Below are 72,089 nucleotides of genomic sequence, written 5' to 3'. Positions count from 1 at the left end.
AACAAATACCCACTTCCCAACATCAATGAGCTGTTCGAACAACTCAAAGGTGCCCAAGTATTCTCCAAGCTTGATCTCCGTATGGGTTATCACCAGATTTGCATTCGTGAAGAAGATATTCCTAAGACAGCATTCAGAACAAGCTTTGGTTCATATGAATACACTGTCATGTCTTTTGGCCTCGCCAACGCTCCTCCGACGTTCTCTCGCATGATGAACTTCATCTTCAACGCCTACACCAATGACTTCGTTTTGGTCTATCTCGACGACATTCTGGTTTTCTCGAAGAACAAGGAAGATCATGCCAAGCACTTGCGTTTGGTTCTCGATAAGCTCAGGGAACATCAGTTCTACGCCAAGTTCTCCAAGTGTGAATTTTGGCTCGATGAGGTTCTTTATCTTGGTCATATCATCTCTGCCAAGGGCATTTCCGTGAATCCTGAGAAGGTGTCCGCAATTGTGAATTGGGAACCTCCTCAGACCGTGAAACAACTCCGCGGTTTTCTCGGTCTCGCAAGTTATTGCCGAAGATTCGTTGAAAACTTTTCCAAGATTGCGAAGCCTCTCTCTAATCTTCTCCAGAAGCACGTCAAGTACGTTTGGTCTCCGGAGTGTGAAATTGCTTTCAACACTTTGAAAGAGAAGTTAATCACTGCTCCAGTTCTGACTCCGCCTGATGAATCCAAGCCGTACGAGGTCTTTTGTGATGCCTCTCTCCAAGGTCTTGGCGCAGTTTTGATGCAAGAGAAGAAAGTTGTTGCTTATACATCTCGCCAGTTGAAGCCTAATGAGAAGAACTACCCCACTCATGATCTAGAGTTGGCGGCAGTTGTGCATGCTCTTTTGACTTGGAGACATCTTCTATTGGGAAGAAAAGTGCACATTTTCACTAATCACAAGAGTCTCAAGTACATCTTCACTCAGCCTAATCTCAACCTCAGGCAAATTCGATGGGTCGAAATGATTCAAGAGTATAATCCGAGTATTGAGTATACTCCAGGCAAGGCTAATGTGATTGCTGACGCTTTGAGCAGGAAGGCGTACTACAACAGTCTGATTCTTAAGCCTTATCAACCCGAGCTTTGTGAATCTTTCCGCAAACTTAATCTGCAAGTTGTTCCTCAAGGTTTCGTCGCCAACATTCAAGTCTCTCCTACCTTAGAAGACCAGATTCGCCAAGCCCAGCTTCTTGATGCTATGGTGAAAAAGGTGAAGATTGGGATTGCCAAGAGTTAGTCCAAGTACAAGTGCTACCGCCTTGATGACAAGGACACTCTCTTCTTCGAGGATCGTATTGTTGTGCCCAAAGGTGAACTTCGTAAAGTGATCATGAACAAGGCTCACAATTCTCTCCTCTCCATCCACCCTTGGAGCACGAAGATGTATCAGGACCTTAAGCAAGCTTATTGGTGGACTCGAATGAAGCGCGAGATCGCTCAATTCATGAATGAATGTGATGTCTGCAGAAGAGTGAAGGCAGAACACCAAAGGCCAGCTGGTCTCCTCCAACCTCTTGCCATTCCAGAATGGAAGTTTGACCACATTGAAATGGACTTCGTGACTGGGTTTCCAAAGTCCAAGCGTGGCAATGATGCTATATTCGTTGTCATCGACAAGCTCACCAAAGTGGCTCACTTTCTGCCTTTCAAGGAGTCGATCACTGCAGCTCAATTGGTGGAACTCTATACCTCTCGAATTGTCTCTCTAGACGGTATTCCTCAAGTGATATCTTCAGACCGTGGCAGCATCTTTACCTCCAAGTTTTGGGATTCTTTTCAGAAGGCCATGGGCACTAACATCCGCTTCAGCACAGCTTTCCATCCTCAAACAAGCGGTCAAGTCGAGCGTGTCAACCAGATTCTCGAAGATATGCTCAGGGCTTGTGTGATCTCCTTCGGCATGAAGTGGGAGGATTGTCTTCCTTATGCTGAATTCTCCTACAAGAATAGTTTTCAAGCAAGTTTGGGCAAGGCCCCTTTTGAAATTCTGTATGGCAGGAAGTGCCGTACCCCTCTCAACTGGTCTGAAACCGGTGAACGTCAGCTGCTGGGTAATGACTTAATCACAGAAGCAGAAGAAATGTGCAAAGTCATTCGAGATAACCTCAAAGCAGTCCAATCCCGCCAGAAGAGCTACTACGATAGTAAGCACCGTGATTTGGCTTTCGAAATCGGAGATCATGTTTACCTCCGTGTCTCTCCTATGAAAGGTACTCGTCGCTTCGGTATCAAAGGGAAGCTTGCCCCTAGATACGTGGGACCTTTCAAGATCGTCAGCAAGAGAGGTGACCTCGCCTATCAACTCGAGCTTCCTTCAAACTTTGCAAATGTTCATGACGTGTTCCATGTCTCTCAGCTTCGAAAGTGCTTCAAGACTCCTGACCGCACAGTCAACTTCGAGGACATTGAGCTCCAAGAAGATCTTTCCTATCGTGAGCACCCAGTTTCTATTGGAAGAGACTGAACGCAAGACTCGCAACAAGTCAATCAAATTTCTCAAAGTCAAGTGGTCACACCATTCCGACCGTGAAGCTACCTGGGAACGCGAGGATCACCTTCGTTCTGAGTACCCGGAGTTCTTTCAGTCCTAGATCTCGGGACGAGATCTTTTCATAGTGGTGGAGTGTTGTAACACCCCGGATGTAACTTTCCCAATTTGTACTCCAACTCTTGCCGTTTCCGGCGTTAAGTTATATATATTCCCTCGGGTTCGGGTTTTATCTCCGTGTGTTGTTTTCTTTTTCATGCATCTCTTATCATGTCATCATGTGCATTGCATTTGCATACATGTTCATCTCATGCATTCGAGCATTTTCCCCGTTGTCCATTTTTCATTTCCGGCGCTTCATTCTCCTCTGGTGGTCAATTCTAGCTTTCTTTCGTGTGTGGGGATTAAACATTTCCGGGTTGGACCGAGACTTGCCAAGTGGCCTTGGTTTACTACCGGTAGACCGCCTGTCACGTTTCGTGCCATTTGGACTTCGTTTGATACTCAAACGGTTAACCGAGGGACCGGAAAGGCCTCGTGTGTGTTGCAGCCCAACACCCCTCCATTTTGGCCCAAAACCCACCAAACTCAGCTCCATCATCTAGAGCGTTCGATCACGATCGCATGGCCGAAAACCGCACCTCATTTGGACTCTCCTAGCTCCACTTATGCCTATAAATAGCCCCCCCGTTTTCGGATCTCGGATCTCTCCCCGTCCAACCCTAAAAAAAACATCTCCACCGACGGACACGTCCGCCCCGGCCGGACGCGTCCGCCATCGCGCCCCCGCCAGTGCCGAGCTGCCACGTGGCAGTGCCCACCGCCGCCGCCAGCCGGCCCGGCTGACCCGAAGCCGGCCCGCACCGCCGCCCGAGCGGGCCACTCCCTCCGCCGCCTCCTCGCCCGCAAGCCGCCGCCACCGCATCCGCTGGCCGCCGCCGCCCTGTTCGCCGTCCGCCGCCGCCGCCAAGTCCGCCGCCAGCCGCCGCCGCCTCGCCTCGTCGCCGGGCGCCGCCGAGCCGGGCGCCGCGCCGCCCCGCCTCTCCGACCTCGGCCACCACCGGCTCCGGCCTCTCCCCGCTGCTCTGGCCTCCTTCCTCGTCTCCGGCGAACGACTCCGGCCGTCCTCGAAGTCCGTGCTCCGGCGTGAACAGTGCAGCCCCGATCTGGATCTGAAAATATCTCGGTAGACTTTTCGTCCCCGAACCCTAATTTTTATGCCTACTTTGACCTGCCGTAACTTTTCATCCGTAGCTCCGATTTGGACATATAGTATATCAAAATGTTCGCCTCGACGAGTACATCATTTCATTCCATCACATCATTTTCATTTGAGCTCATCTTGATGCCCGAAATACTGTTAGAAAGAGGCTTCGTGAGTTAATTGTCAGATCTACTAGTTCATCTTAGACTTTTGTCATTTTTGCCATGATTATTGTGTGCATGATATGCCTGTGAGTCCTTCATATGTTTTGTTAAGCATCTTGTTATCTTTCCAGAGGTACAACCCATGCATTTTTAGAATGTGTGTGGTGACTTGTGCAAGCTTGCAAAGTGAGGCACCCGGTAAATCTGTTTTCAGGGACTTAGTTGTTTTCACTAAGTCTAGGATTATTTAGTTCGTGATGCCATATGTTCAACTTGTTTCCTAGTGATTCGTGCCTCTTTTGAGGATGATCAGTAAAGGAGTTTTGTTAATCATGTTATGTTCTATCCATCCATGTCTTTGTTTGTATTATGGAGCACCCTAGCTTGAGTCAACCGAGCTCTACTTTTGCTTCGTTGTGAATCTGGGCAGATCGTTAACTCGTTTACGATTTTGCCGATGTTATTGTAGTTGATCCGTGCATGATATGCCATAGTTCTTGCCATGTCTAGCTTATATTTTGTGCCTTTTTAGTGGATGTATGCTTTCCTTGCCATGACTTGCACCGTAGTGAGTGCATCGAGCTCGTTTACATGCCTTCGTGAGTTATATTTCAGCATATCTCAGTTTCACTAGTCTGAAAACTGGTTGTGTTTTAGCTATGTTCGTGTGCCCGTTAGTATATTTTGTGATCCCTTTTGGCCCCAGGTCACTTTGGGACTTTTGTTAAGCTTGTTGAGTAGCTCCATGCCATGTTATTCTTTGTCTTAATCAGGTCATGTATCATGTTGTTTTGCTGCTCCGAAGAGGGCTTCGTGATATGAAATTTCAGACAAGTGTTAATTTCACTAAGTCTGGAATCTGTTTTGCATTTGCGTTTTTGCCCTCCTTGTTTGAACCTCATAATGGATGAATTGGCCGTATCTCAGTGCTAGTCTTTTGTTAAGCATCTTGTGTGCATCCCTGCCAAGTATTTTGTTGTCATGTTTGGTGGCTGTAACATGTTCATTTCATTGCATTTAGATGCCTACTTGCTGTAAATCGCAGACCGGCGTCATTCTTAAAACGCTTGCCATTTCCAAACCGTAACTCCGATTCCGATGATCTTTATATCGTTTTCAAGCGATTTCATCTCATCTTTCCAGTGGCACACTTGGAATTCCAAGTTGAGGCCAGGTTCATGCATTTCCTGTCATATCTTGCATTTTGCATCCCGCATCGCATCCCGCATAGCATATCATCTTTGCATCGTGTTGTTTGAGTTTGCACGTGGTTGACTGTATCCTTGTTGCTTGTTTGTCTTGTTTGGGTAGAGCCGGGACGAGTTCGCTACCGAGGAGCCCGTTGAGTTTGCTTGTGAGGATCCAGTCAACTCTGACAACTGTGCAGGCAAGATGATCATACCCTCGAAATCACTACTATCTTTGCTATGCTAGTTTGCTCGCTCTTGCTATGCCAATGCTATGATGCCTACCTTTTGCTTGTCAGCCTCCCAATTGCCATGTCAAACCTCTAACCCACCATGTCCTAGCAAACCGTTGATTGGCTATGTTACCGCTTTGCTCAGCCCCTCTTATAGCGTTGCTAGTTGCAGGTGAAGATTGGAGGCCGTTCCTTGTTGGAACATCATTTATTTACTTGTTGGGATATCATTATATTTCTATGTTATCTTAATGCATCTATATACTTGGTAAAGGGTGGAAGGCTCGGCCTCTCGCCTAGTGTTTTGTTCCACTCTTGCCGCTCTAGTTTCCATCATATCGGTGTTATGTTCCCGGATGTTGCGTTCCTTACGCGGTTGGGTTATAATGGGAACCCCTTGATATTTCGCCTTGATTAAAGCTTTTCCAGCAATGCCCAACATTGGTTTTACCATTCGCCAACTAGCCTCTTCTTTCCCTTGGGTTCTACAGACTCAAGGGTCATCTTATTTTAGCCCCCCCATGGGCCAGTGCTCCCTCTGAGTGTTGGTCCGAACTGAGCTGCATGCGGGGCCACCTCGGGGAAACTTGAGGGTTGGTTTTACTCGTAGCTAGTCTCATCTGAGTGTGCCCTGAGAAAGAGATATGTGCAGCTCTTATCGGGATTTGTCGGCACATTCGGGCGGTGTTGCTGGTCTTGTTTTAACCTGTCGAAGTGTCTTGAGTTACTGAGATACCGAGTCTGATCGGAATGTCTTGGGAGGAGGTCTATTCCTTCGTTGACCATGAGAGCTTGTCATGGGCTAAGTTGGGACTCCCCTGCAGGGATTGAACTTTCGAAAGGCGTGCCCGCGGTTATGGGCAGATGGGAATTTGTTAATGTCCAGTTGTAGATAACTTGAACCTTAATTAATTAAAATGAATCAACTGAGTGTGTTACCGTGATGGCCTCTTCTCGGTGGAGTCCGGGAAGTGTACACGGTGTTGGAGTTATGCTTGCGCAGGTTGTTCCTATAGATTCTCGCTCGTGCCTTGCCTCCTCTTCTCGCTCTCTTTTGTGTATAAGTTAGCCACCATATATGCTAGTTGCTTGCTGCAGCTCCACCTATATATTGCCTTATCCTTCCTATAAGCTTAAATAGTCTTGATCGCGAGGGTGCGAGATTGCTGAGTCCCTGTGGCTCACAGATACTATAACTCCAGATCCAGGTCCAGGTGATTCCGCTCCAGGTGACGAGTACGAGCTCAAGTGGGAGTTCGACGAAGACTCTCAGCGATACCATGTTTCTTTTCCCGACGACCGGTAGTGGTGCCCAGTTCGGGGTGATTGGGACCGTGTCGCATGTTGGGTTCTCTTCTATTTTGGCACCGTAGTCGGGCCATGAGTGTTTTGGATGATGTAATGTTATTTATGTTCTTGATTGACGTGGCGAGTGTAAGCCAACTATGTTCTCCCCTTTATTATTCATATTACATGGGATGTTGTGAAGATTGCCTAACTTGCGACATATGCCTTCAATGCGATTATGTCTCTAAGTCGTGCCTCGACACATGGGAGCTATAGTCGCATCGAGGGTGTTACAGGTACCCAGACATTCTGAGTATATGTTCACTGACAAAACTATTCTCCTCCATCTTACAGCTGTAGAACTTATTGGAGACTTCATATCTCTCAATCCAGGCATTTGCTTGAAATAATAACTTCAACTCCTGGAACATCTCATATGCTCGATGACGTTCAAAACGTCGTTGAAGTCCCGGTTCTAAGCCGTAAAGCATGGCACACTGAACTATTGAGTAGTCATCAGCTTTGCTCTGCCAGACGTTCATAACATCTGGCGTTGCTCCTGCAGCGGGTTTGGCACTCATTGGTGCTTCCAGGACGTAATTCTTCTGTGCAACAATGAGGATAATCCTCAAGTTACGGACCCAGTCCGTGTAATTCAACGGAACATATTAAAATTCAACGGAACAACATCACATGCCATCTATCTACAATAACATAGACAAGCAAAATACTATCAAGTACTAAGTTCATGATAAATTTAAGTTCAATTAATCATATTACTTAAGAACTCCCACTTAGATAGACATCCCTCTAATCATCTAAGTGATCACGTGATCCATATCAACTAAACCATAACCGACCATCACGTGAAATGGAGTAGTTTTCATTGGTGAACATCACTATGTTGATCATATCTACTATATGATCCACGCTCGACCTTTCGGTCTCAGTATTCTGAGGCCATATCTTCATATGCTAGGCTCGTCAAGTTTAACCTGAGTATTCTGCGTGTGTAAAACCGTCTTACACCCGTTGTAGATGAACGTTGAGCTTATCACACCCGATCATCACATGGTGTCTCGGCACGACGAACTTTGGCAACGGTGCATACTCAGGGAGAACACTTTTACCTTGAAATTTAGTGAGAGATCATCTTATAATGCTACCATCAAACAAAGCAGAATAAGATGCATAAAGGATAAACATCACATGCAATCAATATAAGTGATATGATATGGCCATCATCATCTTGTGCCTTTGATCTCCATCTCCAAAGCACCGTCATGATCACCATCGTCACCAGCGTGACACCTTGATCTCCATCATAGCATCATTGTCGTCTCACCAACTATTGCTTCAACGACTATCGCTACCGCTTAGTGATAAAGTAAAGCAATTACAGGGTGATAACTCTATTACAAAACATGATCATCTCATACAATAATATAGCATCATGTCTTGACCATATCACATCACAACATGCCCTGCAAAAACAAGTTAGACGTCCTCTACTTTGTTGTTGCATGTTTTACGTGGCTGCTACGGGCTGAGCAAGAACCGTTCTTACCTACACATCAAAACCACAATGATAGTTCATCAAGTTAGTGTTGTTTTAACCTTCTCAAGATATGGCCATCAATATAAGTGATAAAAGATAAACATCACATGCAATCAATATAAGTGATATGATATGGCCATCATCATCTTGTGCTTGTGATCTCCATCTCCAAAGCACCGTCATGATCACCATCGTCACCGGCGCGACACCTTGATCTCCATCGTAGCATCATTCTCGTCTCGCCAACTATTGCTTCTATGACTATCGCTACCACTTAGTGATAAAGTAAAGGAATTATAGGGTGATTGCATTGCATACAATAAAGTGACAACCATATGGCTCCTGCCAGTTGCCGATAACTCCGTTACAAAACATGATCATCTCATACAATAAATATAGCATCATGTCTTGACCATATCACATCACAACATGCCCTGCAAAAACAAGTTAGACATCCTCTACTTTGTTGTTGTAAGTTTTACGTGGCTGCTACGGGCTGAGCAAGAACCGTTCTTACCTACGCATCAAAAGCACAACGATAGTTCGTCAAGTTAGAGCTGTTTTAACCTTCTCAAGGACCGGGCGTAGCCACACTTGGTTCAACTAAAGTTGGAGAAACTGACACCCGCCAGACACCTGTGTGCAAAGCACGTCGGTAGAACCAGTCTCGCATAAGCGTACGCGTAATGTCGATCCGTGCCGCTTCATCCAACAATACCGCCGAACCAAAGTATGACATCCTGGTAAGAAGTATGACTTCTATCGCCCACAACTCACTTGTGTTCTACTCGTGCATATAACATCTACGCATAAAACCAGGCTCTGATGCCACTGTTGGGGAACGTAGTAATTTCAAAAAAAAATCCTACACACAGACAGGATCATGGTGATGCATAACAACGAGAGGGGAGAGTGTGTCCAGTCTCGTGTAAGCGTACGCGTAATGTCGGTCTGGGTCGCTTCATCCAACAATACCGCTGAACCAAAGTATGACATGCTGGTAAGCAGTATGACTTCTATTGCCCACAACTCACTTGTGTTCTACTCATGCATATAACATCTACACATAAATCTGGCTCTGATACAACTATTGGGGAATGTAGTAATTTCAAAATTTTCCTACGCTCACGCAAGATCATGGTGACGCATAGCAACGAGAGGGGAGAGTGTCGTCCACGTATCCTCGTACACCATTAAGTGGAAGCGTTATAACAACGCGGTTGATGTAGTCGTACGTCTTCACGATCGACTGATCCTCATCACTGAACGTACGGCACCTCCGCGTTCAGCACACGTTCAGCTCAGTGACGTCCCGCGAACTCACGATCCAGTAGAGCTCGAGGAAGAGTTTCGTCAGCACGACGACATGGTGACGATGTTGATGAAGCTACCGTCGCAGGGCTTCGCCTAAGCACTGCTACAATATAACCGAGGTGGATTATGGTGGAGGGGGGCAACGCACATGGCTAAGAGATCAACATATCAATTGTTGTGTCTTTGGGGTGCTCCCTACCCCCGTATATAAAGGGGAGGGGGGAGAAGGAGACGGCCGGCCAGGGGAGAGGCGCGCCCAAGGGGGGGGGGGGCAATCCTACTCCAAGTAGGTTTGCCCCCTCCCTTTCCTATTCCAAGAAGGAGAAGGGGGAAGGAGGAGGTATAGAGAAGGAAGGAGAGGGGGCCGCCGCCCCTTCCCCTTGTCCAATTCAGATTGGGGCAAGGGGGGTCGCACGCCACCTCCTGGCTGCCCTCTCTCTTGTCCACTAAGGCCCATAAGGCCCAATAGCTTCCCGGGGGGAGGGGGGTCCGGTAACCCCCGGTACTCCGGTATATGTCCGAAACCTCCCGGAACCCTTCCGGTGTCCGAACATAGTCATCCAATATATCGATCTTTACACCTCGACCATTTCGAGACTCTTCGTCATGTCCGTGATCATATCCGGGACTCCGAACTACCTTCGGTACATCAAAACACAAAAACTCATAATACCGATTGTCACTGAACTTTAAGCGTGCGGACCCTATGGGTTCGAGAACTATGTAGACATGACCGAGACATGTCTCCGATCAATAACTAATTGCGAAACCTGGATTCTCATATTGGTTCCTACATATTCTACTAAGATCTTTATCGGTCAAACCGCATAACAACATATGTTGTTCCCTTTGTCATCGGTATGTTACTTGCCCGAGATTCGATCGTCGGTATCTCAATACCTAGCTCAACCTCATTACCGATAAGTCTCTTTACTTGTTCCGTAATGCATCATCCTGCAACTAACTCATTAGTCACATTTCTTGCAAGGCTTATAGTGATGTGCATTACCGAGAGGGCCCAGAGATACCTCTCCGACAATCGGAGTGACAAATCCTAATCTTGATCTATGCCAACTCAACAAGTACCATCGGAGACACCTGTAGAGCACCTTCATAATCACCTAGTTACGCTGTGACATTTGGTAGCACACAAAGTGTTCCTCCGGTATCGGGAGTTGCATAACCTCATAGTCATAGGAACATGTATAAGTCATGAAGAAAGCAATAGCAGTAAACTAAAACGATCAAGTGCTAAGCTAACGGAATGAGTCAAGTCAATCGCATCATTCTCTAATGATGTGGTACCGTTAATCAAATGACAACTCATGTCTATGGCTAGGAAACTTAACCATTTTTGATTCAACGAGCTAGTCAAGTAGAGGCATACTAGTGACACTTTGTTTGTCTATGTATTCACACATATACTAAGTTTCCGGTTAATACAATTCTAGCATGAATAATAAACATTTATCATTAAATAAGGAAATAAATAATAACTTTATTATTGCCTATAGGGCATATTTCCTTCAGGAAGCACATCTACCTCGGGGATAGCAACTAGCGAGAGCGGCACAACAGCTGTCCGTTTCGCAGCGGCGGCCTTAGCACTGATGGAGGCCGCCCACAACCATATCGAGGCCTTCCACGCCCAGCTCCTGGCGATCACCTAGGGCTGGACGAAAAGCTCGAAGCTCGTGAGCATAATGAACGCTCGATTGTTTGGCTCGTTTCGGCTCGTGCTCGTTAGTTAATGAACAAAGCTGAACAATGTTTTTTGCTCGTGAATATTAACGAGCTTAATGATCGAGCAAACAAGTTTCGCAAGATAACTTGTTTAGCTCGATAATTTCTAGTAGTTTTTTTTGAGAATTTCCAGAGCCTACTAATAGTTTGGCCGGCCTAAAGGCCAAGCGCCCCAGCCCACTTCGGGCCACACCTCTCCCAGAGACCCAGACCTAGGAAGGAGCCACCAGGCACCAACCCCAGCCGCCAAGACTAGTAGGAGACCTAGAGTCCATGACTCGTCTCCAGTCTCCACGACCACGAGCCAGCTGCTAATGCCAGGAACTAGAGGAAGTGACGAGGGCACTGGGTAGTACAGCGGCAGTCGGCGGCTGGTGACCTTCTGGCGTCCAAATCTCCGTTATCCCCGCCCCCGTTCACCTCTCACCTCGAACATCTCCATCCCCCCAGTCGCGACCTCTTGCATCGGTTGTCTCTAACTCTGGCAATCCCCATCTCCAACTGTGAGCCCAGTGCAAGAATGGATGAACGCCGACGGCCAGCGCCTTCTGCCACAACTACAAGCATGCAGTCACGAAAGAAACGAGCTGCCTCTGATTGTGCGTCACGGGACTCTCCATCCACCGCGGCACAGCCTGATCCTCTTCTTCTTTCACAAGCACAGAAAAGGGCAAGGGTGGATCCAACAATGTCCGATGTTGATGATGCCAGATCAGCAGCGGTAATTTCCTATTGTGCTCATGTGTTAGATGGTTAAATCTCAACAATTCAGTTCATATGAATGTGTACTCCAATAGTGTTGTTACTAATTAAATGTAGTATAGACTACTAAATTTTATTTGTCTGTTCCCATTGCAATTTTTTATTGATGTCTGATGTTTATAATGCCAAATCAAGAGCAATGCCACTATTTCGTTGATTGCAATTTTGGTATAGAACTCTAATTTTAGTTTCGTACATTGCCATTTTTGCTATATTTTTATAGAACTCTAGTTACAATGTAGATTATTAGAACTTCATTATTCATATTCCTAACCAATCATGGAGTGATGACTTGTTAAATTTGATTATCTAAATCATTCTATTTCTTTCTGGATAGGATGGTGATAGAGAAATGGGTTGAGGTTAACGAAGGATACGAAGAGGTTGATGAGGTAGATGCGTATGGCATGTATGACGATATGTCAGATCCTTCTCTAGGATTGGGTGACAAAGGAAATGATGTACAAGCCGAGGTCAATGACAATGAGAAAACAAAGAGAGGGATAAGGAAAAAGGCAATAGTTGATGTTGGTAATAAGGTTAAGGTGAGGAAAACTAGAGTTAAGCGTGCACCATGGTGGCAGCATTTCAAGGAGGTCAAAGCTGTATGCAAGAAGAAACCAGGGGCGGTCGTCACAAAGGCAAAATGCTTGCATTGTTGTAACTTGTTTGCTTATACTCCAGGGGGACCAACTACTAGTCTCAATCGGCATGTAGATGTTTGTGCGGACTAGCTAAACAAGAAGGGAAGACAACAACGACAAGGTACAATCAATTTGGATCCTGAAAAGCCAGGTGCATCTCTTACAGTGAATCATGAATATGATCATGCACAAGTCGTTAAAATCATAGCAAAGATGATAATTGTGCATGAATATCCTTTTAGGATGGTAGAGCATGCTTGGTTTAATATCCTCATGAGATATATGAATGCATCATACAAGTTCATTGGTAGGAAGAAAATTAGAGCCGAATGCATGAAGGTGTATCTTTCTGAGAGAGAAATCCTTAAGAAGCAACTAAGGTCTGTTGAGAGCATTAGTTTGACAAGTGATATATGGACTTCCAACCAGAATCTTTCCTACCTAGCTGTTGTTGCTCACTACATATATGAGGATTGGGTTATGCAATGTCGTGTTTTAAACTTGATAGAGTCAGACCCACCTCACACAAGCTTTGTCATAGCTCAAGCTGTTTTTGAATGTTGCCAAGAATGAAAAATAGAAGATAAGATCATGAAAATGACCATGGATAATGCTGCCTCGAATGATTCTGCTGCTAAGAAATTGATGGACAAGTTCACTCCTAGGAAATCAGTAAAATTCATATCTAAGTACTTCCATGTTCGCTGCTGCGCACACATAGTGAATTTGATAGTCAATGATGGCATGGAACCATTGCAGCCTTTGATAGGCAACCTCAGAGAAACGGTCAAGTACTTGAAAAAATCTCCATCACACATGTCGAACTTCTTGTCATATTGCAAGTCTCTTAGTATTAAAGTTGGAAAAGGATTATGCCTAGATGTAGCAACTAGAATGATAGATGCTTGCACTTTGTATAAGGAAGCTTTCCATGAGTATGCCCAATCAGATCCTAATTATGAATGGCAGCCCGATGATGAAGATTGGGTACTATATGGCAGAATTCAACCCATCTTGAAATCATTTGCTGGGGTAACTACTATACTATCAGGATCTACTTACCCCACTACCAACATTTTTTATCCATACATCATGAATGTTAAGATTGCTATAGTAGAGCATGTGTAACACCCACGATGCGGCTATAGCTCCCACATGTCGAGGCACGACTTAGAGACATAACCGCATAGTGGTTTCGTCGCAAGAAGGGTCATCTTCACAAACATCCCATGTAATGAATAAGACAGGGATAAATAGAGTTGGCTTACACTCGCCATGTCACACAATACATAAATAATTCATACATCATCCAAAATACACTCATAGACCGACTACGGTCAAAACTGAATAAAAGGAAGATAAACCCCAAATGCTAGATCCCCGATCGTCCCAACTGGGCTCCACTATCGATCATCAGGAAACGACACATAGTAACGACCAAGGTCCTCGTCAAACTCCCACTTGAGTTCGGTAGCATCTCCTGAACTGGTATCATCGGCACCTGCAACTGTTTTGGAAGTATTCATGAGTCACGAGGACTCAGCAATCTCACACCGGCGAGATCAAGACTATTTAAGCTTATGGGTAGGATAAGGTAATGAGGTGGAGCTGCAGCAAGCGCTAAGCAAAAATGGTCGCTAACATACGCAAATAAGAGTAAGATGAGAAGCTACGCAACGATCATGAATCTAGAAGTGATCCTAAAACTACTTACGTTCAAACATAACCCAAGATCGTGTTCACTTCCCGGACTCCGCTGAAAAGAGACCATCACGACTACACACGCGGTTGATTCATTTTAATTAAGTCAAGTGTCAAGTTCTCTACAACCGGATATTAACAAATTCCCATCTTCCACATAACCGTGGGCACGACTCTCGAAAGTTTATACCTTGCAGGGGTGTCCCAACTTAGCCCATCACAAGCTCTCACGATCAACGAAGGATATTCCTTCTCCCGGAAAGACCCGACCAGTCTCGGAATCCCGGTTACAAGACATTTTGACAATGGTAAAACTAGACCAACAAAGCCAGCCGACTGTGCCGACAAATCCCGATAGGAGCTGCACATATCTCGTCCTCAGGGCACACCGGATAGGTCAAGCTATGAGTAAAGCTGTCGGTGTCAAAACTGGCAGATCTCGGGTAGGGGGTCCCAAACTGTGCGTCTAAGGCGGATGGTAACAGGAGGCAGGGGACACGCTGTTTACCCAGGTTCGGGCCCTCTTGATGGAGGTAATACCCTACGTCCTGCTTGATTGTTCTTGTTGATATGAGTATTACAAGAGTTGATCTACCATGAGATCGAAGAGGCTAAACCCTAGAAGCTAGCCTATGGTGTGATTGTATGTTGTCCTACGGACTAAAACCCTCCAGTTTATATAGACACCGGAGGAGGCTAGGGTTACACAAGGTCGGTTACAAAGGAGGAGATATATCCGTATTGCCTAGCTTGCCTTCCACACCAAGTAAAGTCCCATCCGGACACGGGACGAAGTCTTCAAACTTGTATCTTCATAGTCCAACAGTCCGGCCAAAGGATATAGTTCGGCTGTCAGGAGACCCCCTGATCCAGGACTCCCTCAATAGCCCCTGAACCATGCTTCAATGACGATGTGTCCGACGCACAGTGTTGTCTTCGGCATTGCAAGGCGGGTTCCTCCTCTGAACACACCACGAAAGAGTTTGAATACAAGGACAGTGTCTGACCCTGCAAAATAAGTTCCACATACCACTGTAGAGAGAATAATATTTCCACAAATCTAATCTGCTGACACGTTTTGACAACATGACATCACGCCATGACCCGGTCATTATTCAAACCGTTTCCCTCAACCAGCTTTGCACATAACGCGAGGCGGTTTTCTTGACACGTCTTGTCAAACAGAGATCATGTCCCCTTATCACGAGATTCTCATCAATACAAACATGGGTAACCCAACCGTGCCTGTTGGTATGACTCCTAGATCTTAGGTAAGTCCTAAATGGCCACGAGGAGGACGCCTGATATTCACCCTCTTTATAAAGGGGATGAGGCTTTTCCTTTTTTCCCTCCCGTGCTCAATCGAATCCTTCCCCCGCCTCGAGTTCTGACACCCAGAGCTCAGGTCAGGTGCTTCAGACCTTCAACTATGTCCGGATACAACCTTCAAGGTCGGTGGATGCCTTCCTCCGTCATAGAGGAGGACATCAAGAAGTTGAGGGAGGCCAGATATCTGACCGCCGAAATTCCGCATAGGCTGCCCACCTGAGGGCAGGTCGTCCCTACTCCTAAACCCAACGAGAGCATTGTGTTCGTCTCCCACTTCCTCCGAGGGCCAGGCCTCGCTCTAGATCCCTTTGTTAGGGGTCTTATGTTCTATTACGGGCTGGATTTTCATGATCTGGCCCCGGATTCCCTTCTTCACATCTCGTCATTCATTGTCGTATGTGAGGCCTTCCTCCGCATTACCCCTCACTTTGGCCTGTGGTTCAAGACCTTCGATGTGAAGCCAAAGATGATCGAGGGGCAGCATGCAGCGTGCGGAGGTGCTTTAATAAGCAAGGTCGCTCACACTCCATGGCCAGAGGGTTCCTTCCCAGAGGTGTCCGGATTGTGGCAGCGGGAGTGGTTTTACATCACAACTCCCCAAAGTGCCAAGTGGGTAGCTGCCCCCGCCTTCCACTCGGCCCCCCACCACAACTGATGTCATGGATCAGCAGGGGGCTGAGCTGGGGTCCAGCCAAGGACGTGCCAATACTGCAGAGTCGTATCCGAGATCTCTTCGAGGGAGACTTCAGTTTGGTTATGGTAATGCAAGTTATGTTGGTTCGTCGAGTCCAACCTTGCAAACGCCGGCCCCTCCGCATGTGGGAATTCAACCCAGAAGGACCGCGAGTTATTCAACATTTCCTCGGCATGACGCACGAAGAGATGTACAAATCGTTCTTCGGACCCCAAATAGAGTGTCCGGACACCACCGAGGACGTGGGCCTGAGCTGCAACCGCCCTACCGCCCAAGTAAGTAATCCCATACCAAACCTACTATCCTTTCATTTATCATGGCATCATTCTAAAGAGCCGCTCTTTGACCAGGACTGGATAACAAAGGCGATGATGATCAGGTGTTCGGCCCCCTTCCTAAGGGCTTGGACAATCCGGTATTGGACAAGATGCTCGAGCCGACGCCTTATCCAGTGTCCTCAAAGGAAGATGATGGGGGGAATAAAGAGGGCGAAAGCGGGCCTCACTCTCTACTTATTCCAGCTGGGGGAATGAGCACCTCTGCAAGGGAGGACAATCAAAGGGAAGAACCTGACATTCTCCCTCCCCGGGGAAGGAAGAGGATTACCTCTGAAGATCCGGAAACTAAGGTTTCAAAACGGGAGAAGAAATCTTCATCAGAGGGTCCTGCCTCAGAGGGTATTCTTGCCGCACAATATCCGCGCGGGGATCAGCCCTCTACCGAGCTATAAGTAATCAAAAAGTACTTAATACTGAAAACATCCTACCTTACTTCCGAAGACAATAACCGATGCTTATAAATTATAGTCCGGATCGTAGCCCTTCTCGACAAAGTTCATCTTCGGGGGATCTTCTTCTGGAGATGATGGAGAGCGAAACGCCTTCCCCGGACACCCTGTCTCAAGAAGTGGGCAACCTTGAAGTGTCGTCGCGAAGGGTATCTCCGGATCCACTACAGCCAGAGGATAACCCTTTGGCTGCCCGGAATCCCCAGTATCCGGATCCTAAGGAGAGCGACATCAAGGGTCCATATAGTGTGCAGTCGAATGCACTAAAGGATCTTTTGGGGCAAGCGGCCGTCTCGGAAGCGCATCGTATGTTAATGGGTACGGTAATTGAAAGGATTTCATCCACTGAAAGCGGTTTGCATGAAGCCTTCATGAGTTTGCTGAAAGGCTTCGAGGTACGTGAAATAATGTATGTTTTTAACAGTATCGCATACATTAGATATGCCCTATGCAGATAGTAGCCCCTGAGACTCTGGTTGTCGTCGAAAACGGTGGCAAACAGAGGATCATAGTCCCAGGTAATAACCAAACCACCTTTATGTGTAGGTGGCTGAAGCTCCGGTGGCTAGCCGGACTGATGGTTTTGCTGAGCTAAAGTGGCAACTTGATGTGGCAGAAGCCGACATCGTGCTTGTCAACAAGCGGCTTGACGAGGCATAGGGTGAGTGATTTTTTTGGTGATCGTCACATAATAAGAGTAGCATGATGCCAGTATCTTTAATGTGTTGTGACTGCAGATGGAGCTGCCACCGTGGAGACCCTTCGGGCGGAGCTTGCCCAAGCCAAGGAGCAAGCAAGAGTAGCAATGCGGCCACTTTAAAGGCGACCGAAGAATTAAGGGCCAAACAGGCTGCGCATTGCAAGAGCAAGGAAAAAAATAGCCAAGATGGCTATAGAGTTAAAAGATGCCGCTGACCGTTAACAGCTTCTTGAAGAAGAGAACCGGGCGAAGGAGGCGGACCTGGAGAAGGCCCGGATGGCTGCCAAGGAAGCCCGCTCCAAATTAGAGCGACAAAGGAGGAGCTGAATCAAGCTGCAGATATCGTGTCTGGGAAGCCCTTCCTATTGCGGACTAAGTTCGGAGATCCGAAGTATGCTCCTCTAGACCGGCTATGGAGTTCTGCGGACGCGTACATGGATTTGGCTGCAAGTGCTGCTGATGCGGCCGAGTACTTCAAGGATCAGAAAGGTCCCGAAGTGGAAAAGCTGTTCTGGTCACAGTTCCATGCTCCAATCCGTCCGCTGCTGTTGAATGAGCGATTGGCCGAGTGGGCCGAGCTCCATAGGTTGTCCGGACTTGCCATGAGGTCCGTTGTGGATCACCTGTGGCCGGGAGGGCCAAGGCCAAATAGCTACTTTAGCTTAGTGCAACAATTCCTTGGTGCTGTGCCACACATCAATGCTGTAAAGAGATCGGCATGCATAGAGGGTGCGCGGATGGCCTTTGCCCGTGTCAAGACATACTAGGCGGAGATGGATGCCACCACTGTTGCGACACAGGGTTCGGCCGTAGGCCGAGTGGCTACTGAGCACTACTTTGAAGAAGTTCTTCAAGGCGCTCGTTCGATAGAGGCTCAGTGCTCGAAGAATGTTATGTTCAAGTGACATGTATTCCCATTGTAAAAACAATGTTTTATTGAATTATCAAGGCTGTATTTATACTTTTGCCCGAAAGTACTATGGTGCATCTTGTGCGGCCGTTTATGTATATATGTGTATAACCTAAAAGTTTGCAGTCATCGGCTTCCACCCCCACGCACATAATGCGGGGGTGTTCGCAAAAGATGCATATCCACACTTGATCCAACGTCTTGGTCTGTTAAGGAGGTGATAGCGTAGTGAACGAGGCAATCAGACTATATTGCTTTAACACTTTCACTTAGCCATAGGAGTTTGACAGTGGGGCTACTATATAGCCCCTGGTACTTCTGCGCTCGTCCAAATATAGGGTGCATACGTACATGACCGGGAAACGGTCCTTCGTTAATGCGGAGGAATCCCGAAGATTCCGACGAGTCATCGAGTGGTTGACCAGTCTCTCGCTATATCATGACAGTCAGTTTTCGACTTTCTCTACTGAGGTGCTCATCCGGATGAACCAAGGCACAATCGCAATAGTTCTCCCAGTGTTACCTTAGCCGATATAACAGAATGTATGGTACCAAAACATGGGAGCCGGGCAAACCCAACATTTGACCAAAGACATGATTCAGAGCTGATGCTTATAGAGCCAAACTCGCGACGCCGAACACTCCCTAAGGTGTTCGGTCTTTATAACATATACCAGGCTAAACAATGCCCTTAATAACCAACCCCATGTGTCTAGGTACGTGCAAAATCCTGGCATGGCCACATGCCAATAACGCCTGCATCCTTCTCAGTTGTGTGGAGTATCCGGAGGATGTGAGCAACAAGAGACAGTAAAAAAGGTTTACGCAGGGTCTTGATCTAAAGAGAAACCTTTGGGCGGGTCCCTGCTGCACATCTGCGCCTGTGTCTCCGTTGTGCTGTGTCCTGGATGGGTGTAGCACGATTGTCATCTACAAAAGGAAAGAGCTTAGGTGAAAGTTGCTGTGCCAAAAAAAAGAGTTGGTTATTATCAATGAACTATCAAAATTCAGGAGAAACCAAGTTGAGCCGGGCTGGCCCTGATTACATGCGGGAAGCCGCTGGTATCGTTTTATGAGGGTTCGAAAACCAATCTTATGTAAATATGATGGAACGCCGGATTCATCTAACCGTGTCCGTTGTCTTGATGACCTTCCATTTTTTCTGGTTGGTGAGGCCGTCTAGTTCGCGCTTGTTAGAGCCGCCGCGTCCTCTTCCATACGTAAAAACATTCGGTATTTCCGCTAACTGTGATGATGCCACGTGGACCGGGCATCTTGAGCTTGAGAAAAGCATAATGCGCTATTGCATTAAAATGAGCGAAAGCCGCCCTTCCGAGTAGTGCTTGATAATCACTTCGGAATGGAGCGATGTGAAAAGTTAACGTTTCGCTTCAGAAGTTATCGGGAGAACGGAATACCACCTCTAGTAGTAGAGAGCCTGTACAGTGGGCATCTTGGCCTAGTATTACTCCTTGGAAGGTAGTATTACTGTGGCTTATTTGTGTTGGGTCTATCCCCATTTTGCGGACTGTGTCCTGATATATCAGATTTAGATCACTGCCGCCGTCCATGAGGACCCTTGTGAAATGGTACCCATTTATTATTGGGTCTAACACCAAGTCCGTCAGTCCTTCACGCCAGATATTTGTATCGTGATCCCTATGATCAAAAGTGATCGGGCAGGCCAACCAGGGGTTGAACCTAGGAGTGACGGGCTCTATGGCGCGTGTGCATCGGAATGCGTGATTGCTTCTCCTCTTTGTCACATGGATCACGTTTACTGTTTTAACCTCTGGTGTGAACTTTTTCCATCCTCCGGTGTTTCGGTGGCAAGGTTCATCTTCGTCTTCGCTTGGTGTCTCTTCCCCTTTGTGTTCGGCGTTTAGCTTACCGGCCTGCTTGAAGACCCAACCTTCTCTGTGGGTATGATTTGCAGGTTTGTCTGGGGTGCCGTGAATCTGACAGAGTTTGTCAAGAATTTTTTTAGGCCAGATTGTCCTTCTCTGCTGCCTTTGAAAGGCTTTTTCCGCTGACTTGGTCGGGAGCCCCTGAATCCGGCGTTTATCGTCGTGTTATTTGGGCTACCTTCTTTATTTCGACGCTTGTTTTTGTTGCATCGTGGTTTACCATTGCCATCCCTGACTTCGGATGTGCTTGGGTCACTGGTGCTGCTACAGGCCAACCAGCTATCCTCGCCCGCACAAAAGCGGGTCATGAGGCTTGTTAGGGCTGCCATTGTTCTCGGTTTTTCTTGACCGAGGTGTCTGGCGAGCCATTCGTCTCAGACGCTGTGTTTAAAAGCTGCTAAGGCTTCAACGTCCGGACAGCGACAATTTGGTTCTTCTTGGTGAGGAACCTGTTCCAAAGTTTTCGGGTGGACTCTCCGGGCTATTGGATTATATGACTTAAATCGTCTGCATCCGGAGGTCGGACATAAGTCCCTTGAAAATTGGCCCGAAAAGCGTCCTCGAGGTCCTCCCAACTTCCAATTGAGTTTTCGGGGAGGCTTTTCAGCCAGTGCTGAGCTGGGTATTTAAGCTTGAGGGGCAAGTATTTAATGGCATGGAGATTGTCTCCATGAGCCATATGAATATGGAGGATGAAGTCCTCTATCCAGACTCCAGGGTTTGTGGTTCCGTCATACGCCTCTATGTTCACCGGTTTGAATCCCTCTGGGAATTCGTGATCCAACACCTCATCAGTGAAACATAAGGGGTGTGCGGCGGTATTGGAATGCGCCATGGTGTTCGGACGGTTGTAGTATTCGGTGTTGGTTGTGTACCATAGCACGCTTCCTAGATCCATATATAGATCTGGTCGCGCCGGATTTTTGACGCAAGTTCTCACGTAGATCGTGTGTTGACTTATGAGCGACTTTGTTAGCCTCTCTATCGCGTTCGCGGGGTGGTGGATCCGGCCGGTTGGCCGTATCACTTCTTGGCTGTATGGGCTCTAAGGCCTCATCGTCGAATTCCGATAATAGCTTGCGCTTTGGATAGCTATTTTTATGGTAACTTCCACCATACTTTGTTACTTTGTTCCACTTGCTATTGAGCATATCTTGTGCGACCTTGAGCCTTTGCTTCTGTTTCTTCAGGATCCTCGCTGTGGCAATAAGCCTTCTGCGGAGGTTCTCTTGCTCCAAGTGTGTTTCTGGGATGATGCGTGCATCTTCATCCGGACTGCTTTCTTCCCCAGACGGGGTTTGATGAGGCTTATCCTTGGCGTCATCGTGTTCGGACATCGAATCCATACTATGTTTGCAGTTTGCATCTTGATCGTTTTCTGCCACCGGGGTGGTGCAGTTGTCATTTCTTCCAAAGTCGACTGGACTATTATTCCCTCTTGCGCTGTTATCGCTGTTTTTGCTATGGCGGGACTTAGGGCGGCGCCGCTGACGTTGGTTCTTGGGTTGCTTGGGGGGTGCATCCCCCGCTGTCTCTTCGCCGTTGCCCTCTCTGGGTGTATCCACCATGTATACGTCATGTGATGAAGTGGTGGTCCGGCGCCTTGTGGGCGGTGGTTCCTGTTCGTCTCCGGCTTCATCGTCCATACCGTCGAAGTCTTCGGAGCCGAAGTCGAGCATGTCGGTTAAGTCGTCGACAGTGGCTACTAAGTGGGTGGTGGGTGGGTAGCAAATTTCTTCGTCATCCGCATCCCATTCTAGCCGGACATAATTCAGCCAAGGTTCTCCTGACAGGGAGAGAGACCTTAATGAATTTAGCACATCTCCGAAAGGTGAGTCCTGAAAGATATCCGCGGAGGTGAACTCCATGATCGGCACCCAGTCGGACTCGACGGGCACGGATGTGAGCGGCTCGGAGTCCGTGGCCGGAGATGAATCCAATGGTTCGGCGACACGGCTCTCGTAAGGGGTGAAGTCAGTATCCGGCTCTATCGCCACTGAGAGTGCGACCTCCATGGCGGGGTCCATCCCTCCGCTCTCGGATGGCGCGACTTGCTCTGCATTGAAGGCCGGAGTGGTTGCGGATGCGATCTCCCGGACATTGTTCGATGACAGAGTTACGTCATGCTCGTCGCGACTGTGTGGCGCGTCCGACATGGGCTCGAATCCGTCGAAGATCAAGTCTCCGCGGATGTCGGCCATGTAGTTCAAATTTCCAAATCTGACCCGATGGCCAGGGGCGTAGCTTTCGATCTGCTCACAGAGTGAAGCCACCGAATATGAAGATCTGTCCGGGGAGGAAAGCCTCACCCTGGACCACATCACTAGCGATGATCGAAGGAACCATCAAGCCTTGCAGTGACGACACAGTGGAACTCTCAACGAAAGCACCAATGTCGGTGTCAAAATTGGCGGATCTCGGGTAGGGGGTCCTGAACTGTGCGTCTAAGGCGGGTGGTAATAGGAGGCAGGGGACACGATGTTTACCCAGGTTCGGGCCCTCTTGATGGAGGTAATACCCTACCGTCGGTGTCAAAACCGGCGGATCTCGAGTAGGGGGTCCCGAACTGTGCGTCTAAGGCGGATGGTAACAGGAGGCAGGGGACACAATGTTTTACCCAGGTTCGGGCCCTCTTGATGCATGTAAAACCCTACGTCTTGCTTGATTTATTCTTGATGATATGAGTATTACAAGAGTTGATCTACCACGAGATCGGAGAGGCTAAACCCTAGAAGCTAGCCTATGGTATGATTGTCTGTTGTCCTACGGACTAAAACCCTCTGGTTTATACAGACACCGAAAAGGGTTAGGGTTACACAAGGTCGGTTATAAAGGAGGAGATCTACATATCCATACTGCCAAGCTTGCCTTCCACGCCAAGTAGAGTCCCATACGGACACGAGACGAAGTCTTCAATCTTGTATCTTCATAGTCTAACAGTCCGGCCAAAGGATATAGTCCGGCTGTCCGGAGACCCCCTAATCCAAGACTCCCTCAGTAGCCCCTAAACCAGGCTTCAATGACGATGAGTCTGGCGCACAGTGTTGTCTTCGGCATTGCAAGGCGGGTTCCTCCTCCGAACACATCACAAAAGAATTTGAATACAAGGATAGTGTCCGACCCTGCAAAATAAGTTCCACATACCACTGTAGAGAGAATAATATTTCCACAAATCCAATTTGCTGACTTGTTTTGGCAACACGACATTATGCCATGGCCCGGTGATTATTCGAACCGTTTCCTTTAACTAGCCCCGCACATAACGCGAGGCAGTTTTTTGACACGTCTTGTCAAAGCAGAGATCGTGTCCCCCTTATTACGGGATTCTCATCAATACAGGCGTGGGTAACCCAACCGCACCATTGATTACGGCGCTTGGGGGATAAGCGAGATTTACCAGGCTAGTGGGGACGCATAGTTTCGTCCGCCCATATAAAGGGATAAGGATTCACCTTTTCATCCACGCCTTCTTCCTCCTTTTCTCATCCATTTTCACGCACTCGAGCTCCAGCGCCCAAGTCCGCACTTCCCACCTCAACCTTCTCCAACCATGTCCGGAGCGGGAGGCAGGTGGATGGTCTCCTCCATCATGGAGGGACACATCAAGAAGCTGAGGAGAGCCGGATACCTGCCCGACAACATCGTGCACCGGCTCCCAGATGAGGGGCAGCTCATCCCCACCCCCAGGCCCCATGAGAGGGTAGTGTTCCTTACCCATTTCCTCTGCAGACTGGGATTCCCTCTCCACCCATTTGTCTAGGGGCTCATGTTCTACTACGGCCTGGATTTCCACGATCTGGCCCCGAACGTCATCCTCAACATCTCGGCGTTTTTCGTCGTGTGCGAGGCCTTCCTCCGCATCAAGCCCCACTTCAGCTTATGGCTGAAGACCTTCAATGTCAAGTCGAAGGTAGTGAGCGGTGCCAGGCAGAGTGCGGAGGCATCATGGTGGGCAAGATGCCCAACATCACATGGCTCGAGGGCTCCTTCGTGGAGACCGTAAAGGGGTGGCAATCGGGGTGATTCTACATCACCGAGCCGCGTGACCCTAAATGGGCGGCAGCCCCCGAGTTCCGATCTGGCATCCCCACGTGGCTCACCTCCTGGCAAGAGAAGGGCCTGTCCTGGGGTAGTTCGGGAGAGCTAACCGGACTCCAAACATGTATTCAAAACATGGTGAACAAGAAGCTCAAACTCGTCAACGTAGTCCAGGTCATGCTCATCCGCCGGATCCTCCCGTGCCAACAACGGGCTTTCAACTTGTGGGAGTTCGACTCGGCCCAACACCGAACTCTGAACAGGCTCTTCGACACAACTCACGAGGATGCCTGGAAGGTTCTATTCAAGGGTGCTAAGGTTCCCCCTCCCACTATCGAGGATCGCGGATTCTGCGTGAAGCGCCAAGCCAGCGCGGTAGGCTGTTTTACCTCTCACAGGATACTTGTTTTTCATAGTTTGACTCTATGCAGGATCTAAGCTCCCATACCTTTGACAGAACTGGCAGGAGACGGACGGACGGATCGACTGTCTGGCTCCTTTGCCCGAAGGCCCAGCAGACGCTCTCCTGACGAATATGCTGACTCCGGCTCCTTACAAGGTGTCGGAGAAGACCAAGAAGGCCAAGGGAACCCGAAAGAGTTCCCGACGCCAGGCGTCATCAGACTCATCGTCCGATAACTCTGCGACACACTCCTCCCCCGAAGACGAGGAGGAAGAAGAAGATGCTCCCCCTTCAGTTGTGCGAGACAAGAAAAGGAAGGCTGCCCCAACTGGGGAGGCCGAAGGGTCCAAGAAGAGAAGGACTCTCCTTCCGGACAGTTCCACCACCGCCGCTGAAGGCGAAGACGAGTGGCTACTCAGGGCCAAGCCCCTGGCGAAGTCGTAAGTATTCGGATACCAGAGTAACTCATAGCATTCCTTTGTCGCACTGCTTCCCCTAACGCCGAATATGATTATGCAGGCCGCCACGAGCCCGTATCGATGTATCGTCGGACGGCTCCCTGGGCTCGTCGGATATGGATAGCGATCCACTCCCGACCGCCACCTCCCCTTGCCCTGCGGACGACACCGAGGTATTGTCTCAAGAGGCACCGGGTCGAGGGGAGACAGTCCCGGAGGCACCTCAAGGCGACCTTCTGGACTCTGGGAGCAGAGGGAACAAGGCCCCTGAGGGCTCTGAGTTCGGCCCTCAGCTGAACACCGCGCCGGAACCTCCAGTGGTTCCGGACTCGGGCAGGCGGCCTCCTTCCAAGAGGGGAAAGACGCCTGTGCCGGTAACCTCTGTCCATCCAGAGGCGCTGGACAATCTGCTGGGAGCACTTTGCAACGCTTCCATCAAGGAGGAGCACCGTACTATTATGAGTGCGGTGGTCCAGAAGGTTCAGTCGGCCAAGAGCGGATTGACTGAAGCCTGTGCCAGCCTTCTAACAGGCTTTGAGGTAAGTGTTTAAAATATAGGAAAAATATTACCGCATAGATAGTAGCCCCTGATGCTCTGTTCGGTGTTCACAAAGAAAAGCCGAACAGAGGATCAAACAATATCACAGGAGTCTAATATAAGTATGTCAATATGCGTATGTAGGCTTCGCTACTGGCATCTGCCGCACTGACTGCGGAGGTCGCCGCACTGAAGCAGGACCTTAAAGTGTCCAAGGACGAGCTCGGCCTTGCCAAGAGGCAGCTCGAGGAGAACAAAGGTAAGTAGTACCTAGTCTATGGATATGTATAAAAAGAATGCGATTGCAAAATGACAGGATCATCATGAATTTGCCAGGGGCCACGACCGAAGTGGCGACCCTAAAGCAAGCACTGTCCGAGGATGAAGATAAAGCGGCCAAGGAGCGCACCGAGCGGGAAAGGCAAGAGGCTCGGGTGGGCGAGGTGCATCAAGAGCTCCAGGCTCTCGTGACGAAGCACGAGGCGTTGGAGGTTGACTCGAAGATGCGAGAGTCTGAGCTTGCCGCAGCCCTCGAGATCACAAAGAGTGCCAAGGCCGAAGCCCAAAAGGCCCTCCAGGAGATTGACGCGATGAAGAAAATAGCGGTGGGTAAGGCATTCTATATGCAAAGCAAGCATGTGAAAGTAAATTACCTATTACTTACCTGAATCCGGAGCTCTCCAGGAGCATTCACAGATTTGCCCCACAGCGTGTCGGATGCCGCACAGTTTTACCAGGCCGAGGAGGGAAGCTCAACGGAGAAGCTGTTCTGGTCTCAGTATACTGGGACCGAACACCCGGTGCCTATGAGCGACCAGCTGAAGCAGCTGGTCGAGCTACACAAGGCGGCCGAACAGGCCATGAAGGGCTTTATAGTCCGGTTGTGGCCTGGCGACGCCCTTCCAAACAGCTACTTCGGCCTAGTGAGGCGGCTTGTGGATGCCTGCCCACGGTTGGAAGTCGTCAAGCGGTCCGTCTGCATCGAAGGTGCACGCCGGGCTTTCGCCCGTGTGAAGGTGCAATGGGCCAAGCTAGACGCCGTGAAGCTGATCAAGGAAGGACCGCCGTAGGGCAAGGAGCATCGCACCCTCGAAATTTATTATGAGGGTGTCCTGAAGGGTGCCCGTCTTGTAGCGGACGAATGTCCAAAGGATGTAATATTTGAGTAAACTTGCTCGTGTGATCCTGTATGATGAAAACTTGTTTCATACGCGCTATGCAACGCTTGTTTGAATTTAAAATACTACCTTCTGTTTGGCTGTTTATCTAATGTAAGAGATGGCTAGTCGTCGGCTTCTGCCCCCATGCCACGAGTGCTGGGGTGTTCGGGATAAACCTGAGCACTCTTGTTCCCATTTTTGGGTCCTTCGAGGGAGGTGCTCAACACAACGAACAAGGCAACCGAACTAATAATGCTTTATCACTCTCACTTAGCCATAGAATTCTATAATTTTAAATTTCGGTGAAGCCCCTGGTATTCGGAAGGCCGAATTCGGGGCGCGATGCACGTCTTTAAGTCGGACAGGACCGGATCCTCGCTCTAAGCGGCATAAGTCTTTAGGGACTCGAAACCTCGCCGAACAGCGACCAGTCTCTCGCCTTATCATGACCGTCAGTTTTAGCTTTCTCTACTGAGGTGCTTAACCCAGCAGAACCGGGGCACAATCGCAGTAGTTCTCCTAGTGCTACCTTAGCCGATAGAGCGGAACGTAAGGTACCAAAACATAGGAGTCGGGCAAACCCAACATTTGACCAAAGACATGATTCGGAGCTGATGCATATAATGCTATAAGTTCGGGGTGCCGCACTTGTGAAAGTGTTCGGACTTCTCACACCATATTGTGGGGTACTTAAGCCCCTGGTGTATTGGCCGTACCAAAGTGTATGGTTGCAAGGCATCATTAATGAACACATATAAAAAAAAAGAAGAATGCAATAATAGTCTTAATGCTATGCATTGTTTATTCAAAAAGGTGAGTTAAAGCAGAATGATACAGATAGTGCGATAAGCAAAAAGTAGGACTATGTCCCTTCCAAGGGCAAGCTGAGGAATAGTATTAAAGCAAATATTTCACTCGTTATCGTAATCCACCTGGGAGTTCCGTGGTGTGACGTAGCTTTCTGCCTCCTTGGTTGCTGCATCATGTGTTCGGCAATCATGCTGCCGGACAGGGTTTCCAGAGATTAAAGTCCTGAAAGAGAAAAATAACAAAGCGGGAAGCCCCTAGTGCGGTTTAAGCCGCGTATTGGGGCGTGCCGTAGTTGTGCCCCCCTCCCCGCCTGTGCCCATGGTATTTTTAATGCGTAATTATGTACGCGTGGCACGAATTTCGCCATTTGGCTTGGGCCGGGGTGAGGGCCGCATTGCTACACGAGGTCAGATCATGCCAGGCGGTCTAGTTGCTGATTACTCCGAGCGTGCTTGAAGGTGTCCGGGTCTTGAAATGCCGAACTGGTGGATTGCCTTGAGAGGCTGCTTTGCACTTCTGCTGCGAGGGCCGCAGTGTGCTCCTCCGTGCGGAGAGAGCGCTCTGTGTTTCCATTAACTATGATGACCCCCCGAGGTCCTAGCATCTTGAGCTTGAGGTATGCATAATACAGTACCGCATTGAATCTCGCAAATGCGGTTCGCCTGAGCAGTGCATGATAGCCACTGCGGAACGGGACTATATCGAAGATTAATTCTTCGCTTTGGAAGTTATCAGGGGATCCCAAGACCACTTCCAGTGTAATTGAGCCCGTGCAATGGGCCTCTACACCTGGAATGACGCCTTTAAAGGTCGTTTTTGTGGGTTTGATCCTTGAGGGGTCTATACCCATTTTGCGCACTATGTCCTGGTAAAGCAGGTTCAGGCTGCTGCCTCCATCCATAAGGACTCGAGTGAGGTGAAATCCGTCAATGATTGGGTCTAGGACTAGTGCGGCAAATCCGTCATGACGGATACTAGTGGGGTGGTCCCTGCGATCGAAGGTGATCGGACAGGAGGACCATGGGTTGAACTTTGGGGCGACTGGCTCCAACGCATATACGTCCCTGAGCGCACGCTTCCGCTCCCTCTTGGGGATGTGGGTTGCGTATATCATGTTCACCGTCCACACTTGTGGGGGGAACCTCTTCTGTCCTCCCATGTTCGGCTGTCGGGGCTCTTCCTCGTCATCGCTATGTGGCCCCTTATCTTTGTTTTCGGCAATTAACTTGCCGGCTTGCTTGAATACCCAACAATCCCTATTGGTGTGGTTGGCTGGCTTGTCAGGGGTGCCGTGTATTTGGCACGAGCGATCGAGTATGCGGTCCAAACTGGACGGGCTCAGAGTGCTTCTTTTAAATGGCTTTTTCTGCTGACCAGGTTTAGAGCCTTTGAATCCGGCATTGACTGCCGTATCGTCGGTATTGTCACTGTTAATGCAGCTCTTATGTTTATTTCGACGTGACCTGCCATTGCCGTCCTTGGTATCCGAAGTACCATGGTTCTTTGATATGTTATTACTGCGAGCCAGCCAGCTGTCTTCTCCCGCACAAAAGCGGGTCATGAGTGTCATGAGGGCTGCCATAGATTTCGGCTTTTCCTGACCAAGGTGCCGGGCTAGCCACTCGTCGCGGATGTTGTGTTTGAAAGCTGCTAGGGCCTCTGCATCCGGACAGTCGACGATTTGATTTTTCTTTGTTAGGAACCGAGTCTAGAATTGCCTGGCCGATTCTTCTGGCTGCTGAATTATGTGGCTCAAGTCATCGGCATCTGGTGGTCGCACATAAGTGCCCTGAAAGTTGTCAAGGAATGCGGCCTCCAGATCTTCCCGGCAGCTAATGGACTCTCCTAGCAAGCTGTTAAGCCAATGCCGCGCTGGTCCTTTGAGCTTTAGTGGGAGGTATTTGATGGCATGTAAGTCATCACCGCGGGCCGTGTGGATGTGGAGGAGGAAATCCTCGATCCATACCGCAGGATCTGTTGTGCCGTCGTATGATTCATTATTTATGGGTTTGAAATCCTCTGGGATTTAATGATCCATTACTTCATCTGTGAAGCATAGGGGGTGTGCGGCGCCTCTGTACTGTGCTATGTCGCGACGCAGCTGGAATGAGTCGTGTTCGCTGTGGTCGGCCCGGCCGGACTTACTTTTACTGTATCTGGCGTGATGTTTATCATCTTGCATAGTGGCGCGCCCTCGTGATCCATAGATCGATCTTGCATTTTTTTCTTTGTCCTCCAATACGTCTTGCAGGTCTGGCGTATTTCCCCATGCCTTTTTATTTGAATGGCGTCGGGGTGGAGGCTGAGTTTTTGGCTGGAATGCCTCTCGATCGCGGCCACGAGGTGGCCGATCAGCCGCGTCATACGCTTCTTCCTCCAGCCGGGGTAGCAACCTGCCTTTTGGGTAACTCTTGGAGGGGCGCTCGAGTTTATATTCCTCGTCCGCGAGGACTTCAGTCCAACTGTCAGCTAGCAGATCTTGACCAGCTTGAAGCTGCTGCTGCTTTTTCTTAAGGCTATTTGCCGTGGCTATAAGCCGGCGCTTGAAGCGCTCTTGTTCGACGGGATCCTCTGGCACGACGAATTCGGTATCGTCGAGGCTTGCCTCGTCTTCGGAGGGGGGCATGTAATTGTCATCCTCCGCCTCTCCATCTGCCGCTCTCTCTGGAGGGCTGGCCTTTCCATCCTCCTGTCCTAGATCGTGTTGGAGGGGATTGTTGCCATCTTAGGCACTATCCGGAGTGTTATTATCTCGTGTGCCGATATCACCACTTTTGCTTTGGCGGGACTTAGAGCGGCGCCGCTGACGTCGGCGCTTGGGTTGCTTCTTGGAGGGGTCATCCTCTGCTGTCTCATCGCCGTTGCCTACTTTGGGTGTGTCCACCATGTATATATCGTATGATGAGGTGGCTATCTAGTGCCCTGTGGGCAGTGGTTCCTCTTCGTCTCCCGCATCGTCATCCATACCATCGATGTCTTCGGAGTCGAAGTCGAGCATGTCGGTTAAGTCATCGACAATGGCTACTAAGTGGGTGGTGGGTGGGCCGCGAATTTCTTTGTCGTCCGCATCCCAATCCTGCCGGACATAGTTCGGCCAGGATCCTCCTGACAAGGAGAGAGACCTTAATGAGTTCAGTATGTCACCAAAGGGCGAGTGCTAAAAAATATCCGCGGAGGTAAACTCCATGATCGGCGCCCAATCAGATTCACTAGGAATGGGCGCAGGCGGTTCAGAGTCCGTGGCCGGAGAAGGATCCGGCAGTTTGACAACACGACTCTCATGCAGGGTAAGGTCGATGTTCGGCTCGATCACCGATGAGGATAAGGGTTCCATGGCAGGGTCCATCCACCCGTCCATGGACGGCGCAACTGGCTCCGAATTGAGGGTCGGAGCGGCTGCCGGTGCGATCTCCTGAACACTGTCTGATGGTAGAGCTAAATCGTACTCATCATGACCGCGTGACGCACAAGGCAGAGGCTCGAATCCATCGAAGATCAAGTCTCCGCGGATATGGGACGTGTAGTTTAAGCTTCCAAACCTGACCTGGTGGCCAGGGGAGTAACTTTCGATCTGCTCCAGACGGCCAAGCGAGTTGGCCCGCAGTGCGAAGCCGCCGAACACAAAGATCTGTCCGGGGAGAAAAGTCTCACCCTGGATTGCATCGCTATCGATGATAGAAGGAGCCATCAAGCCTAACGGCGATGACACAGAGGAACTCTCAATGAAAGCACCAATGTCGGTGTCAAAACCGGCGGATCTCGGGTAGGGGGTCCCAAACTGTGCGTCTAAGGCGGATCGTAATAGGAGGCAGGGGACACGATGTTTTACCCAGGTTCGGGCCCTCTTGATGGAGGTAAAACCCTACGTCCTGCTTGATTTATTCTTGATGATATGAGTATTACAAGAGTTGATCTACCACGAGATCGGAGAGGCTAAACCCTAGAAGCTAGCCTATGGTATGATTGTCTGTTGTCCTACGGACTAAAACCCTCCGGTTTATATAGACACCGGAAAGGGTTAGGGTTACACAAGGTCAGTTATAAAGGAGGAGATCTACATATCCGTACTGCCAAGCTTGCCTTCCACGCCAAGTAGAGTCCCATCCGGACATGAGACGAAGTCTTCAATCTTGTATCTTCATAGTCTAACAGTCCGACCAAAGGATATAGTCCGGCTGTCCGGAGACCCCCTAATCCAGGACTCCCTCACCTACGTCCTCCTTGATTGTTCTTGATGATATGAGTATTGCAAGAGTCGATCTACCACGAGATCGAAGAGGCTAAACCCCTGAAGCTAGCCTATGGTATGATTGTATGTTGTCCTACGGACTAAAACCCTCCGGTTTATATAGACACCGGAGGAGGCTAGGGTTACACAAGGTCGGTTACAAAGGAGGAGATATATCCGTATTGCCTAGCTTGCCTTCCACGCCAAGTAAAGTCCCATCCGGACATGGGACGAAGTCTTCAAACTTGTATCTTCATAGTCCAACAGTCCGGCCAAAGGATATAGTCCGGCTGTCCGGAGACCTCCTGATCCAGGACTCCCTCAAAAGCCAACCCTCAAGTTTCCCCGAGGTGGCCCCGTAGGTTGCCCGGGTCGGACCAGCACTCAGAGGAGCACTGGCCCGGGGAGGGGGGGGGTTCAAATAAAGATGACCCTCGGGTCTGCAGAACCCAAGGGAAAGTTATAGGTTGTTAGGCAAATGTAAAACCAAGGTTGGGCCTTGCTGGAGGAGTTTTATTCAAAGCGAACTGTCAAGGGGGTCCCATAACCCCAACCACGTAAGTAACACAAAATCAAGGAACATAACACCGGTATGACGGAAACTAGGGCAACAAGAGTGGAACAAAACACCAGGCATAAGGCCGAGCCTTCCACCCTTTACCAAGTATATAGATGCATTAATTAGAATAAGAGATATTGTGATATCCCAACATAAACATGAACCAACATGGAGCAAACTTCAACTTCACCTGCAACTAACAACGCTATAAGAGGGGCTGAGCAAAAGTGGTATCATAGCCAAACAACGGTTTGCTAGGAAGGTGGGTTAGAGGCTTGACATGGCAATATGGGAGGCATGATAAACAAGTGATAGGTAGCGCGACATAGCGATGGAGCGAACAACTACAATCAAAGATAGAAGTGATATCGAGGGTATGGTCATCTTGCCTGCAATGTACTCAGTGTTGTCGAAAGCTTGATCCTCGTTAGCGTACTCAACAGGTTCCTCGTTCACGTACTCGTCTCCCAGATCTACCCAAAGCAAGACCACAAGCAATGGAACAACAATCAATCACGATGCAATGCACAAGCAACATGATGCAATACATGGCATGGCATGCAAGATATGATATGCAATGCATATGGGTACTCCGGAAGGAAAAAAGATGAATAAGGAATCAACTTGTCAAAACAAGTATTCCGCTGGAAAGATGAGGTGATTCCGGTCGAAATCGATATAAGGATCACCGGAAATGGATGCACGGTTTGCAAATGACAAGCAATACAAGGATGATTCAAATCTGCGATTAACAACATGATAGCACTTAGAATGCAACAAGAAACTAAGCTACCGCACTCCAACATAGCAACAAAGCATATGGGCATAACATACACATGAAGCTCTTCAAATCATGAACACTAAGCTCCTGCTAATTCTCACTATAACAAGCTCAAAATAGCAGGGCAAAAATGCAAATGATAACAGATTCACAGACTTGGACAAATTACTAACATGTCAAAAACAACATCAGGAAGCAATGTTTAAAGCAAGCAAACAACATGCTACATGAACATAACATGGCAAACAAAGGCATCGCATGCTATTACTAAACACATAGAACAAAACTCCCTTACTAAACTTACCCAAAGAGGCATGGAAAATAATGTAGCACCCATGCAAACATGGCAAGTTATGTTAATAGTTTAAGACTTGGAAGAAAAACAGAGCATGGCAGGAACAGATTCATGATAGCAACTTTGCAAGCTCATACCACTCACTACAAAACATTTCATGGCATTGCAAGGTAACCAACAGTAAGTAGACTTGTTCAAGAAGCTAAGAATGTCAAGAGCAAGTTCATAGGGTACATGCATCACTAGCAACACCCATGGAAAAATTGATTATCATGTTAACAAACTCCATAATTGCAATCAGAGGCATGAATGGATAGAGCAATGCCACATCTTCAAAACATTTTTACTGAACTATCTCAAAATGTGCATGGATCTTATGGTAGCAACAAGGTTACATGGCATCAAAATGTAACAGGAAAAGGACTTAGCAAAATCACAAAGTGGCTGAAAACAACAACATTATGAAGCCCACTTTGCATGCTTGTGCCAGTCACCACATAGATCACAAAAATACAAGTCTTGCACCCCTGTAAATATGGTATGTTGGATCTCATAAAACATGTGGACATCATGCTCATAGGATGCACACACAAAATGCAACAAAAGAGACAAATCATCAAGTTTTGTTAATAGAGAGCAGTTAACATCATATATCACTTCTGCAACAAGGATAATGGCATCAATATGGACAGTAACTTGCATACAAATGATACTATCATGAAGAGTATCACGACACAAACAGTTCGACATATCATATGCAAGAATCAATGCTACGAGCATGGATTTATGGCATGTCAAAGAGGGCATCATAATGCAAAAATTGCAGGACTTAAGAGGAATTTCAGGGTCAACCTAGGGCTTGCACGGAAATTGATGCAGCGACAGATCTCGAGGTTCGCCGAAGATGTTTGCCAGAGATGAAGCGGAGAGGAGGAGGGAGTTGATCGGAGCTCGCCGGCGGCGTCAGGACGTGGAGGAGGCCGGGACGGCGCCGGGTCCGACGAGAAAAGGTCATGGGGCGGCGTATCTAGGGGAAGCCGGGCCCGGATCTGGCCGGAGCTCGGCCGGCGGAGGTGAATCCGAGGCGGTGGCTACCTACAACGACTACGAGGAGGCGGGTGAGGCCGAGGGGCGACGGGGAGAGAAGGAGACGGGGAAAGCCAGGGCTCACCAGCGACGAGGAGGCAATGACCGGTGGCGGCAGGGCGCGAGGCGGCGCGCTTGGGTGCACGGCGGGCCGACGGAGCCACGATGGCGGCGGGGTGGCGCTAGGGTTTGGAGGCGGCGCGGGGAGACTGTCGGTCGGGCCTGCGCGGGCCTCCTGCGGGCTCGCGCGGGCCACAGCGGCGTGGTGCAGACGGGACACGTGGCGCGCTCGGAGTGGCTGGGGCACGGCGGCTGGACGTGTCCGGCAGCGGCGGGGGAGGCTAGGCTATGGTTAGACTGCATATTATCTTTGAATCTACATAAAATAGATTAGTAGATTGAAATAGTTAAGTAGTGTAATTCAATTTCTTTTTTCATTGCATCCACTTAATTTCAATCAGGTCAAAATAAAAAAATCTAAGACAATTCTTGACCAAAGAATCCATGGAAGGAAAGAAAAATAATATTAAGAATAGACTATAGTAAAAAGTAAAAGGAAATGGAAAATGTGTGATATGCCGTGAATCGTTCGGAATTTTGGGGGAAGACACAAATATATAGGTAGAGGGAGCTAGGAGAGTCCAAATGAGGTGTGGTTTTCGCCCACACGGTCGTGATCCAACGACGGAGAGCATGGAGGGGCTTTAGATGGGTTAGTGGGCTGTTTTGTAAGGGTGTTGGGCTGCAATAAGAGAGGGGCTTTTGCGGTTACCCGGTTAACTGTTGGGGCATCAAACGACATCCAAATGGAACAAAATTTGACAGGCGGCCTACAGGAGATGTACCTAGGCCACTTGAAAAATCTCGGCCCATTCCGAGAATGTTTTTATCCTGCTCATGAAATAAGATTAGAGGGGTGCAACGGGGCACACGAGAGCGTCGGATTGCGAAACGGACAACGGAGAAAATGACCGGATGCATGAGACGAACACGAATGCAAATGCGATGCACATGATGACATGAGAACAAACGCATGACATGAACAAAATGCGAAACAAAGACAAAAACCCAACCACGAAGGGAAATATCATATCACATAGCCGAAAATTGCAAGAGTCCGAGTTACAAATATGGAAAGTTACATCCAGGGTGTTACAACACTCCATCACTACAAGAGGATCTCATCCCGAGATCTAGGACTAAAAGAACTCCGGATATTCGAAACGGAGGTGATCCTCATGTTCCCAGGTGGCTTCTCGGTCGGAATGGTGTGACCACTTCACTTTCAGGAATTTGATTGACTTGTTGTGAATCTTGCACTCGGTTTCTTCAAGAATAGCAACGGGATGCTCATGATAAGACAAATCTTCTTGGAGATAAATCTCTTCGAAGTTGATAGTGCGCTCAGGAGTCTTGAAGCACTTGAGAAGCTGTGACACGTGAAACACATCGTGCACATTTGCGAAGTTGGACGGAAGCTCGAGTTGATAGGCGAGGTCGCCTCTTTTGCCAATGATCTTGAAAGGACCCACGTATCTCGGGGCAAGCTTCCCTTTGATACCAAAGCGTCGAGTACCTTTCATTGGAGAGACGCGGAGATAGACATGGTCTCCAATCTCGAAAGCCAAGTCACGGTGCTTGCTATCATAGTAACTCTTCTGGCGCGATTGCGCGGCTTTGAGATTTTCACGGATGACTTTACACATTTCTTCAGCTTATGTGATCAAGTCGTTGCCAAGAAGTCGGTGTTCACCAGTCTCTGATGAATTAAGAGGAGTACGATACTTTCTGCCATATAGAATTTCGAGTGGGGCCTTGCCCAAACTCGCTTGGAAGCTGTTGTTGTAGGAGAACTCGGCATAAGGGAGACAATCTTCCCACTTCATACCGAAAGAGATGACACAAGCCCTGAGCATGTCCTCGAGGATTTGATTGACTCGCTCAACTTGGCCACTTGTTTGAGGATGGAAAGCCGTGCTGAAGCGGATGTTGGTGCCCATGGCCTTCTGGAAGGAGTCCTAGAACTTAGAAGTGAAAATGCTTTCGTGGTATGAAGAAATCAATTGTGGAATACCGTGCAAGGAGACAATTCTGGAGGTGTATAGCTCTGCCAACTGAGCTGCTGTGATAGATTCTTTGATTGGAAGGAAATGAGCCACTTTTGTAAGCTTGTCAATGACAACGAAGATAGCATCATTCCCACGCTTGGACTTAGGAAAGCCAGTCACGAATTCCATTTCGATATGATCAAACTTCCATTTTGGAATAGCAAGAGGTTGGAGGATACCAGCTGGTCGTTGGTGTTCTGCTTTCACCCTTCGGCAGACATCACATTCATTCAAGAATTGAGCAATCTCTCGCTTCATTCGAGTCCACCAATACGACTGCTTGAGGTCATGGTACATCTTTAAACTGCCAGGATGAATGGATAGAAGAGAATTGTGCGCCTTGTTCATTATGACCTTCCTTAGATCACCTTTAGGAACCACAAACCGGTCCTGGATGAATAAAGTGTCTTTGTCATCAATGCGATATCACTTGTATTTGGGTTGACCCTTGGCAATACCACATTTCACCTTCTTCACCATGATATCAAGGAGTTGTGCCTCACGAATTTGGTCTTCCAAAGTTGGAGTGACTTGAAGGTTGGCAAGAAAACCTTGAGGAATAACTTGGAGATTGAGTTTGCGGAAAGCTTCACAAAGATCCGGTTGGAATGGCTTGAGAATTAAGCTATTGCAATAAGCCTTCCTGCTCAAAGCGTCTGCAATGACATTGGCCTTGCCTGGAGTATATTCAATACTTGGATTGTACTCTTGAGTCATTTCGACCCATCGAGTTTGCCTGAGGTTGAGGTTGGGTTGAGTGAAGATATACTTGAGGCTCTTGTGATCTGTGAAAATGTCCACTTTCCTTCCCAACAAGAGATGTCTGCGTGTTATTAATGCATGGACAATTGCCACCAACTCGAGATCGTGAGTGGGGTAGTTCCTTTCGTTGGGCTTCAATTGACGAGAGGTATAAGCCACAACTTTCTTGTCTTGCATTAACACAGCACCGAGACCTTGCAAAGAGGCATCACAGAAAACTTCGAATGGCTTGGATTCGTCAGGAGGAGTCAAGACAGGAGCTGAGACAAGCTTCTCTTTGAGGGTGTTGAAAGCAATGTCACACTCAGGTGTCCAGACATACTTGACATGCTTCTGGAGGAGGTTGGAAAGAGGCTTTGCAATCTTAGAGAAATTCTCAATGAATCTTTGGTAATAGCTTGCAAGCCCGAGGAAACTGCGGAGCTGCTTGACAATCTGAGGAGGTTCCCAATTCACAATTGCAGAAACCTTCTCGGGATTAACAACAATGCCCTTGGCGGAGATGATATGACCAAGATAAAGAACTTCGTCAAGCCAAAACTCACATTTGGAAAACTTTGCATAGAATTGATACTCTCTGAGCTTGTCGAGCACCAATGTCAAATGCTTGGCATGATCCTTCTTATTCTTGGAGAAAACCAAGATATCATCGAGATACACCAGGACGAGTTCATTTGTGTATGGGTTGAAGATGAAGTTCATCATGCGAGAGAACATTGGAGGAGCATTGACAAGGCCGAAAGACATGACGGTATATTCATAAGAACCATAGCTTGTTCTGAATGTTGTCTTAGGGATATCTTGCTCACGAATGCGAATCTGATGATAACCCATACGGAGGTCAAGCTTGGAGAAAAGTTTGGCACCTTTAAGTTGCTCGAATAGCTCATTGATGTTGGGAAGTGGATACTTGTTCTTTATAGTCTTCTTGTTCGATGTACGATAGTCGACACAAAGTCAGTCCGTGCCATCCTTCTTCCAGACAAAAAGAACACCACAACCCCACGGAGATGAACTCGGTCTGATCAAACCCAGACGCTCTTATTCATCGAGTTGGTTCTTCAATTCCTTCAACTCCTTAGGTCCAAGCTTGTATGGATGCTTGCAAACGGGTTCCGTACCAGGCTCAAGATCGATAACGAATTCAACTGGCCGGTGAGGAGGCTTTCCTGGAAGCTCTTCTGGGAAGACGTCTTGGTATTCACAAACGACTGTAATCTGCGAAATTGCATCCAACTCACCCTTCTCATTGAGAGAAAACAGTTGAATGGTTTCATACCGAGCGGCATAGATGATCACATCCTCAGAAGAGTGTGTCAATTGAATCTCTCCGGCAGCACAGTCAAGTTGAGCCTTGTGCTTAGAAAGCCAGTCCATGCCAATAATAAGATCAATATACGAGTCACCAATAACAATTGGAGAAGACAAAAATTTATAGTTGCCCATCTTGATGGAAACATTAGGAGCTATCAAACTAGAGCTCAAACGTTTACCCGGAGAAATGATAGCCATGGGTTTACCCAAATGTGAATAAGTGAAATCATGCTTGGCAAAAAACGGTCTTGACATGAAACAATGTGATGCACCAGTATCAAATAAGACTTTTGCAAGAATGGAGTTAACTGAAAGGTTACCCATGATCACATCTGAAGCATCCTCTGCCTGAGCTGCGTTCATCATGTTCACCTTAGCATGCTTGGGATTATGCTTGACCACTACACTGCTAGAAGATCTCACGGGAGGAGGAGGCGGAAGGCGCCTTTGGTTGAAGCACTTGTTTGCATAGTGACATTTCTGCTGACACTTGTTGCAAGTCACCTCTGAGAGTGGACGATGATAAGGAGCACTTGAACTTGGAGCTTGAGTCTGAGACTTGTTCTGATAGCCTGGGTTGGGTGGGTGGGAAGATCCATGGCCACCTTTGTTCTTCTTCTGGTAGGGCTGACGAAATGGAGGAGGAAGCCAGAACTCCTGTTGCTTAGCTGCCACTTGTGAGGAACAAGAAGACTGAACTGCATCCCCGATTCTTTTCTTAGAAGCCTCACACTTGAGCTGAGCACCTTCTTGCTTGGGGGCCATGTTATAGAATTGATCGAACTTAGTAGGCTCCACAAGAACGAGAGCTAACTGCAGATTTTCTTTGAGGCCACCTCTGAAGTGATAGATCATACTCTTTTCATTAGGAACATCCTGCCTTGTGAAGCGGGCAAGTTTCTGAAACTGGATGTTGTATTGGTACACAAACATGCTTCCTTGCTTGAGAATGCAGAACTCCTCACGCTTTCTCTCAACAACACTTGTTGGAATATGATGAGCTTTGAAGTCTTGGCAGAAATCATCCCAGGTAATCACACGACCTCCTCTGGAATCTTTGTATTGTTGATACCAATCAGCAGCTTGGTCCTTGAGTTGAAATGAAGCGAACTTGACAAAGTCCTCAGGCCTGACATTGCTACATTCAAAATGCTTGTTGATGTCCATGAGCCAATCATCGATGTCTGTGGCCTCGGCACAGTAGCTGAAAGACTTTGGCTGATTTGCAAGGAACTGGTTGAGGGTAGCAAATTGAGGCTAATTGTTGAAATTCCCTTGGCCTTGATTTCCTTGGTTGCCTTGGCCTTGGTTGCGCTCTTGCAAGAGTTGCAAAAGCATCTGGGCATTGGCGTTGGTGGCTGCCATGACAGCCTGCCATGCCTCCGGAGGTGGAGGTGGTGGCGGAGGGTTCGCCTGACTCCCAAAATTGCGTTCCAGATTCAGGCGCATTGGAGGAGCCATCCTGAAGAGGGTGACATCTGTTAGAATCTGGATAGACAGATAGGCAAGCTGAATCAAAGGATAGAAATTGCAACATATAGTATTCACAATAAACATTCGAACAAGGATGAACGAATGAATTCCAAAGTTAACATCACACGTCCATTAAGTTGAGAAGCCACTTAGATAAAGGTTGAAGAATGAAACAACAAGGTACGACTTGAACAAATAAGTGGTAAGGATTACCCGATCACAAACCAAATATCTGCGTGAAGAGATACTAGAGCTACTTGAATTCCCACCTATAAAACTCCCAAAACTTTCTGGTTATGCAATTTGGTGTTGGGGATACATGGAGGCACAATATATATCACACAACTAACAAGCCCTACCCTCCAACTGTATCCATTCGTCAACACATAACCAAGAAACCTTCGGAAATCATGTACCTCAACCTTCGAAAAACATCTGTTATACGAGTTATGGCAATACTCCCGAACTCTCGCCCCAGTAGTGGGTGGTGTCGAGGTTATCTCACCAACAACTTCATAAAAGAGATTTTCTATGTCGGCGAACTCAGGTATTCCAGAACTGCAACGATAAAATTGTGACGACAACACCTCGGAGCTCAACCTCGTGAGACACTGCCACAACCCCTAAATGCCAGGAGGCACCAAGAACAATGTTCTCGTCACAAGAATATCAAAACGATTCCAAGATACCCGCGTGATCCTAAATTTTTTAGTGAAATTTGAGGAGAGGAAAGTCAAAACATTTACGTCAGTAGACCTCACCAGAGCGACGAAGGGGACTGAGGAGTAAAGGAATCCTACTCTCCGATATATATAATCCTAAGACTCAAAACATTTTGTTCTAGACTCAACAACATCAATGATTCAATCAAGCAGGGGGCTCCTAAGTCGGGGATGGCTCTGATACCAACTTGTGACGCCCATGATGTGGCTATAGCTCCCACGTGTCGAGGCATGACTTAGAGACATAACCACATAGTAGTTTTGTCGCAAGAAGGGTCATCTTCACATACATCCCATGTAATGAATAAGACAGGGATAAATAGAGTTGGCTTACCCTCGCCACATCACACAATACATAAAAAATTCATACATCATCCAAAATACACTCATAGACCGACTACGGCCAAAACCGAATAAAAGGAAGATAAACCCAAAATGCTAGATCCCCGATCATCCCAGCTGGGCTCCACTATTGATCATCAGGAAACGACACATAGTAACGACCAAGGTCCTCGTCGAACTCCCACTTGAGTTCGGTAGCATCTCCTACACTGGTATCATCGACACCTACAACTGTTTTGGAAGTATCCGTGAGTCATGAGGACTCAGCAATCTCACACCCGCGAGATCAAGACTATTTAAGCTTATGGGTAGGATAAGGTAATGAGGTGGAGCTGCAGCAAGCGCTAAGAAAAAATGGTGGCTAACATACACAAATAAGAGTAAGATGAGAAGCTACGCAACAGTTGTGAAGTTAGAAGTGATCCTGAAACTACTTACGTTCAAACATAACCCAAGACTATGTTCACTTCCTGGACTTCGCCGAAAAGAGACCATCACAGCTACACACGCGGTTGACTCATTTTAATTAAGTCAAGTGTCAAGTTCTCTACAACCGGATATTAACAAATCCCCATCTGCCACATAACTGCGGGCACGGCTCTCGAAAGTTTATACCCTGGAGGGGTGACCCAACTTAGTCCATCACAAGCTCTCATGATCAACGAAGGATATTCCTTCTCCTGGAAAGACCCGATCAGTCTCGAATCCCGGTTACAAGACTCGACAATGGTAAAACAAGACCACCAATTACACCCGACCGTGCCGACAAATCCCGATAGGAGCTGCACATATCTCGTTCTCAGGGCACACTGGATAGGTCAAGCTACGAGTAAAACCAACCCTCAAGTTTCCCCGAGGTGGCCCCGCAGGTTGCCCGGTTCGGACCAACACTCAGAGGAGCACTGGCCCGGGGGGGGTGTTGGGGAATAGCAATAATTCAAAAAATTTCCTATGTGTCACCAAGATCAATGTAGGAGATACTAGCAACGAGAGAGAGGGAGTGCATCTTCATACCCTTGAAGATCGCTAAGCGGAAGCGTTACAAGAACGCGGTTGGTGGAGTCGTACACGCCGCAATTCAGATCGCGGTCGACTCCGACCTAAGCGCCAAACAGCGGCACGTCCACGTTCAACACACGTACAACCCAGGGACGTCTCCTCCTTCTTGATCTAGCAAGGGGAGAGGAGAAGTTGAGGGAGAACTCCGACATCACAACGACGTGGTGGTGATGGAGCTCGTGGTTCTCCAGCAGAGCTTCGCCAAGCGCCACGGAGGAGGAGGAGGTGTAGGAGAGGGGACGGGCTGTGCCAGGGGAAGGGTGCGGCAGCCCTCCCACCCCCACTATATATAGGGTCAAGGTAGAGGGGGCCGGCCCCCTAGATGCATCTAGAGGGTGGGGGCAAGGGGGAGGTTTGCCCCCCAAGCTAGGTGGGGGCGCCCCCTCTTGGGTTTCCCCCAACCCTAGGCGCATGGGCCCTAGGGGGAGTTGGTGCCCTGCCCACCTAGGGGCTGGTTCCCCTCTATATTCAGCCCATAGGGACCTCCAAGGCAGGTGGACCCTCCTGGTGGACCCTCGGAACCCCTTCGGTGGTCCCGGTACAATACCGGTAACCCCCCGAACACTTCCGGCGACTGAATAAGGACTTCCCATATATAAATCTTCATCTCCAGACCATTTTGAAACTCCTCGTGACGTACGGGATCTCATCCGGGACTCCAAACAACCTTCAGTAACCACATACTATTTCCCATAACAACTCTAGCGTCACCGAACCTTAAGTGTGTAGACCCTACGGGTTCGGGAACCATGCAGACATGACCGAGACATCTCTCCGGCCAATAACCAATAGCAGGATCTGGATACCCATGTTGGCTCCCACATGTTCCACGATGATCTCATCGGATGAACCACGATGTCGAGGATTCAATCAATCCTGTATGCAATTCCCTTTGTCCATCGGTATGTTACTTGCCCGAGATTCGATCGTCGGTATCCCCATACCTCGTTCAATCTCGTTACCGGCAAGTCTCTTTACTCATTCCATAACACATGATCTCGTGGCTAACTCCTTAGTCACATTGAGCTCGTTATGATGATGCATTAACGAGTGGGCCTAGAGATACCTCTCCATCATACGGAGTGATAAATCCCAGTCTCGATTCGTGCCAACCCAACAGATACTTTCGGAGATACCTGTAGTGCACCTTTATAGCCACCCAGTTACGTTGTGACATTTGGTACACTCAAAGCATTCCTACGGTATTCGGGAGTTGGACAATCTCATGGTCTAAGGAAATGATGCTTGACATTTGAAAAGCTTTAGCAAAGAAACTACACGATCTTGTGCTACGCTTAGGATTGGGTCTTGTCCATCACATCATTCTCCCAATGATATGATCCCATTATCAATGACATCTAATATCCATGGTCAGGAAACCATGTCCATCTATTGATCAATGAGCTAGTCAACTAGAGGCTTACAAGGGACATATTACGATCTATGTATTCACACATGTATTACGGTTTCCGGTTAATACAATAATAGCACGAACAATAAACAATTATCATGAACACGGAAATATAATAATAACCACTTTATTATTGTCTCTAGGGCATATTTCCAACAGTCTCCCACTTGCACTAGAGTCAATAATCTAGTTACATTGTGATGAATTGAACACCCATAGAGTTCTGGCGTTGATCATTTTTTGCTCGCGGAAGAGATTTAGTCAACGGATCTGTGACATTCAGATCCGTAAGAACTTTACAAATATCTATGTCTCCATCCTGAACATATTCACGAATGGAGTTCAAGTGACGCTTGATATGCCTGGTCTTCTTGTGAAACGTGGGCTCCTTGGCAAGGGCAATAGCTCCAGTGTTGTCATAGAAGAGAGTCATTGGGCCCGACGCATTGGGAATAACTCCTAGGTCGGTGATGAACTCCTTCATCCAGACTGCTTCCTGTGCTGCCTCTGAGGCTGCTATGTACTCCGCTTCACATGTAGATCCCGTCATGACGCTTTGCTTGCAACTGCACCAGCTGACTGCTCCACCATTCAAAATGTACACGTATCCAGTTTGTGACTTGGAGTCATCCAGATCCGTGTCGAAGCTAGCATCGACGTAACCCTTTACAACGAGCTCTTCATCACCTCCATAAATGAGAAACATATCCTTAGTCCTTTTCAGGTACTTTAGGATATTCTTGACCGCTGTCTAGTGTTCCATGCCGGGATTACTTTGGTACCTCCCTACCAAACTTATGTCAATGTTCACATCAGGTCTGGTACACAGCATGGCATACATAATAGAGTCTATGCCTGAGGCATAGGGGATGGCACTCATCTTTTCTCTATCTTCTGCCGAGGTCGGGCATTGAGCCGTGTTCAATTTCACACCTTGCAATACAGGCAAGAACCCCTTCTAGGACTGATCTTGAACTTCTTCAATATCTTGTCAAGGTATGTGCTTTGTGAAAGACCAATGAGGCATGTCGATCTATCTCTATAGATCTTGATGCCTAATATGTAAGCAGCTTCACCAAGGCCCTTCATTGAAAAACACTTATTTAAGTAGGCCTTTATGCTTTCCAAAAATTCTATATCATTTCCCATCATTAGTATGTCATCCACATATAATATGAGAAATGCTACAGAGCTCCCACTCACTTTCTTGTAAACACAGGCTTCTCCCTAAGTCTGTGTAAACCCAAATGCTTTGATTATCTCATCAAAGCGAATGCTCCAACTCCGAGATGCTTGCACCAGCCCATAGATTGAGCGTTAGAGCTTGCATACCTTGTTAGGATTCTTAGGATCAACAAAACCTTTCGGCTGCATCATATACAATTCTTCCTTAAGGAAACCATTAAGGAATGCCGTTTTGACGTCCATTTGCCATATCTCATAATCATAGAATGCGGCAATTGCTAACATGATTCAGACGGACTTCAGCTTCGCTACGGGTGAGGTCCGATCGTAGTCAACCCCTCGAACTCGTCGATAACCCTTAGCGACAAGCCGAGCCTTATAGATGGTCATGTTACCATCCGCGTCAGTCTTCTTCTTAACGATCCATTTATTCTCTATAGCTTGCCGATCATCAGGCAAGTCTGTCAAAGTACATACTTTGTTTTCATACATGGATCCTATCTCGGATTTCATGGCTTCAAGCCATTTGTTGTAATCCGGGCCCGCCATCACTTCTTCATAGTTCGAAGGTTCATCGTTGTCTAACAACATGATTTCCAGGACAGGGTTGCCGTACCACTCTGGTGCGGAACGTGTCCTCGTGGACCTACGAAGTTCAGTAGCAACTTGATCCAAAGTTTAATGATCAGCATCATTAACTTCCTCTCTAGTCGGTGTAGGCACCATAGAAACATCTTCCTGAGCTGCGCTACTTTCTGGTTCAAGAGGCAGTACCTCATCAAGTTTTACTTTCCTCCCACTTACTTCTTTCGAGAGAAACTCTTTCTCTAGAAAGGATTTCGAGAGAAACTCTTTCTCTAGAAAGGATCCATTTTTGGCAACAAAGATCTTGCCTTCAGATCTGAGGTAGAAGGTATACCCGATAGTTTCCTTAGGGTATCCTATGAAGACGCATTTTTCTGACTTGGGTTCGAGCTTTTCAGGTTGAAGTTTCTTGACATAAGCATCACATCCCCAAACTTTCAGAAACAACAACTTAGGTTTCTTTCCAAACCATAATTCATACGGTGTCGTCTCAATGAATTTCGATGGAGTCCTATTTAAAGTGAATGCGGCAGTCTCCAAAGCATAACCCCAAAATGATAGCGGTAGATCGGTAAGAGACATATAGATCGCACCATATCCAATAGAGTGTGATTACGATGTTCGGACACACCATTTCACTGAGGTGTTCCAGGTGGCGTGAGTTGTGAAGCAATTCCACATTTCCTTAAGTGCGTGCCAAACTCATGACTCAAGTATTCTCCTCCACGATCTGATCGTAAGAACTTTATTTTCCTGTCACGTTGATTCTCTACCTCACTCTGAAATTCCTTGAACTTTTCAAAGGTCTCAGACTTGTGTTTCATCAAGTAGACATACCCATATCTACTTAAGTCATCAGTGAGGGTGAGAACATAACGATAGTCACCGCAAGCCTCAACGCTCATTGGACCGCACACATCAATATGTATTATTTCCAATAAGTTGGTTGCTCACTCCATTGTTCCGGAGAATGGAGCCTTGGTCATTTTTCCCATGAGGCATGGTTCACACGTGTCAAATGATTCATAATCAAGAGACTCCAAAAGTCCATCTGCATGGAGTTTCTTCATGCGTTTGACACTAATGTGACCAAGGCGGCAGTGCCACAAGTATGTGGGACTATCATTATCAACATTACATCTTTTGGCATTCACACTATGAATATGTGTAACATCACGTTCGGGATTAAACAAAAATAAACCATTGACCAGTGGGGCATGACCATAAAACATATCTATCATATAAATGGAACAACCATTATTCTCGGATTTAGACGAGTAGCCATCTCACATTAAACGAGATCCAGATACAATGTTCATGCTCAAAGCTAGTACTAAATAACAATTATTGAGGTTTAAAACTAATCCTGTAGGTAGATGTAGAGATAGCATTCTGACGGCGATCACATCGACCTGTGAACCATTCCCGACGCGCATCGTCACCTCGTCTTTCGCCAATCTCTGCTTATTCTGCAGCTCCTGTTTTGAGTTACAAATATGAGCAACTGCACCAGTATCAAATACCCAGGAGCTACTATGAGCACTGGTAAGGTACACATCAATAACATGTATATCACATATACCTTTGGTGTTGCCAGCCTTTTTATCCGCTAAGTAATTGGGGCAGTTCCGCTTCCAGTGAACATTTCCCTTACAATAAAAGCACTGAGTCTCGGGCTTGGGTCCATTCTTTGGCTTCTTCCCGGCAACTAATTTACCAGGCACGGCAACTCCCTTGTTGTCCTTCTTGAAGTTCTCTTACCCTTGCCTTTCTTGAAACTAGTGGTTTTATTCTCCATCAACACTTGATTTTCCTTTTTGATTTCCACCTCTGCTGATTTCAGCATTGAATATAACTCAAGAGTGGACTTCTCCATCCCTTGCGTATTGTAGTTCATCACAAAGCTCTTGTAGGTAGGTGGAAGCGACGGGAGGATCTTGTCAGTGACCGAGTCATCTGGAAGATTAACTCCCAGCTGAGACAAGCAGTTGTGTAACCCAGACATTTTGAGTATATGCTCGCTGACAGAACCGTTTTCCTCCATCTTACAACTGTAGAACTTGTCGGAGACTTCATATCTCTCGACCCGAGCATGAGCTTGGAAAACCATTTTTAGCTCTTGGAACATCTCATATGCTCCGTGCTGCTCAAAACGCTTTTGGAGCCCCGGTTCTAAGCTGTAAAGCATGCCACACTGAACCAGGGAGTAATCATCACTACGCGACTGCCAAGCGTTCATAACGACTTGGGTTGCTGGGAAAATGGGTGTGTCACCTAGCGGTGCTTCAAGGACATATGCTTTCTTGGCAGCTATGAGGATGATCCTCAAGTTACGGACCCAATCTGTATAGTTGCTACCATCGTCTTTCAGCTTGGTTTTCTCTAGGAACGCGTTGAATTACATTAGCGTGGGCCATTTGATCTACAAGACATATTGTAAAGACATTTTAGACTAAGTTCATGATAATTAAGTTCATCTAATCAAATTATTTAATGAAAACTCCCACTCAGATAGACATCCCTCTAGTCATCCAAGTGATACATGATCTGAATCGACTAGGCCGTGTCCGATCATCACGTGAGACGGACTAGTCATCAACGGTGAACATCTCCATGTTGATGTATGCTATACGACTCATGTTCGACCTTTCGGTCTCTCGTGTTCCGAGGCCATGTCTGTACATGCTAGGCTCGTCAAGTCAACCGAAGTGTTTTGCGTGTGTAAATCTGGCTTACACCCGTTGTATGCAAATGTTAGAATCTATCACACCTGATCATCACGCGGTGCTTCGAAACAACGAACCTTCGCAATGGTGCATAGTTAGGGGGAACACTTTTCTTGATATTTTAGTGAGGGATCATATTATTTATGCTACCGTCGTTCTAAGCAAATAAGATGTAAACATGACAAACATCACATGCAAATCATAAAGTGACATGATATGACCAATATCATCTTGTGCCTTTGATCTCCATCTTCGAGGCGCGGCATGAACACCATCGTCACCGGCATGATAACATGATCTCCATCATCGTGTCTTCATGAAGTTGTCTCGCCAACTATTACTTCTACTACTATGGCTAACAGTTAGCAATAAAGTAAAGTAATTACATGGCGTTTCCGTTTACATGCAGGTCATACAATAAATTAAGACAACTCCTATGGCTCCTGCCGGTTGTCATACTCATCGACATGAAAGTCGTGATTCCTATTACAAGAACATGATCAATCTCATACATTACATATATCATTCGTCACATCCTTTTGGCCATATCACATCACATAGCATACCCTGCAAAAACAAGTTAGACGTCCTCTAATTGTTGTTGCATGTTTTACGTGGCTGCTATGGGTTTCTAGCAAGAATGTTTCTTACCTACGCAAAACCACAACGGTGATATGCCAATTGCTATTTGCCCTTCATAAGTACCCTTTTCATCGAATCCGATCCGACTAAAGTGGGAGAGACAGACACCCGCTAGCCACCTTATGCATCAAGTGCATGTCAGTCGGTGGAACCAGTCTCACATAAGCGTACGTGTAAGGTCGGTCTGGGGCGCTTCATCCCACAATACCGCCGAATCAACATAATACTAGTAACGATAAGCAAATTGAACAAATCATTGCCCACAACTACTTTGTGTTCTACTCATGCATAGAATCTACGCATAGACCTAGCTCATGATGCCACTATTGGGGAACGTAGCAATAATTCAAAAAAATTCCTACGTGTCACCAAGATCAATCTAGAAGATACTAGCAACGAGAGGGAGGGAGGGCATCTTCATACCCTCGAAGATCGCTAAGCGGAAGAGTTACAAGAACACGGTTGGTGGAGTCATACACGCAGCGATTCAGATCGCGGTCGATTCCGATCTAAGCACCGAACAACGGCGCCTCTGCATTCAACACAGGTATAGCCTGGGGACATCTCCTCCTTCTTGATCCAGCAAGGGGAGAGGAGAAGTTGAGGGAGAACTATGACAACACGACGACGTGGTGGTGATGGAGCTCGTGGTTCTCCGGCAAAGCTTCGCCAAGTGCCACGGAGGAGGAGGAGGTATAGGAGAGGGGAGGGGCTGCGCCAGGGGAAGGGTGAGTTATCCCTCCCACCCCCACTATATATAGGGGCAAGGGAGAGGGGGCCGCCCCCCTTAGATGCATCTAGAGGGGGGTGGCTGCCAAGGGGGAGGCTTGCCCCCCAAGCTAGGTGGGGGCGCCCCCTCTAGGGTTTCCCCCAACCCTAGGAGCATGGGCCCTAGGGGCGAGTTGGCGCCCAGCCCACCTAGGGGATGGTTCCCCTCTATATTCAGCCCATATGGCCCTCTGAGGCAGGTGGACCCTCCCGGTGGACCCCCGGAACCCCTTCGGTGGTCCCGGTACAATACCGATAACCCCCCGAACACTTCCGGTGACCGAATAAGGACTTCCCATATATAAATCTTCATCTCCAGACCATTCCGAAACTCCTCATGACGTCCGAGATCTCATCTGGGGCTCCGAACAACCTTCGGTAACCACATACTATTTCCCATAACAACTCTAGCGTCACCGAACCTTAAGTGTGTAGACCCTACGGGTTCGGGAACCATGCAGACATGACCGAGACATCTCTCCGGCCAATAACCAACAATGGGATCTGGATACCCATGTTGGCTCCCACATGTTCCACGATGATTTCGTCGGATGAACCATGATGTCGAGGATTCAACCAATCCCGTATGCAATTCCCTTTATCCATCGGTATGTTACTTGCCCGAGATTCGATCGTCCATATCCCCATACCTCGTTCAATCTCGTTACCGGCAAGTCTCTTTACTCGTTCCATAACACATGATACCATGGCTAACTCCTTAGTCACATTGAGCTTGTTATGATGATGCATTACCGACTGGGCCCAGAGATACCTCACCGTCATACGGAGTGACAAATCCCAGTCTCGATTCTTGCCAACCCAACAAATACTTTCGGAGGAACCTGTAGTGCACCATTATAGCCACCCAGTTACGTCGTGACATTTGGTACACACAAAGCATTCCTACAGTATCCGGGAGTTGCACAATCACATGGTCTAAGGAAATGATACTTGACATTAGAAAAGCTTTAGCAAAGAAACTACACGATCTTGTGCTACGCTTAGGATTGGGAGTTTCACACATATTACGATCTACGTATTCACACATGTATTACGGTTTCCGGTTAATACAATTATAGCATGAACAATAGACAATTATCATGAATACGGAAATATAATAATAACCACTTTATTATTGCCTCTAGGGCATATTTCTAATAGTCTCCCACATGCACTAGAGTCAATAATCTAGTTACATTGTGATGAATCGAACACCCATAGAGTTCTGGTGTTGATCATTTTTTGCTCGCGGAAGAGGTTTAGTCAACGGATCTGCGACATTTAGATCAGTATGCACTTTACAAATATCTATGTCTCCATCCTGAATATATTCACCAATGGAGTTCAAGCGACGCTTGATATGCCTGGTCTTCTTGTGAAACCTAGGCTCCCTGGCAAGGGCAATAGCTCCAGTGTTGTCACATAAGAGAGTCATTGGGCCCGACGCATTAGGAATAACTCCTAGGTCGGTGATGAACTCCTTCATCCAGACTGCTTCCTGTGTTGCCTCCGAGGCTGCTATGTACTCCGCTTCACATGTAGATCTCGCCACGACGCTTTGCTTGCAACTTCACCAGCTGACTACCCCACCATTCAAAATGTACACGTATCCGGTTTGTGACTTGGAGTCATCCAGATCTGTGTCGAAGCTAGCATCGATGTAACCTTTTACGACGTGCTCTTCGTCACCTCCATAAACGAGAAACATATCCTTAGTCCTTTTCAGGTACTTTAGGATATTCTTGAGCGCTGTCCAGTGTTCCATGCCGGGATTACTTTGGTACCTCCCTACCAAACATACGGCAAGGATCACATCAGGTCTGGCACACGACATGGCATACATAATAGAGCCTATGGTTGAGTCATAGGAGATGACACTCATCTTTTCTCTATCTTCTGCTGAGGTCGGGCATTGAGCCGTGTTCAATTTCACACCTTGCAACATAGGCCCGGGGGGAGGGGGGGTTAAAATAAATATGACCCTCGGGTCTGCAGAACCCAAGGGAAAGTTATAGGTTGTTAGGCAAATGTAAAACCAAGGTTGCGCCTTGCTGGAGGAGTTTTATTTAAAGCGAACTGTCAAGGGGGTCCCATAGGCCCAACCGCGTAAGTAACGCAAAATCAAGGAACATAACACATGTATGACGGAAACTAGGGCGGCAAGAGTGGAACAAAACACCAGGCATAATGTCGAGCCTTCCACCCTTTACCAAGTATATAGATGCATTAATTAGAATAAAAGATATTGTGATATCCCAACATAAACATGAACCAACATGGAGCAAACTTCAACTTCACCTGCAACTAACAACACTATAAGAGGGGCTGAGAAAAAGTGGTATCATAGCCAAACAATGGTTTGATAGGAAGGTGGGTTAGAGGCTTGACATGGCAATATGGGAGGCATGATAAACAAGTGATAGGTAGCGCGACATAGCGATAGAGCGAACAACTAGCAAGCAAAGATAGAAGTGATATTGAGGGTGTGGTCATCTTGCCTGCAATGTACTCAAAGTTGTCGAAAGCTTGATCCTCGTTAGCATACTCAATAGGTTCCTCATTCACATACTCGTCTCCCGGCTCTACCCAAAGCAAGAACACAAGCAATGGAACAACAATCAATCACGGTGCAATGCACAAGCAACACGATGCAATACATGGCATGGAATACAAGATATGATATGCAATGCATATGGGTACTCCGGAAGGAAAAGGATGAACAAGGCATCAACTTGTCAGAACAAGTATGCCGCTGGAAAGATAAGGTGATTCCGGTCGAAATGATATAAGGATCACCGAAAACGGATGCACGGTTTGCAAATGACAAGCAATACAAGGATGATGCAAATCTGCGATTAACAACATGATAGCACTTAGAGTGCAACAAGAAACTAATCTACTGCACTCCAACATAGCAACAAAGCATATGAGCATAAAGTACACATGAAGCTCCACAAATCATGAACACTAAGCTCCTGCTAGTTCTCACTGGAACAAGCTTAAAATAGCATGGAAAAAATGCAAATGATAACAGATTCACGGACTTAGAGAAATTACTAACATGTCAAAAACAGCATCAGGAAGCAATGTTTAAAGCAAGCAAACAACATTCTACACGAAGATAACATGGCAAACAAATGCATGGCATGCTAGTACTAAACACATAGAACAAAACTCCCTTATTGAACTTTAACCAAAGAGGCATGGAAAATAATGTAGCACCCATGCAAACATGGCAAGTTATGTTAATAGTTTCAGACTTGGAAGAAAAACAGAGCATGGCAGGAACAGATTCATGATAGCAACTTCGCAAGCTCATGCCACTCACTACAAAGCATTTCATGGCATTGCAAGGTAACCAACAGTAAGTAGACATGTTCAAGAAGCTAAACATGGCATGATAAAGTTCGTAGGATTCATGCATCACTAGAAAAACACATGGCAATATTGAATTATCATGTTAACAATCTATCAGGAATAATATTTAGCACATGTAGAGAAAGAAAACGACATGCTAGGGTACTACATAATTGCATCCAGAGGCATGAATGGATAGAGAAACACCACATCTACAACACATGCTTACTGAACTATCTCAAATTCTGCATTTATCTCATCGTAGCAATAAGGTTACATGGCATCAAAATGTAACAGGAAAAGGTGTAACGCCCTCGATGCGGCTATATCTCCCACGTGTCGAAGCACGACTTAGAGGCATAACCACATTGAAAGCAATGTCGCAAGTGAGGTAATCTTCACAGAACCCATGTAATACATAAGGGAAAAAGATACATAGTTGGCTTACAATCGCCACTTCACACAATTACAGGAATAAAGCATTACATCAACCAGATACAATCAAGGTCCGACTATAGAAACCAAATAAAAGAAGAACCCCAAATGCGACAAAGGTCCTCGATCGACCCCAACTGGGCTCCACTACTGATCAACTAGAACGAAAAAACACAAAGGACAAGATCTTCAAAGAGCTCCTCCTTGAGCTTGGTTGTGTCATCTGCATGGACTCATAGGGACCTGCAAGCTGGTTTTGGAAGTATCTGTGAGTCACGGGGACTTAGCAATCTCGCACCCTCGCGATCAAGACTATTTAAGCTTATGGGTAAGGTAAAGGTATGAGGTGGAGCTGCAGCAAGCGACTAGCATATATGGTGGCTAACATGTACGCAAAAGAGAGCGAGAAGAGAAGGCAAAGCACGATCGTGAAACTATGATCAAGAAGTGATCCTAGAACAACCTACGTCAAACATAACTCCAACACCGTGTTCACTTCCCAGACTCCGCCGAGAAGAGACCATCACGATAACACACGCGGTTGATATATTTTAATTAAGGTCAACTTCAGGTTTTCTACAACCGAACATTAACAAATTCCCATCTGCCCATAACCGCGGGCACGGCTTTCGAAAGTTCAAATCCCTTTAGGGGTGTCCCAACTTAGCCCATGACAAGCTCTCACGGTCAACGAAGGATATTCCTTCCAGCGGGAAGACTAGATCAGACTCGGAATCCCGGTTACAAGACATTTCGACAAGGTAAAACTAAACCAGCAACACCACCCGAATGTGCCGACAAATCCCGATAGGAGCTGCACATATCTCTTTCTCAGGGCACACTTAGGTTGCTTAGGTATGGGTAGGCCAGCCCAGAGTTGCCCCTGGTGGCCACCGGCAGCTGACAGTTTGGACCAACACTCAGAGGAGCACTGGCCCGGGGGGGTTAAAATAATGATGACCCTTGAGTCTCCAGAACCCAAGGGAAAGAAAAGGCTAGGTGGTGAATGGTAAAACCAATGTTGGGCATTGCTGGAGGAGTTTTACTCAAGGCGAACTATCAAGGGGTTCCCATTATAACCCAACCGCGTAAGGAACGCAAAATCCGGGAACATAACACCGATATGACGGAAACTAGGGCGGCAAGAGTGGAACAAAACACCAGGCATAAGGCCGAGCCTTCCACCCTTTACCAAGTGTATAGATGCATTAATTAAATAAGAGATATTGTGATATCCCAACAAGTAAACATGTTCCAACAAGGAACAACATCTCCATATTCCAACAAGGAACAAACTTCAATCTTCACCTGCAACTAACAACGCTATAAGAGGGGCTGAGCAAAGCTGTAACATAGCCAAACAACGGTTTGCTAGGACAAGGTGGGTTAGAGGCTTGGTTCAACAATATCGGAGGCATGATAAGCAAGTGGTAGGTATTGCAGCATAGGCATAGCAAAAGAGCGAGCATCTAGCAAGCAAAGATAGAAGTGATTTCGAGGGTATGGTCATCTTGCCTGAGATCCCGCAAGGAAGAAGAACGAGTCCATGAAGAAGACAAACGGACGTAGACGAACGGGTCCTCACAAACGCGATGTTATCGGAACCAACCCGAAGAAGCAAACACCGGAAAGAAGCACACAACATAGTAAACAACCATCACATAAGCATGGCACGATGTGCAAACAAGTATGATGCATGTCCGGTTTAAATATGCATGGCATGGCAAGGGGCACAAACAAAACTACAAGTTAAGTGGAGCTCAATATGCAACGAGTTGCATATTGACGGAACACCACATCAATTACTTAGTTCTCTCTCGTTTATGTACCCAACAAGATTAAATGTTGTTAGCATGGCAAGAGGGTGAAGCATAATAAAACTATCTAATCTAGGCAAGTTTAAATGAGGCCGGAAGCAACGAACAACAATTCCGGTAAATCCCCATATGCATATTTAGGCTTGGTACTGTTCTGCCCTAAACAATATTTTAGAGTTGTTAAACATCTAAGGTGAAAGCACCATGTTAAACTAGGCATTATTCTACCCCATTTACATATAAAGTTTATTAAATTCGGAGCTACGGTTAAATAGTTATGAATTAAATCATTTTAGCATGGCATAGGAGCAAATTTAGCCAAACGGCATTTTAAACATTTTAAACATAGATGAAAGTTGCATATTATGAAACTAGACACAATTTTAAGCATTTTCCATATATAAGTTATTTACATGTGATGCACGGTTTGAGAGTTACAATATGCATGGAGCTTAGGGGTCATTCTGTAAAACTGCAGTTTTCTGAACAATTAGGAAAATCTCAGCGCACAACAAAAAAACATATATGGACCGAATCTGAGCTATCGGGCCGAACATGATCAGGCTGGAGGAGTTTCTCACATCGGGCCAAGGCCTGGCTGGAAGAAGAGGAGGAGAAGGGCCGGCCCAGGGGACGGAGTTGACCGGTCCATGCGCGCTGGGACGAGGTCAACACGGGCGAGCGAGGCAGAGGCTCGAGCAGGCGACCACCTGCTTGATGCAGATGATGCAGAGGCCGCGGCGGCGCGCACAGGAGGTCGGGGATGGACGGGTTCATGGCGGAGGCGGCGAGATCCAGCGGCCCCCGGCCGGATCCGACACGGAATGACGGTGAGGATCTGCGTGGGAGCTCCACGGAGGCAGGAGCAGAGCAGCAGCCGCGGCGGGACTTGCGCCTCGAAGAAGAGCAGCAGCAGCGGGTGGCTCCAGGAGAGGGCGTAGAGAAGGAGCCCCGGTGGGGTTCCCGTTTGTCTTGGTCGCTGGTCGGCACCGCGTGGAGGAGCAGGGGGAGGAGAAGTGGCCGCAGGAAGGTCAGGGCGGCGCTTGGCATCGGCGGACTTGAGGTGGGGCGACAGACGAGGGCGGCTTGAGGAGCGCCTGCACGAGCGCGGAGGGGCACGGGGCCTGCTGGTTCGGTCATCGGTGGAACGCGCTGCTCGTGATCCCCTCGGGATCGAGTAGAGGAGGCTCTGGTTGGCTCGCGATGAGCAGAGGCACATGAGGCGAGGGAGACCAGGGGCGGCTGGCCGATGGATGGCTGGATGGACTGGTAGGTAGAGGCCGAGAGGATCTTGGAGAGAGGTGGTTGTGCCTTCGGGATTGGGTGGAGGAGGAAAACAAGGAGAAAGGGGATCTGGGAGGATCCCGAGGTGGGATTTGAGTGTGGCGGCGGCGGCTGAGGGGGACAAGCGACCTAGTTTTTAGGGTTTTGTCTGATATATATAGCAAAAGGATTAAAGGAGAGGGATTTGGATCATCGGATCGAAAACCGACGGACGAGAATAAAATAGGTAGGGAATCCAAATGAGAAAACGGTGATGTTTTGTAGATGTTAGGGGATGATCCGGACCCAACGGTGACGACTGCTCGGGTCGGGTCCGGGACAACTTTTCGGACGCGCGCGCGAGGAGTGCTGCGGGCTGACAAGAGAGGTTAGGTTGGGCCTGGCGGTAGGTAGTGGGCTGTGTAGACGGTCTCAAGCTGAGAGAAGAGAAGAGAAGGAGGCCCGACGACTGTTTCCGGAGAACGAAAACGTCCGACGTTAGACCGGCTACTATTGCCGCTATATTTATCCGTTGGGGCATCAAACGGACTCCGAATGCGATGAAACTTGGCAGGCGGTCTACTGACAACAAAACAACACCGCGTGTGCCAGTGTGGTTGGGCTCAGAATGGACAACGGAGAGGACGAGGAGATCGGGGCGGATGCAAGTTTTAAAACATGATGATGCAATGCACATGATGACATGACAAGATGCAACACGCAAGCACATGACATGGCAACGACGACGAATAACTGGACGACACCTGGCACAACGGTCTCGGGGCATTGCAAAAGGACTCAGCAAAATCACCAAGTGGCTGAAAACAACAACATTATGAAGTCCACTTTGCATGCTTGTGCTAGTCACCACATAGATAAAAAAATACAAGACTTGCATCCTTGTAAATATGGCATGTTGGAGCTCATAAACCATGTAGACATCATGCTCATAGGATGCACACACAAAATGCAACAAAAAAGACAAATCATCATGTTCTGTTAACAGACAGCAGTTAACATCATATAGCAGTTTTGCAACGAGGATAATGGCATCAATATGGATAGTAACTTGCATGAAAATGACATTATCATGAAGAGCATCACGACACGAACATTTCGACATATCGTATGCAAGAACTAGAGCTACGAGCATGGATTTATGGCATGCCAAAGAGGGCATCACAATGCAAAAATTACAGGACTTGAAGGAATTTCAGGGTCAACCTAGGGCTTGCACGGAAATCAATGCAGCACAGATCTCGCGGTTCGCCGGGACATTCGCCGGAGATGAAGCTGGAGAGGAGGAGGGAGTTGACCGGAGCTCACCGGCGGCGTCGGGGCGCGGAAGAGGCCGGGGCAGCACCGGATCCGGCGGGAAAAGGTCGCGGGGCAGCGGATCCAGGGGTAGCCGGGCCCGGATCTGGCCAGAGCTCGGCCGTCGGCGGCGAATCGGCGGTGGCGGCTGATGTCTACTACACAACCTTCTTCTTGTAGACGTTGTTGGGCCTCCAAGTGCAAAGGTTTGTAGGACAGTAGCAAATTTCCCTCAAGTGGATGACCTAAGGTTTATCAATCCGTAGGAGGCGTAGGATGAAGATGGTCTCTCTCAAGCAACCCTGCAACCAAATAACAAAGAGTCTCTTGTGTCCCCAACACACCCAATACAATGGTAAGTTGTATAGGTGCACTAGTTCAGCGAAGAGATGGTGATACAAGTGGTATATGGATGGTAGATATAATAGTATTCGTAATCTGAAAATATAAAAACAACAAGGTAACTAATGATAAAAGTGAGCACAAACGGTATTGCAATGCTAGGAAACAAGGCCTAGGGTTCATACTTTCACTAGTGCAAGTCCTCTCAACAATAATAACATAATTGGATCACATAACGATCCCTCAACACGCAACAAAGAGTCACTCCAAAGTCACTAATAGCGGAGAACGAACGAAGAGATTATGGTAGGGTACGTAACCACCTCAAAGTTATTCTTTCCAATCAATCCATTGGGCTATTCCTATAAGTGTCACAAACAACCCTAGAGTTCATACTAGAATAACACCTTAAGACACAAATCAACTAAAACCCTAATGTCACCTAGATACTCCAATGTCACCTCAAGTATCCGTGGGTATGATTATACAATATGCATCACACAATCTCAGATTCATCTATTCAACCAACACATAGAACCTCAAAGAGTACCCCAAAGTTTCTACCGGAGAATCACAATGAAAACGTGTGCCGACCCCTATGCATAGGTTCATGGGCGGAAGCCGCAAGTTGATCACCAAAACATACATCAAGTGAATCACGTGGTATCCCATTGTCACCATAGATACGCACGGCAAGACATACATCAAGTTTTCTCAAATCTTTAAAGACTCAATTTGATAAGATAACTTCAAAGGGGAAACTCAATCTATTACAAGAGAGTGGAGGGGGAGAAAACATCATAAGATCCAACTATAATAGCAAAGCTCATGATACATCAAGATCGTATCACCTCAAGAACACGAGAGAGAGATCAAACACATAGCTACTGGTACATACCCTCAGCCCCGAGGGAGAACTACTCCCTCCTCGTCATGGAGAGCACCGGGATGATGAAGATGGCCACCGGAGAGGGATTTCCCCCTCCGGCAGGGAGCCAGAACGGGTCTAGATTGGTTTTCGGTGGCTACGGAGGATTCTGGCGGTGGAACTCCCGATCTATTGTGCTCCCCGATCGTTTTAGGGTATATGGAGATAAATAGGTGGAAGAAGTACACCAGGGGAGCCATGAGGGGCCCACGAGGGTGGAGGGCGCGCCCAGGGGGGTGGGCGCGCCCCCTTGCATCGTGGCTTCCTCGTTGCTTCCCTTACATGGACTCTAAGTCTCCCGGGTTGCTTTCCTTCCAAAAATAAGTTCCGTGAAGTTTCAGGTCAATTGGACTCCGTTTGATTTTCCTTTTCTGCGATACTCTAAAACAAGGAAAAAACAGAAACTGACACTGGGCTCTAGGTTAATAGGTTAGTCCCAAAATCATAGAAAATAGCATATAAAACATCCAAGGTTGATAATATAATAGCATGGAACAATCAAAAATTATAGATACGTTGGAGACGTATCAACATCCCCAAGCTTAATTCTTGCTCGTCCTCGAGTAGGTAAATGATAAAAACAAAAATTTTGATGTGGAATGCTACATAACATATTTCTCTAAGTAATTCTTCTTTATTTTGGCATAAATGTTCAGATCCATAAGATTCAAGACAAAAGTTTAATATTGACATAGAAACAATAATACTTCAAGCATACTAACTAAGCAATCATGTCTTCTCAAAATAACATGGCCAAAGAAAGTTCATCCCTACAAAATCATATAGTTTGGTCATGCTCCATTTTCGTCACACAAGAATTCTCTCATCATGCACAACCCCGATGACAAGCCAAGCAATTGTTTCATAGTTTAGTAATCTCAAACTCATAAACCTTCACGCAATACATGAGCGCGAGCCATGGACATAGCACTATGGGTGGAATAGAATATGATGATGGGGGTTATGTGGAGAAGACAAAAAGGATAAAGTCTCACATCGATGCGGCTAATCAATGGGCTAGGGAGATGCCCATCAATTGATGTCAATGCAAGGAGTAGGGATTGCCATGCAACGGACGCACTAGAGCTATAAATGTATGAAAGCTCAACAAAAGAAACTAAGTGGGTGTGCATCCAACTTGCTTGCTCACGAAGACCTAGGGCACTTGAGGAGGCCCATTGTTGGAATATACAAGCCAAGTTCTATAATAAAAAATTCCCACTAGTATATGAAAGTGAGAAAACAAGAGACTCTCTATCATGAGGATTATGGTGCTACTTTGAAGCACAAGTGTGGCAAAGGATAGTAGCATTGTCCCTTCTCTCCTTTTCTCTCATATTTTTTTGGGCCTTCTCTTTTTTATAACCTTTCTCCCCCTTTTTTTGGGCCTTCTCCTTTTTATGGCCTTTCTCTTTTTTTGGGCCTTCTATTTTTTATGGCCTTTATTTTTTATTTATTCCTCACTTGGGACAATGCTCTAGAAAATGATGATCATCACACTTATATTTACTTACAACTCAAGAATTACAACTCGATACTTAGAACAAGATATGACTCTATATGAATGCCTCCGGCGGTGTACCGGGATTACGACGAATCTAGAGTGACATGTATGAAAGAATTATGAACGGTGGCTTTGCCACAAATACTATGTCAACTACATGATCATGCTAAGCAATATGACAATGATGAATGTGTCATGATAAACGGAATGGTGGAAAGTTGCATGGCAATATATCTCGGAATGGCTATGGAAATGCCATAATAGGTAGGTATGGTGGCTGTTTTGAGGAAGATATAAGTAGGTTTATGTGTGAAAGAGCGTATCATATCACGGGGTTTGGATGCACCGGCGAAGTTTGCACCAACTCTCAATGTGAGAAAGGGCAATGCACGGTACCGAAGAGGCTAGCAATGATGGAAGGGTGAGAGTGCGTATAATCCATGGACTCAACATTAGTCATAAAGAACTCACATACTTATTGCAAAAATCTACAAGTCATCAAAAACCAAGCACTATGCGCATGGTCCTAGGGGGATAGATTGGTAGGAAAAGACCATCGCTCGTCCCCGACCGCCACTCATAAGGAAGACAATCAAAGAACACCCCATGTTTCAAATTTGTTACACAACGTTTACCATGCGTGCATGCTATGGGACTTGCAAACTTCAACACAAGTATTCCTCAAATTCACAACTACTCAACTAGCACGACTTTGATATTATTACCTCCATATCTCAAAACAATCATCAAGTATCAAACTTCTCTTAGTATTCAATGCACTTATATGAAAGTTTTTATTATATCTCTCTTGGATGCCCATCATATTAGGACTAGATTCATAACCAAAGCAAACTACCATGCTGTTATAAAGACTCTCAAAATAATATAAGTGAATCATGAGATATCAATTATTTCTATAAAATAAAACTATCACCATGCTCTAAGAAGATATAAGTGAAGCACTAGAGCAAATGACAAACTACTCCAAAAGATATAAGTGAAGCTCAATGAGTAGTCGAATAATTATGCAACTATGTGAAGACTCTCTAACATTTAATAATTTCAGATCTTGGTATTTTATTCAAACAGCAAGAAAAACAAAATAAAATAAAATGACGCTCCATGCAAAACACATATCATGTGGTGAATAAAAATATAGCTCCAAGTAAAGTTACCGATGAACGAAGACGAAAGAGGGGATGCCTTTCGGGGCATCCCCAAGCTTCGGCTCTTGATTGTCATTGATTATTAACTTGGGGTGCCTTGGGCATCCCCAAGCTTAGGCTCTTGCCACTCCTTATTCCATACTCCATCGAATCTTTACCCAAAACTTGAAAACTTCACAACACAAAACTTAATAGAAAACTCGTAAGCTCCGTTAGTATAAGAAAGAAAATCACCATCATAAGGTACTGTAATTAACTCATTCTAAATTCATATTGGTGTAATATCTACTGTATCCCAACTTCTCTATGGTTCATACCCTCCGATACTACTCATAGATTCATCAAAATAAGCAAACAACACAATGAAAACAGAATCTGTCAAAAACAGAACAGTCTGTAGTAATCTGGATCAAACGTATACTTATGGAACTCATAAAATTCTCAAATAAATTGCTGGACGTGAGGAATTTATCTATTAATCATCTGAAAAAATAATTAACTAAATATCACTCTCCAATAAAAAATGGCAGCAATTCTCATGAGCACTAAAGTTTCTGTTTTTTACAGCATGATCGCAAAGACTTTCCCCAAGTCTTCCCAACGGTTCTACTTGGCACAAACACTAATTAAACACAAAAAACACAACCAAAACAGAGGCTATATAAATTATTTATTACTAAACAGGATCAACAAGCAACGGACAAAAATAAAGTTGGGTTGCCTCCCAACAAGCGCTATCATTTAACGCCCCTAGCTAGGCATGATGATTTCAATGATGCTCACATAAAGGATAAAAATTGAAACGTAAAGAGAGCATCATGAAGAACATGACTAGCACATTTAAGTCTAACCCTCTTCCTATGCATAGGGATTTTGTGAGCAAACAACTTATGGGAATAAGAATCAACTTGCATAGGAAGGTAAAACAAGCACAACTTCAAAATTTTAAGCACATAGAGAGGAAACTTGATATTATTGCAATTCCTACAAGCATAAGTTCCTCCCTCATAATAATTTTCAGTAGCATCATGAATGAATTCAACAATATAACCAGCACCTAAAGCATTCTTTTCATGATCTACAAGCATAGAAAATTTACTACTCTCCACATAAGCAAGATTCTTCTCATGAATAATAATGGGAGCAAACTCAACAAAATAACTATCATGTGAGGCATAATCCAATTGAAAACTAAAATCATGATGATAAATTTCATGGATATCATTATTATTTATAGCATACAAGTCATCACAATAATCATCATAGATAGCAACTTTGTTCTCATAATCAATTGGAACCTCATCTGAAATAGTGGATTCATCACTAAATAAAGGCATGACCTCTCCAAATCCACTTTCATGAATATAATCATCATAAATAGGAGGCATGCTTTCATCATAATAAATTTGCTCATCAAAACTTGGGGGACAAAAAATATCATCTTCATCAAACATAGCTTCCCCAAGCTTGTGGCTTTGCATATCATTAGCATCATGGATATTCAAGGAATTCATACTAACAACATTGCAATAATGCTCATCATTCAAATGTTTAGTGCCAAACATTCTAATGCATTCTTCCTCTAGCAATTGAGCACAATTTTCCTTCCCATCGTACTCACGAAAGATATTAAAAAGATGAAGCGTATGAGGTAAACTCAATTCCATTTTTTGGTAGTTTTCTTTTATAAACTAAACTAGTGATAAAACAAGAAACTAAAAGACTCGATTGCAAGATCTAAAGATATACCTTCAAGCGCTAACCTCCCCTGCAATGGCGCCAGAAAAGAGCTTGATGTCTATTACACAACCTTTTTCTTGTAGACATTGTTGGGCCTCCAAGTGCAGAGGTTTGTAGGACAGTAGCAAATTTCCCTCAAGTGGATGACCTAAGGTTTATCAATCCGTAGGAGGCGTAGGATGAAGATGGTCTCTCTCAAGCAACCCTGCAACCAAATAACAAAGAGTCTCTTGTGTCCCCAACACACCCAATACAATGGTAAGTTGTATAGGTGCACTAGTTCGGCGAAGAGATGGTGATGCAAGTGGTATATGGATGTTATATAATAGTATTTGTAATCTGAAAATATAAAAACAGCAAGGTAACCAATGATAAAAGTGAGCACAAATGGTATTGCAATGCTAGGAAACAAGGCCTAGGGTTCATACTTTCACTAGTGCAAGTCCTCTCAACAATAATAACATAATTGGATCACATAACTATCCCTCAACATGCAACAAAGAGTCACTCCAAAGTCACTAATAGCGGAGAATGAACGAAGAGATTATGGTAGGGTATGAAACCACCTCAAAGTTATTCTTTCCAATCAATCCGTTGGGCTATTCCTATAAGTGTCACAAACAGCACTAGAGTTCATACTTGAATAACACCTTAAGACACAAATCAACCAAAACCCTAATGTAACCTAGATACTCCAATGTCACCTCAAGTATCCGTGCGTATGATTATACGATATGCATCACAATCTCAGATTCATCTATTCAACCAACACATTGAACCTCAAAGAGTTCCCCAAAGTTTCTACCAGAGAATCACGAGGAAAACGTGTGCCAACCCCTATGCATAGGTTCATGGGAGGAACCCGCAAGTTGATCACGAAAACATACATCAAGTGAATCACGTGGTATCCCATTGTCACCACAGATACGCACGGCAAGACATACATCAAGTGTTCTCAAATCATTAAAGACTCAATCCGATAAGATATCTTCAAAGGGGAAACTAAATCCATTACAAGAGAGTAGAGGGGGGAGAAAACATCATAAGATCCAACTATAGTAGCAAAGCTCGTGATACATCAAGGTCGTATCACCTCAAGAACACGAGAGAGAGATCAAACACATATCTACTGGTACATACCCTCAACCCCGAGGGAGAACTACTCCCTCCTCGTCATGGAGAGCACCGGGATGATGAAGATGGCCACCAGAGAGGGATTGCCCCCTCCGGCAGGGTGCCAGAACGGGTCTAGATTGGTTTTTGGTGGCTACGGAGGCTTCTGGCGGCGGAACTCCCGATCTATTGTGCTCCCCAATCGTTTGAGGGTATATGGAGATATATAGGAGGAAGAAGTACGTCAAGGGAGCCACAAGGGGCCCACGAGGGTGGAGGGCGCGCCCCCTGCCTCGTGGCTTCCTCATCGCTTCCCTTACATGGACTCCAAGTCTCCCGGGTTGCTTTCCTTCCAAAAATAAGTTCCGTGAAGTTTCAGGTCAATTGGACTCCGTTTGATTTTCCTTTTCCGCGATACTCTAAAACAAGGAAAAAACAAAACTGGCACCGGGCTCTAGGTTAATAGGTTAGTCCCAAAAATCATATAAAATAGCATATAAATGCATATAAAACATCCAAGGTTGATAATATAATAGCATGGAACAATCAAAAATTATAGATACGTTGGAGACGTATCAGCGGCTACCTGCAACGGCGACGAGGAGGCGGGTGAGGCCGAGGGGCGACGCGGAGAGAAGGAGATGGGGAAAGCCGAGGCTCACCGGTGACGAGGAGGTGGTGATCGGCGGCGGCGGAGCGTGAGGAGGCGCGCTCGAGCGCATAGCGGTCCGGCGAAGCCGTGGCGGCGGCGCTAGGTTTTGGCGGCAGCGCGGGGAGACGGCCGGTTGGGCCTGCACGGGCCTCCCGCGGGCTCGGGTGGGCCGCGGCGGCGCGGTGCGGACGGGACACGTGGCACGCTCGGAGTGACTGGGGCGCGGCGGCTGGATGCGTCCGACGCCTCCAGACGTGTCCGGTGGCGGCGGGGGAGGCTAGGCTAGGGTTAGGCTGCGGGAATTTCGGGGGGAGACACAAATATATAAAAGAGGGAGCTAGGAGAGTCCAAATGAGGTGCGATTTTCGCCCACACAATCGTGATCCAATGACGGAGATCATGGAGGTGGTTTAGATGGGTTAGTGGGCTGTTTTGGAGGGGTGTTGGGCTGCAACAAGAGAGGGGCTTTTGTGGTTACCCGGTTAACCGTTGGGGCATCAAACGACCTCCAAATGGAACGGAATTTGACAGGCGGCCTACCGGAGATGTACCAAGGCCACTCGACAAATCTCGGCCCATTCCGAGAATGTTTTTCTCCCGCTCACGAAACAAGATTAGAGGGGTGCAACGGGGCATGCAAGAGTGTCAGATTGCGAAACGGGCAACATGGAAAATGACCGAATGCATGAGACGAACACAAATGCAAATGCGATGCACATGATGACATGAGAAGAAACACATGGCATGAACAAAATGCGAAATGAAGACAAAAACCCAACCACGAAGGGAAATATCATATCACATAGCCGAAAATGGCAAGAGTCAGAGTTACAAATATGGAAAGTTACATCCGGGGTGTTACAACATGCTATGTGTGGCGATGACGATTTGAAAATGATGGGGGAAGCCATGCTTGATAAGTTTGATAAATATTGGGATATCATTGTTGTGCCAGAAAACAAAAATCAGAAAGATAAAAAAGGTAAAGAACAATGTTACGGTGATTGCCACCATTCTTGATTCCAGATTTAAGATGAAACTTGTGGACTATTGTTTTAAGAAAATGTGTGGTAAAGAGAGGGGTAGTAGTGAGATGGAAAATATCAAAACAGAGTTCTTTGATCTGTATGCCACATATGAGATGGAAAATCGTCAGCATGAGGCTTCTAACACCAATGAACAGAGTTCAATTTCAAGTAGGCAAGCATCTACATCTATGACCACATTGTCGAGTGGGTATCAATCCTTTCTCGAGGAGACAAATTCAGAGCCATGCAAATCTGAATTGACTAGTTATCTTGAAGACAAGACTCATCCCATTAATGACCCAAATTTCACATTACTTTACTGGTGGAGGTTGAATGCTCATAGATATCCTATTGTGGCAAAAATGGCAAAGAAGTTCTTGACTATACTAGCTACTAGTGTTTCATCAGAGTCAACATTCTCTATATGAGGTAGAGTTCTCGATGACTATCATAGTTCTCTACTTCCAAGCATGGTTGAGGCACTTGCTTGTGCTTGTAGCTTCATCAAAGGATCAAAATAAAACCACATTAGGCCTACAACCATAGTGGTAATATTAGTTGCTCTTTGTTGTCTACTACTTATAAACTTTGACATACTATTTCTAAATGGACTGCCAAACTGAAACTACATTTCCCTTTGTAGGAAGATGACATTGATGATGATGTTGAGTTCATTCCATTTCCTGAATCTATTGTGGAAAGCAACTAGCAGGTTGGTGCTTGGCTACTGGTTGAGACTTGTAATTTTTATTTTGCAACTTTATTTTTTTCTTTCTCTTGTACTATTTATATTGCAATGCCCATTTCCTAAAAGTTTACTTTCCTTCTTTCAAAATTTGCATGTAGGAAAACTCTGCAAGTTCATGAAGGCATCATACGTAGCAAGGTGGAAGGGCTCCTGGAATGTTCATTCACTACTGGCTGTAGCATGTTGCTACTATCTTTAAAATTTATTAAATTATGCAAAGTGAAAGGTGCACCAGACTTGTTGGTGTTTGCTGCTGTGTACGAGACTACTAGTGTTGACTTGCTACTTTATGCTTTTGTGATGGACCAGACTCGAGTGGTGTTGCTGATGCATAGTAGTCTTGCTATGCTACTATTTGACTCCAACGTCCTTTCATTAATTTATGCTAGTGTGAATTTGTGATGGAAACCTTCTGTGTTTGGGGGTTTGGCAATTAGGCTGTAGCGTGTTGCTATTATTTTTTAAATTCAAATGATGCAAAGGTGCACCAGCCACCGACTTGTGTGTTGTTGCTATTGCGTACTAGTGTTGTTAGTTGTTACAATTAGAATGTAATTGTCTAATTTATGCCATTGTGAATTTCTAATGGGATCACATGATTCTTCTCTGTACTGTGTTGTTTGTACCTTAACGAGTACTCGTGAAAGCTCGCGAGCATAACGAGCTCATAACGAACCGAGCTGAACAGAGGTTTCAGTTCATTAATATTAATGAGCTTATTGATAACAAGCTTAACAATAACGAGCTTAATGATAATGAGCTGAACGAGCCGAGCAGCTCGTTAGTCCAGCCCTACGGTCACCGCACAAATCGAACGAAGCTTCTCTGATAATGGTCGACAACCCACGACCGAAGATTTGGCAATCGCCGAGAGCGTTCGAGCAGCCGCCCGTTCCTTCGCAGCATACCTTGCCACAACGGAGCCCGTCCAAGCCCAGATCGTGGACGCCGATGCCCAGCTCATGGTGGCCTTTTCCAAAGAGATGGCAGAAGCAGATGGCGAGCTTCTTTCCGAGTGTGGTGCGATGTATGCCAGGCAGCCCCTTCCCCGGGAGATCGTCAGGCGCGAGCTGGGCATGGAGGAGGTGGCGAAGATCAACGAGCACCTGCCGGAGTAGTACTCTTTGTTTTGTTTAATTAAGGGAACCGGTCTTTAATTTGTTAGAGTAATGTTTAGGTCAGCTAGCTCTGTTTAATTACTGAACTTGCTCGATTAAGAAGTGTGGTTGCGTTGTCCTTTGTGTACCCAAATTATGCAACGACGTGGATGACCACTGTAACCAAGGAAATTTGGGCCAAAATTTGCACATTCAAACTCATCACACACAGGGTAAGATATATGAATCGTTTGTGATATTCACATATCGTACACGGCGCTGAATAAGGGAGCCTGCCTAATGACACTTTGCGTGCCAGTTTTTTCGCTGCACCAATCCAAATTTTTTGGCTTTCCCGGAAATATCTACCTCCCCGCCCCTCCCCTCCCCCTTACCCAAAGCCACATTTCCCCTGTTTCCGCCTTCCTTTCCAAGTTGAAACCTTCACTCCTTGCTTCTGATATGTCCATTTTGCATCATGCTTTTATATTGATATTTATTGCATTGTGGGTAGTTATTACACATTATGGTACAATACTTATGCCTTTTCTCTCTTATTTTACAAGGTTTACATAAAAGAGGGAGAATGCCGATAGCTGGAATCCTGGACTGGAAAGGGTGCAAATTTGAGAGACTTATTCTGCACAACTCCGAAAGTCCTAAAAATTTACGGGGAAATATTTTGGAATATATAAAAAATATTGGGTGAAGAAATACCAGAGGGGGACCCACCAGGTGGCCATAAGCTTGGGGGTGCGCCCCTAGGGCTTGTGCGCCCCATGGCAGGCCTTCGGTGCCCATCTTCTGTTATATGATGTCTTTTTACCTGGACAAAATCAGAAGGAAGTTTTCAGGAGAAGCGCCGCCGTCTTGAGGTGGAACCTGGGAAGAAGCAATCTAGGTCTCCTGCGGAGTTGTTCTGGCGGGGAAACTTCCCTCCCAGAGAGGGAAATCATTATCGTCGTCATCACCAACGATCCTCTCATCAACAGGGGGTCAATATCCATCAACATGTTCACCAGCACCATCTCCTCTCAAACCCTACTTCATCTCTTGTATCCATCTTTGTCTCAAAACCTCAGATTGGTACATGTGGGTTGCTAGTAGTGTTGATTACTCCTTGTAGTTGATGCTAGTTAGTTTATTCAGTGGAAGATCATATGTTCAGATCCTTAATGATATGCAATACCCCTCTGAGTATGAACATGAATATGCTTTGTGAGTAGTTACATTTGTTCCTCAGGACACGGAGAAGTCTTGTTATAAGTAATCATGTGAATTTAGTATTCGTTCGATATTTTGATGAGATGTATGTTGTCTTTCCTCTAGTGGTGTTATGTGAACGTCGACTAAATGCCACTTCAACATGATTTGGGCCTAGAGGAAGGCATTGGGAAGTAATAAGTAGATGATGTGTTGCTACAGTGACAGAAGATTAAACCCTATTTTATGCGTTGCTTCATAAGGGGCTGATTTGGATCCACATGTTTCATGCTATGGTTAGATTTATCTTAATTCTTCTTTCGTAGTTGAGGATGTTTGCGAGAGGGGTTAATCATAAGTGGGAGGCTTGTCCAAGTAAGGGCAGCACCCAAGCACCGGTCCACCCACATATCAAATTATCAAAGTAAGGAACGCGAATCATATGAGCATGATGAAAACTAACTTGACAATAATTCCGATGTGTCCTCGGAATTGCTTTGCTTTATATAAGAGTTTGACCAGGCTTGTCCTTTGCTACAAAAAGGATTGGGCCACCTTGCTGCACCTTAGTTACACTTGTTACTTGTTACCCATTACGAATTATCTTATCACACAACTATCTGTTACCGATAATTTCAGTGCTTGCTGAGAATACCTTGCTGAAAACTGCTTGTCATTTCCTTCTGCTCCTCGTTGGGTTCGACACTCTTACTTATCGAAAGTACTACGATAGATCACCTATACTTGTGGGTCATCAAAACTCTTTTCTGGTGCCATTTCCGGGGAGTGAAGCACCTTTGGTAAGTGGAATTTGGTAAGGAAAGATCTATATTACGTGCTGAAATTTACTTGTCACTATGGAAAATAATCCTCTGAGGGGCTTGTTTGGGGTATATTCACCCATACCAGTAGAGCAAGAAGTTGCTCCTCAACCTACTGAACCTACTAAAAACATTTATTACGAAATTCCTTTGGGTATGATAGAGAAACTGCCAGCTAATCCTTATGGAGGAGATGGAACATTACATCCTGATATGCATCTAATCTATGTGGATGAAGTTTGTGGATTATTTAAGCTTGCAGGTTTGCCCGAATATGAAGTCAAGAAGATGGTCTTCCCTTTATCTTTGAAGGAGAAGGCATTGACATGGTACAGGCTATGCGATGATATCGGGACTTGGAATTATAACCGACTGAAATTGGAATTTCATCAGAAGTTTTATCCTATGCATCTGGTTCATCGTGATCAGAATTATATTTATAATTTTTGGCCTCGTGAAGGAGAAAGTATCGCTCAAGCTTGGGGGAGGCTTAAACCAATGTTATATTCATGCCCCAATCATGAGCTCTCAAGGAGAAATTATTATTTAGAATATTTATGCACAGCTTTCTTGTAATGATCAATCCATGCTCAATACTTCACGGGTACAGCGAGGTGCTATACACACATTTTTAACCCCTTTATGTGATGGCATTTGGAACCGTCGCCAAGTGAGTGTGGGCGATAGGAGGGTCCTTCCCACACGACCCAGAAACCGTCGGGGATATGGAGCCATGATCCAGAGGACTTGCAAAATGTAATCGTGTGTGATGTAGCACACACTAAATTCTTTTGCACGTGTGGGATCGATGAAAACAGTATGTAAGGCACACGAGCCATCTTATGAACTGTGTGCGATATGTGCCCCATCGCACACGAGTTTTCTGCGGAACCCGTCTGCCATGCAAGACTCCATCACACACGTTTCCCAACAATACCGTGTGCGATAATGTTCTATCAAAAATGGTCCGGGAGCCCCTTCGCACACATACAAGTGTTGCATACCGTTTGTGATTTGTTGTGTATCACCGACGGTTGTGGCAATAGTGACATGTGCTTTTCGTTTGGGACCCCACACGTTTCCTGAAAACTTTATCACTGGGATTGTATTTCACATTGGGCATGGTTTACTCCGAGCTCTCGTGTGTGATAGTGTGATATCACAAACGGTTCCGGAGACCCTATGCACATGTAGTAGCGCTGCAAATCATTTGTGGTCTGCTGTGCATCACTGATGGTTCCGCTACGATTGACGTATGCTTTCCGATGTGGATCGCACACACTCATTTAGTTGAACCGTGTGCGGAGCAATTGCTAGGTTAAAACAAAAATATCCCATTTTGAATCGGCATGCGAAAAGCAAATTCGCCACAAATAGTGTCCACAGGAAAAACATTCATCAGATTTCGCAACAATTGCAATTGAACATATGGTAGCTAAATTCCAATGATTTGTTGACACATATATGCATTACATAATTAATCATAGTGTACGAAAT

The sequence above is a fragment of the Triticum aestivum genome, chromosome 2A (assembly GCF_018294505.1).
Source record: "Triticum aestivum cultivar Chinese Spring chromosome 2A, IWGSC CS RefSeq v2.1, whole genome shotgun sequence".
Classification (NCBI taxonomy): domain Eukaryota; kingdom Viridiplantae; phylum Streptophyta; class Magnoliopsida; order Poales; family Poaceae; genus Triticum; species Triticum aestivum.
The sequence above is the reverse complement of the archived record's forward strand: the minus strand, read 5'-3'. Positions refer to the sequence as shown.